The sequence below is a fragment of the Staurois parvus genome, unplaced genomic scaffold (genome assembly GCF_062004578.1).
Source record: "Staurois parvus isolate SC_StPar_1 unplaced genomic scaffold, SC_StPar_1.0 ptg000263l, whole genome shotgun sequence".
Taxonomy (NCBI): domain Eukaryota; kingdom Metazoa; phylum Chordata; class Amphibia; order Anura; family Ranidae; genus Staurois; species Staurois parvus.
Genome location: NW_028318059.1, coordinates 2,853,128 through 2,925,216, shown reverse-complemented (window position 1 = coordinate 2,925,216; position 72,089 = coordinate 2,853,128).

The following is a 72,089-nucleotide window of genomic DNA, read 5'->3' as shown; positions in this document are numbered from 1 at the left end:
GAATTACTTTCTTTTCTTAATTTTTTGTTTTTTGTCAGTATTCTCCATATAAAGTTTGAGTTTATCAGATTCTGCTTTATATTCCTCCTTTCTCATATATGTGACCAATTTCTCCCTTGTTTTATTTATTTCAGTGTCAAGGTGTATAAGTTTTTTCTTTTTCCTTATAGTTAAGAATTTAAGTAAATCCAACCCCATATTATTAAAAAATGTATACCATTCAGTATCACTATTAATATAATCCGTTTCTGGTGGGATATCACATCTTAATGATCTTGGAACCATTCCTTCCTTTACATACTTTTCAAGAAATGAAATATCCCACAGGGTTCTAATTTCAGAAGTGGTATGATTAGATAGATGGATGAAGAGACCATGTAAATTATCTACAGTGGGGATCGAAAGTTTGGGCACCCCAGCTAAAAATTTGTATTAATGTACATAAAGAAGCTAAGGAAAGATGGAAAAGTCTCCAAAGGGCATCAAATTACAGATTAGACATTCTTATAATATGTCAACAAAAGTTAGATTTTATTTCCATCATTTACACTTTCAAAATAACAGAAAACAAAACAATTGGAGTCTTCAAAAGTTTGGGCACCCTGCAGAGTTAATATCTTGTAATGCCCCCTTTAGCAAGTATCACAGCTTGTAAACGCTTTTTGTAGCCAGCCAAGAGCCTTTCAATTCTTGTTTGAGGTATCTTTGCCCATTCTTCCTTACAAAAGTCTTCCAGTTCTTTGCGATTTCTGGGCTGTCTGTCACGCACTGCTCTTTTAAGGTCTATCCATAGAGTTTCAATTATGTTGAGGTCAGGAGATTGTGAAGGCCATGGCAAAACCTTCAGTTTACGCTTCTTGATGTAATCCCCCGTGGATTTCGAGGAGTGTTTAGGATCATTATCCATTTGTAGAAGCCATCCTCTCTTTAACTTCAGCTTTTTCACAGACGGCATCAAGTTACCATCCAAAATTTGCTGAAATTTTATTGAATCCATTTTTCCTTCTACTCGTGAGATGTTCCCTGTGCCACTGGCTGCAACACAACCCCAAAGCATGATTGATCCAACCCCATGCTTAACAGTTGGACAGAGGTTCTTTTCATTAAATTCTGTGCCCCTTCTTCTCCAAATGTACCTTTGCTCATTCCGGCCAAAAAGTTAAATTTTAACCTCATCGGTCCACAGAACTTGTTTCCAAAATGCATCAGGCTTGTCTATATGTTCATTTGCAAAGTTCAAACGATGATTTTTGTGGTGAGGACGTAGAAGAAGTTTTCTTCTTATGACTCTTCTATGAAGACCATATTTGTACAAGTATCTCTTTATAGTGGAATAGTGTACCACAACTCCAGTGTCTGCCATATCTTTCTGGAGGGATCGTGCAGTCAAACGTGGGTTTTGAATTGTTTTTCTCACAATCCTGCGAGCTGTTCTGTCTGATATTTTTCTTGGTCTTCCAGATCTTGCTTTAACTTCCACTGTTCCTGATGACTGCCATTTCTTAATTACATTCCGAACAGAGGATATTGACATCTGAAAACGCTTTGCTATCTTCTTACAGCCTTCTCCAGCTTTGTGAGCGTCAACTATTTTCAGTTTCAGTTTTCTAGACAACTGCTTAGAAGAACCCATGGTGCTGATTGTTGGGGCAAGGTCAGATGAGTCTGGGCATTTAAAACCTTTGAGATTGACATCACCTGGTCTTCCCAGATGATGATTGAGAACAATCCATGACACTGGCAGGTCTCAGCTTGGCAAAGGGGGCAGTGCATGCTATAAATTCTGCAGGGTGCCCAAACTTTTGCAGATGCCATTTTTTTGTTTTCTGTTATTTTGAAAGTGTAAATGATGGAAATAAAATCTAACTTTTGTTGACATATTATAAGAATGTCTAATCTGTAATTTGATGCCTTTTGGAGATTTTTCCATCTTTCCTTGGCTTCTTTATGCACATTAATACAAATTTTTAGCTGGGGTGCCCAAACTTTCGATCCCCACTGTACTTCTTCTTCATGTGTGAAGACCTATTGGATCTTAATTTGAAAACATCCATATTAACTATATAAATAATTATATATAAGAATAAAAATAAATGTGAAGATATATAAAAATGTTAAAGGTATAAAAAGATGGGTTGGCGGATAAAGTGGTCCTAACAAATTCATATATAAAATAGTTAAAAATAAACAAATACAGTAAGCAGCTCAGCTAATAGAGGTAAAAGACAAAATAAATAGTTTATATGGCAAGCTAGCACTCCATATAAATAAGCAGCTAGCATAAGGATGAACCCCTTGATCCTTTAAAACATCAATCATATAAATGCAATGCTAAAATAGTAATATATAATCATAAATTAAAGTGACCAGTGATAAGATCAGGCGCCAAATAGAGAATTCTGAAACCTCTAAAACAGCGATTGCCACAAGATGGGTACGCATGGGCAATCCGTGCTGGGACTCAGTACCATTGGAGAAGGACCTTATATTCCATAGTGGTAGTGTTAAAAGAACATTTGGCCACAGCTGACCAGGCCCTACTCCAAACCTCCGAGGCTAGTTGGACAGTAAGATTGTGTTCCCATTTTAAAACATAGGGAGGGGGGCCAGGAGAACGTGCCAAGAGAAGATGTGAATAGAGTAGAGAGATGGTGCCCCTGGCTCCAGGGGAGTGTTGGCAAACCTGTTCAAACTGTGTTTTCCTAACAAGAAAGATGGAATCACAACAAAGGGATGAAATCCAATGTCTGAGTTGTGCATAATGAAACCATTCCGCCAGTGGAGCTCCATGGACTACACAGATAGAGGACCAGGATGTAAATGAACTAGAGTTCAAAAAGTGACAAACATGGGAATAGCTGTGAGCGGGCCACCAGGCAAAATGTTGCATCAGACCAGGGGGGAATAGGGGATTGTGCAACAAGGGCAGGAGAGGAAGAAAGGGGGACATTAATTTAGCCAAAAGACAGATCGAATCCCAAATACGCAGACTATGAGTCATGAGTGGGTTAAGTAGGGAAGGGCAGAGGGAAGAAGGCAACAAAAGGAGAGCCAAGATCGGGACAGGGGCACAGTCAGGGATCTTCAGTACCACCCAAAGTGGGATATCAGAAGTAGCATGGAGCAACGTTAATTGGGATATTTGGGCAGCTAAGTAATGTTTTGTGACGTTGGGGACCCCAAGACCCCTTCTCAACCAATGGGCATAAAGGGTGGTACGTGCTACTCTGGGGCATTTGTTGGCCCAAATGAAGGCCAAAAGCTTATTCTGTAGAGAGTGCGGGAATAATGAAGGAACCTGGACTGGGAGCTTCCTGGAAAAATTAAGGAATTTAGGGAGTACCTAAAGTCATCTTTACAGCGCTGATTTGCCCTATCCAAGACAGAGAGGGAAAATGCCAAGAACGCAGAAGGGAAGTGGGGATAATAGTTAGCAGCAAAAAAGGAAGAATAGGAATGGGTTAATTGTACTCCAAGGTAAGTGAGAGAGGAGGTCGCCCAGCGATACAGGAAAGAAGATTGGAGAAGGGAAACCATGGAGTCTGGCAGAGAGACATTTAAAGCAGTCATTTTGTAGGGGTTAACCTGAAGGCCTGAAAATTCTGCAAACCGGGACATCAGAGAATGGAGGTTCAGAAGCATCATTATCCTATTGGACAAAATCAACAGAGCATCATCCGCAAATTGATTCACTTTATACGACGTTCCAGCATAGGGGATTCCCGATATATTTGGGTCCATGTGAATCGCAATCGCCAGGGGCTCAAGGGCCAAGATAAAATTGTTGGGAAAAGAGGACATTCCTGGTGGGTTCCTCTGGCGATGGGGAAAGAATCGGAGGAGAAGCCCGCATAGCAAACAGAAGCCTCTGGAGTAGAATATAACGCTGAGTGTCAGGTTAAAAAGGAACTCCCAAAACTCCAGGGATTCAGGACGTAGCAAAGGTAATCCCAGGAGAGGTGATCGAATGCTTTATAGATGTCTACTGAGAGGAGGAACCCTGGAATATTGCAGCGATTCATAAGGGAGATAGGGTGCACCACCTTCCAAACATTATCTGCTGATGACCCGGGACAAAACCGACCTGGTCCTTATGAATCAACGCTTGTAAATATTTATTGATACGCGAACTCAGGATTTTACCCAAAAGTTTCATGTCCTCATTTAGTAGAGAGATAGCATGGAAGGCTTGGGGTTAATGGGCATCATGAACCCCAAGGTATCATGGAAATATGAGCTCGGAGTGAGTCTGGAGCAGGCTTACTACACTCGCGCATGGCGTTGAAGTAGGTAGTCAAGAATGGAGCCAAGAGTGAAGAAAAGTTGCGGTATTAAAGACCAGAAAATCTGTTCTGACACAGGGCTTTTGATAAGCAGATGGACTTAATGGCCTGCAGCACCTCCAAGTCCATAGCAGGGACATTCAACGTATCATGCGCTGATGTCGGCAAATACGGGAGGTCAAGATACCAAAAAAAGGCATCAGCCTTATCGATAACAAAGGGGACAGGCTGGGAATAAAGGGAGGATAGAAAAGTATCAAAAGAGTTCACTATGCTTTTAGGATTAGATGAGAGATCACTGCTCGCCAGACGCAATTTAATGGGTTTATGGAGGCGACTGGAAGAGTTCAACCTTTGAGCTAGCATAGCACCTGGCTTATTAGCAGAAGAAAAATATTTATACCTGGCCCTACGAAGGGCCTTTTCTGCTTGGTTGGAAGCTAGAAGGTCCAGTTCCACAGCTATCGCGGGCCTTCTGTGTCCTGGCAGAAGGAGCAGACCTTCAGGCCACTGTCACAGCCACCTCCTGAAGACAAGCCGAAGTCTCTGTTCCCTCTCACATTTGCAGACGGAGGCAATTTGAATAAGGTGGCCACACCTTGTGTCCTTGTGTGCTTCCCATAAGGAGATTGCGGAGGACACAGAGCCCACATTGTCCGTGAAAAAGGTTTGTATGTTAGAATGTACTTGCAGGAAGGTGTCCTGTGTCATGAGAAGGGAGGGCTGATGACTCCTTTAAATCTCATGATTCTCAGTAAATCCGATCAATCAAATAAACCAATATTGTATAGGGGAAACGAACGGTGAGATCTCATAGTGTATATCCAAAATTATTAAAAGGTACTAAAATATACTCACAAATAGTGTGCACTTATCCAGTGCACAAAGCAATATCCCTTCTACAATAGTTGCCCCGAAAAAAAATCCTTCCGGCGTCTAGTAAGTAAAATGGCCGATCATCTACTTCCGGCATACTGACATCACTAACCACGCCTCTGACGTGTTTTGTCACGAATACAGTGACTTCCTCATTTATTTTTATTTCAATATTTTAAATTTAATTTATGAATTCTGATATGATGTTTTGATGTAAAAACATCAATTTTGTTGTAAAAGTAATTTTTTATTATTAGGTGTTATGTATTAATTTTTTTTGTTTTGGCTTTTTATTTCACATGTTAATAAGTTAAACATACATTCAGAGTTGGTATACAATCTATTGGAGTTTTTTTTAATACGATCAATTTGGGCTGGTCAGTGATCATGTACTGGTGCTTTTAAATTTATTTTTATTTTATAGATTGCTAGATATACAGTACTGTATATTAGTTTATGATGGAGGAGCAGGAGCATGTTTTTAAAATGGCAGTCATTGCTAGGATACTGATAAACATCTTTCTCTTTATACACTATATTGCCAAAAGTATTGGGACGCCTGCCTTTACATGAACATGAATTTTAATGGCATCCCAGTCTTAGTCCGTAGGGTTCAAAATTGAGTTGTCCCTACCTTTGCAGCTATAACAGCTTCAACTCTTCTGGGAAGTGCATTTGTGAGTTCAGGCACTGATGTCGTTTGGGAAGGCTTTGCAGTCTTCAATCTAATTCATCCCAAAGATATTCTATGGGATTGATGCTAGGACTCTGCAGATCAGTCAAGTTCCTCCACCCCAAACTCGCTCATCCATGTCTTTATGGACCTTGCTTTGTGAACTGGTGCGCAGTCATGTTGGAACAGGAAGGGGCCATCCCCAAACTATGCTGATGCCCTAAGAGTTCCCTTCACTAGAAAAACAACTCCACACCATAATCCCCCCATCAGCAAATTTTACACGTTATATTCTCCTAGAAAACATCAAAACCAGACACGCCCATCGGATTGCCAGACAGAGAAGCATGATTCGACATGGGTTTATTGCACAGGTGGCAACCTATGACAGTACCACGCTTGAATTCAATGAGCTCCTGAGAGCAGCCCATTCTTCCACAAATGTTTTAAAAAGCAGTCTGCATGCCTAAGTGCTTGATTTTATACACTTGTGGCCATGGAGATGATTGGAACACCTGAATGCGATGATTTGGAGGGGTGTCCCAATACTTTTCGCAATATAGTGTAAGTGAGGCACAGACATCACGCTGGCCAATGAAGTTAAATTATTCATGATGAAACACGTCAGTGCCATGGTTAGTGACATCAGTACGCCAGAAGTACGTGATCACCCATTTTACCTGCTGGACGCCAGTCAGATTTTTTTCCTTAAGGGGGCAACTATTGTAGAAGCGATATTTCTTTGTGCACTGGATTAGTGCACAATATTTTTGAGTATATTTTAATAATAAAATTAGAAGGAGAGAAGCAGCACCACCTAAGTACAGCAAGGAAAACAAATAGCTTTCCACAAAATGGGCAACTCACAATAGTCGTAGTTAAATGAGCACTTATCAAACTGGTGTCAACTGCTGTGCAACTCCTGGCCGGTCTTCAATGCACTATCCTTGGCTGTGCTGGTGGTTCCCAGTACTTCCTGGTTAGTGTGAATCCACAGGCTATGTGGGAGTGATGTCAGGTACAGCCACAGTAGGCATTATTTTTTGATTGAAAAGATACTTTTATTACAGAAGCATCAAAAACAACATGATACGTGTAATCGGGGTACATCTCACCCTGTACTGCGATGCAGCGCACCACATAGCAATACAGTTCCAAGCATACAATAAATACATTCAGAAATAAATACATTCGCTCAGCGGTATGATGCCTGACGTGATGTGCAGAGGATGAATCCCCAGACCGCCACGTCATGCATGACGCCGCTTACCCCAAAAACTGTAACATTCTAATACACATTACGTTTCCTAATGATACTAATGCATGCAAAAACGAAAGCCAGGTATTACGATCAACAATAGGCATCGGGTGTGTGTGGGAAGGGGAAAGGGGGGGAAAAGAAACACAGGCCCGAAGCTTTATTGAAAAGACAAAGACACGCAAGGGGGAGTAGGGGGAAGGGGGAAATCTTCAGACGTCCTCTTCCTCCTTAAAGTCCATCAAGGAATAGTCTCTGAGCAGACTGAGGATCAGTCTGCGGCAGTCCTCAATGGACATCCTCTCCCGCTGGTGGATGAGGCGCTTTCTGGCACACCATAAAGCGTCCTTAAAACAACACAGCACCCGCCAGGCGCCGTCAATGTCCTCCAGAGAAAAGGTTCCACAGAACAGTCCATTCAACACCCCAAAGTGAGTGATGGCTGTCTGTGGTACAAAGTCCTTGAGTTCAGGTTCCAGGGCCCCCAACAGGGCCTGAGCAAATGAGCACTCCCAGAAAACGTGGTAAGACGTTTCCTCGTGGATGATGCAGAAGGGGCAGTGTCTGTATCTGCTCAGGTTCCTGGCATGCATAAATGTCCTGAGAGGCAACCCCCCTTGGATTGCCATCCATGCCAGGTCTTTGTGCCTGTTGGTAAGAATGTTGGAAGAAACATTCCTCCAGACCACCTTGCAGGTGTCTGAAGGCAGGCCTGGAACCGACTCCAAAATGTCGCTGGCTCGGATGAGCTTGTAGATAGTCTTTGGCTTCCACAAGTCCGGCTTGACTCCCTGCAGCCCTTGCTCCCTGATGAACTTGAAGGTATCCAAGTAGTACCAAGGAGTGTCCCAGTTGTAGGGGATGGAACTATCCCAAGTGTCCCACCCCAGGGACCTCCAGAGAGGCAACAGGAAGAAGCGAGACATTGCGTTCCCGCCAGAGTCCATAATCCGTCTGGGCAAAGTTCTGCGGACGCAGTTGCAAGCAAAGAACACCCTCAGCTGGGTGGCGATGTCGGGCACGCCCTTACCGCCCTTGAGGGGTTCCTTGAACATGACTGCCCACTTCACTCTGTCCATCTTGGAGCCCCAGATGAAGTGAAACACCGCCCTGGTGATGGCCTTACAGGTGTTGACCCGAGGGGGCCAGGCCTGGGCGAGGTACTGCAACACAGGGAGAATCTCGCTGCGGAATACCAGTGTCTTCCCTTCGATGGTGAGGTCTCTGAGGCTCCAGAGTCCAAACTTTTGACGCATCTTGGCCAGTCTCTCCTCCCAAGACTTCAGGGCTGCGCCCTCGGCACCAAACCAAACTCCCAAAATCTTCATGAAGTCTGTCTTGATGCCAAAGGGCATGGATGCAGAAGAAGGCAGGAACCACTTTCCGAAGAGCATGACTTCCGACTTCCCACAGTTGACCTTTGCCCCCGAAGCTTGGCCGAAGTCCTCGCAGGTCTGGACGAGCAGGTCGATGGAGCGCTGGTTGGCACAGAACACCGTCACGTCGTCCATGTAGAGCGAGCACTTCACTTCCCGTCTGTCTGGTCCCGGTGCGGTGATTCCCCCCATCTCTGGATTCCGTCTGATGCATTCGGCGAAGAGCTCTATACAGCAAACAAAAAGCAGAGGTGAGAGAGGACAGCCTTGTCTGACCCCGGAGAGGACCGGGAAGAGGTCAGTCTTCCAGCCGTTCACCTGCACGGAACTACAAATGCCGTTATACATCCCAGTAGGCATTATATGTGTTCAGAACATGCATGCTCCTCTATCAGGTCATAGAAAGAGCATATATTGGCAAGCGATGGTGGCGGACTATAGCACCCAGCCAACTCATGGAGAGGCCCAAGTGTCATCGTAGGTTAGTACAAAAAAACATATCAAGTCTCCCTCTCTTAAACTAATTAAACTAAAGGCTCTTAAATTAAAATACAATAAGTAAAATACAATAAACATATAAGGAGGATATTAAGGAAAAATTATGCAAATTAGGCATTTATGTCACTATGCACTATACCATAGAGACCATAAGGGTTCTGTATGAATAAATAGATTAAATAGATATGCAAAAATAGAAATGTTTATACATAAACAGGTGATTCCATATTATTGAAAATGTGTATACAAACATTCTAGATGATAATAATAATAATGCTACTGTCAGAGCTGGACTCCTGCTACTTAACAAGCAGCTCTTTTCTTTCACTGCTCAGAAGCTGCTCAGCCTACAGCCAACCCTTTTTTTCTATTTTAGTAGCTTAGCTCATTTTCTCCTTGCCCTTGCATGGTCTATGATCTCCAGTGTGTTCCTGCATACAACTTGGTCTGGCTAACTTCTCTTCCAATTCCTGTTCCTGACTTTTGGCTACACTGACTTCTGGTTTCCAGACCCTGTCTCGTCTGATTACCCACACTAACATATGAATCCTGGCTTCTGTTTTGACTACATTCCTGAATTGTTATTTTTGCTATTTCATTAAAGTTGTGATTTTAACTGCACTCTCTATCTCCACCTGGTTTATGGTTACTGACAGCTAATTATGCCATTTGGGAAAATGAAAATAGTGTAGAGCAAGAGAAAATAAATAAAAAATAGAGAAATAGAATTGTGGAGTGATGGCCAGCTACTGGAATATTAGGAAATTGATGTAGCTATGTATAAGCTGAAACACTAGAGGTACCAAGTGAGTAGGTGTAATCATAGAGTATATGATAATCACTAGCCAGCACAAACAAAGCATATGGAGTAGAAACAAACATTAAATATGTGGATCAACAATAGTACCGAGGAAATGAGGGCAAAAAACAGCATCAAGAGACAGACAGGAGGGACGGTGGAACCCCCATACAACTCCACCACTAAAAAACTGTCAGATTGCCTCCCAAAAAAGGGGAGAACAACAATGGAAGTAATGCCAACGAGACATAGCCTTAAAATATTAAGATAAATATTATTATTATTATTAGACAAGATTTATATAGCGCCAACAGTTTGTGCAACACTTTACAATATAAGGGAGACAGTACAATTACAACACATTTTGGTACAGAAGGAATAGGAGGGCCCTGCTTTTGGAGCTTACAATCTAAAGGAAGGGGGAGGTGGTACAAAAGGTGATAGCTGTAGGCGATGTTCTGATGGAGGTGGCTCAAATACTGTTCTTAGATGGAGGTGGGGTAGGCTTCCCTGAATAAGTGAGTTTTCAAAGATTGCCTAAAGGCAGACAGGGTGGCGGCTGTCCGGACATTCTGCAGTTGGGAGTTCCAGAGGATGGGAGAAGCTCTGGAGAAGTCCTGGAGGAGAGCATGGGAGGAGGTGATGAGGGAGCTAGAGAGCAAGATGTCTTGGGAGGAGCGGAGCAAGCAATTTGGATAATATCTGCAGATGAGGTTGGTGATGTAGCTAGGGGCAGTGTTGTGGATGGCTTTGTATGTATGTGGTTAGTATTTTAAATTTTTTACGTTTGGTTAGTGGAAGCCAATAAAGGGATTAGCAGAGAGGGCAGCAGTCACTGATCGGTTGGTAAGGTGTATGAGTCTAGCAGCAGCATTAATAATAGACTGAAGAGGGGATAACCTGTGTAATGGTAGACCAGTGAGGAGGGAGTTGCAGTAATCAAGGAGGGATAAAACCATATTTTTACTGACTTCAAGTTCCTCATTCAGTCCACCAGAGGCCAAAGTGTTCAAGGTATAGATCCAAAATGTTTCTCTTTCACAGAGTTGTTTAAAACGTTCTCTTGGTAGGTCACGGAATCAGTGATCCTCAATAACCCAGACAATCAAACCCTGAGAGGATTTTTGAAATTCCAGGAAGTGCCTGGGGACACAGTCAATTCCATCCTCGATAAAACAATGGTGTTCTCCAATCCACTACATGAGGAAATAAATTATTTGTTTTCATTGCTGCACTTAGATGGTGCTGCTTCTCTCCTTTTTATGGTTCACACAGTTTCTACTAGCTCTTTTTGAATTGGCTGCCACTGAGTCAAGCATTGTTGGATTATCCCTTAACCACCTTTGGACTTCAACGACTTTACTTGTGTGGATAATATTCTATCCATCACATAATACATCTGGTCTTTTTACTCTTAATGCGCCAAATATCTCTTTTGTTCTCGCATCTATAGAAGTCCATTTTTGAGCTGAAGGAAGTCCTGATGTTAGTGTCATAAAGCACTGTGTTATCTTCCTAAACTGTTAGTTTGTAACTACTCAGCTCTTATGCCATTTTACTGGTTTTATTTATGTCTTTATACTTTGTTTTTATATAACTACACTGTAATCCTCAATTCTATAATGGAAATTGTGATATTGAAGTGGCCAAATCTGGCCTTTTAGAGGAACTTTACACTTTATTTCCATCCAGCTTCTTTCTCCACCAATTTTCCATGGATAGGCCAGCCTATAGGGTATTGTGTGCAAAATTCTGTAAAACTGAAGATATTGTCATAGCAGCCAACCAATAGGAAGTAGAGTCAGTCGCACACCGGAGGATAGATGAATATAGTATGTATTTATTGATCCATAGGACACACAAAACACCAGGACATGAATACAGGACCTGTTAACACGTTTCACATGATCATGTGCTTAATCAGATCGTGTGAAACGCGTTAACAGGTCCTGTATTCATGTCCTGGTGTTTTGTGTGTCCTATGGATCAATAAATACACACTATATTTATTTATTTATTTCAGGTACTTATCTAGCGCCGTCAATTTACGCAGTTCTTTACATATATATTGTACATTCACATCAGTCCCTAACCCTCAAGGAGCGTACAATCTAAGGTCTCTAACTCACATCCAAACATACACATATTAGGGTCAATTTATACAGGCGCCAATTAACCTACCACTATATTCATCTATCCTCCCGTGTGTGGCTGATCCTTCTTCCTATTGCATCGTGTGTGGTGGTGAGCCAGAGCCTGCACCTGTTGTGGATTGATCTGGATTGTTTGCCTGAGCGGTATACCTTTGTTCTTTGGATACCAACCAACCAGCAATGGTGGGCTAAATTCTTTTTACAACAGTACCTCAAATATAACATCTCCCGAGAGGTCTAAGGAACACCAAAGTCTGCACTTTCCTCAGTCCCACGTTGAAACTTGATTGGTCCCATATATCTGAATTCTGCACATGAAAATGGATGGAAATTATTATTCAACAGAGAGACATAAAATATCAATAATTACTCTCCAAGGCATAGTCTCTTATTGACCTATTGGTCAATGAGATTTTACATTTACACATTGAATGGTTAAAAACTTTTAAAAGAAACACTAAACGTAAGGAGGATGATCTTATTTAGACTAAACTGGGTAAAGTACATAGAGACTTTGACAGCCTCAACACCAATAGAATTTTCTGTTGGAAAAGACGCAGGGAGAGGTTCATAGCCTGGGCAGCATCCCTTGTCCCCTTTATGGCCCGTCATCCAGTCCCAACAAAAGCCATATCTGATAAACCACTCCTGCTACAACCTACAGACCCACCCAATACACTTCACCCAACTTCTAACCAGAGGTATCATTGTACTCGGTTGAGTCAGCTCCATACCCCTAAGCCTTGTCGCATAAGGAACCGTAAAAAACAACTAAAAGACAGTTACAGATCCTATATCATCTAGCAGACCAATTAATGAAAGTGTACCAGTCTCAGATTACTTACTATCTACCTCCACCTCCCCTCCACCAGATTGGTTAAATCCAGACCAATCCATTCTTCACATTTAGAATCAGCAGCTGATGTTACATCAGCTCCACCATCTAACTCAGACAGTGGAGTACCCACTTTCAATACCACAATGGTTGTGTCTATCTGCAGTTAGTTTACCACCGAATGTGTTCACCAAAAAAACAGTTTTGTTGTCGCAGACACAATTGTACCCGTAATACAAACTATATTACCCACGTTAACTCTTTAAAAGATAAATTCTTGGAGAGGGGTTACCCCAGCACACTTGTGAAGGAGGCCTTCTCCCTTTATCTCACTGATGGGGCCAAAGTAGATAGAAACAAGACATTGACTTGTACTCCACAACCTCTTAGTTCCATATGCAGTTCAGAAATATGGAACATATATTACAAAAACAGTGGTCCATACTGCTTGAGGATCCCCACCTAAAATCATCACTTACAGTCAAGCCCAAAGTTTCCTATAGACAGGCCTGAAATAAGTAAGGTCAAAGGTATTCAGACCAAGATAGGTCCTGCTCTAACCTTCTCTACCATCAAAGGCATGTATCAGTGTCATTAACCCAGGTGTCTCACTTGCAAGCATGTTCGACATAGTTACATAGTTAGTCTTGCTGAAAAAAGACAAAAGTCTATCCAGTTCAACTTAAAACAAAAAGACAGAAAGACTTCACCACGTAGGGAAGAACTTACCCCATTTCTGATTTCCACACCTATTCATTTGAATATATGGTTTACTATCTCTCTTGTCCATGCAGCTTGCTGTACGGACTCTCAGGAAGAGGTTTGGATAACACCGTTGTTTTGTCGAGAATGGCATTGACAAACACAGTGTCCATAGGCACTTATTGGAATTTCACCAAAAATCCGCTCAGGATTTGATGGCCTGGATTATTGAGGCCACATCCTGTGTCCTACCAACAGCAGAACGTTTTAAACAACTCTGTGAAAGAGAAACATTTTGGATCTATACCTTGGCCACTTTGGCCACTAGCGGACTGAAGGAGGAACTTGAAGTCAGTAAAATATTTCTCTTAATATTAATGTGCCTCCTTAGCATTGCCTCCATTGTTGTTCTCCCCTTTTTTGAGAGGCAATCTGACAATTTTTTTAGTGGTGGAGTTTATGGGGGTTACACCACTCCTCCCATCTGTCTCTTGGTGCCTTTTCTTGCCCTCATTTCCTCGGCACTATGGTTGAACCACATGTTGCATGTTTGTTTTTTTTTCATTCTTTTATTTAAAAAGTCATTAAAAGATATTTACATATATAAATTTCACATAGCAAAAGATCACAATAAACACATCATCATCAAATAACCAAAATATAACCAATAATATAAAAAAAAACCTTTTCCCTCAAAACCTTTCTTTTCCATATACACAAAAAACAAACAAACTGTGCTCTCCCTCCACCACTGTTCCTCCACCGTTTTTTTCACAATAAAATAAAAAAAGAATAAATGAATAGCTTATAGTAGCAATATACTCATACTCAAAAACAACCACCAAAACATACCTCCCATCACCCTCAAAACCATATTATAACAGGAAAAAGACACCCTTACCATCCCCAATATAAATCATCTTTAGTATAAAAAAACCCTCCACCACCTTCCATTACGTAAAAGTCATACCTTAAAATATACCAAACCCCAACCCTCCACCCCCAATGATCTACAAATCCCTCCCCCAACCATACCCACCATCAACATTATTTTTGTTCTTCTTCAAAACCATATTTTTTGCAATCACAATATGCATAGAAGTATAACCTTCACAGACCATGCCAATGCACTCTTTTACAGTTAATTTCTATTTCCTAAATACCAAGATATTCCACACATTCCACAGACTCTCCTTCGCACAATTCATCAACATCCACAAAACCCTTTCTTCATTCTTTCCCAGCTTACACAATCGAAACATCATCATTTCAAAAAACACCCTTTCTATCCCAGTCAAACCTTTCACCATATTTGTCAAATTATTCTATACCTTCTCTGCAAAATCACATTCCCAAAACAAATGTTCTACATTCTCCACCCTCCTACACCATTCCCTCGGACACACTTCACTATCCACCAATCTTCTCCTCCTTTGAAACTCTCTCATCTGTAAACATCTATGCACAGCCATCCCTGCAACATTCATCTGTCTGTTTACAAGATCCTTATTACACACATTTTCCCATCCTCTCTTACTTTGCACTTCACTCAGACCGCCTATCAACTCCAAACTTTCTCTTCCATCCAACACACCCATCACTTTCTTACTCTCGCACCACACCTCTTTTGTAACTGTATTCAACCCATACCTCCTCATACACCTTTCAATCCTCACATAAACCCATGGTGCACTAAAACATACGTGCTTCTGCAAATCAATCTCACACAACTTAAACTTTAACACACTTCCACAAACTTATTTTAACATACATCCAGCCAAATCCTCCTTCTTACTCATCTGCGCACACATACTTACATACTTTACAACCAAGAAATATTCAATGTTTACCACACCTTTTCCTCCATTCATTCTTCCTCACTTTCCCTCTCTTTAACATTTCCATTCTTGATGACCATGACAAGCACTCCTTTATTATTTTCTTCAATACTCTATCCGGAGCAGGAAACACATAAAATAAATACAGCAATTTTGGCAAGATGACAGATGTAATAATTAATGCTTTCCCCTACAATGCTAAGGTCCTTAATGACCAGTAATTTATTTTTTCCTAACTTTTACATACACCTCCTCTCAGCTTTCCCTCCCACACAACTCATCATTTTAAATTGAAATTGAAATTTAACACCCAAAATTTTGATAGCTCCGTTACACAACTTCCAACCACACTCATCCATATCATTCCATTTACCAAAAAACTTACATTCACTCTAACCCATATTTATTCCAAATCCACTCACAGAACAAAAAATATCAATCAATAACTTAACTCTTCTCAATCCAGCAATACTTTTACACACTACAGTCACATCATCCATATAACCAATCACATTTAAACTCCCCCCCCCCCCCCCCACTTCCAGGCACTTCCATCCCCCTCACAAACTTATCTTTTGCCAACACTCACAACAAAGGCTCAACTGCACATGTAAATAAGACAGGGGACAGAGGATACCCCTGCCTCACACCCGTACCTACCCGCATGTCCTTTGTTAACCACCCATTCACCTCTACCCAGCTAACCATCCCACTATACAAACATTTAATCCATTCCAACATTATCTCAGGCACCCCCATGTTCCTTAGAACCTTAATAAACTCTTGTCAAACCCCGTCATATGCTTTTTCGAAATCCACTCTGAACACCACAATAGCCTGCTTCCTTTCTTTGCAATGCCACCACACATCTCTCAAACATATCAAACTTTCTGCAATTGATCTCTGAGGCACAGCACACAATGTTCTTGTCCCACCATTTTCCCAACCTCCTCCTGCAATCTATCCGTAATCATTTTAGCAATCAACTTATAATCTACATTCAGCAAAGAAACTGGCCTCCAATTCAGCAAATTCTCCTTACATCCTTTCTCATATAACAACACAATTCTACTCTTGTGCTTAGATCTAGGTAACTTATCTTCTCCCAAAATTTCCAAACATGTTTTATACATCCAATCACCCAATACCTCCCAAAACGTATAATAAAATTCAACTGGCAAACCATCACTCCCAGGCATCTTACCTTTCTTCATACTTTTCAGGCATTCTATTTGTCCTTTCTCTACACCACCACACAACATATTCATACTGTATCCTCATCACCCAGACCTTTCCTAACATGCTCCAAAACATCATCCTCCATATTCCTATCTCTTCCTTTCACCACATACAACTTTTAATAAAACTCCCAGACTGCCTTTCTCTCTCTTTCATTACCATATGTCTCTTTCACATCCTCATCCAACACTTTCAACAACTCCTCTTTCTCCAACATAAACCTTCTTAAAGAAAAACTTTGTACACTTCTCATCATCCTCTGCTTATTTGCCTCCTCCCCCTTCCACTGCCATATTTGGCACCTTTTGGGGGGGGGGAGCAGGTACCTTCATCCAATCCCACCATTCAATCATGCTTTCAAAATCATGTATTCTTCTAACTAACTTATTAAATAAACATACATATTCCTTCGTTATCCCCATATCCTCCAACAAACTCACATTTAATTTCCATACTCCCCTTCCATACACATCCTCCCCTTTCATTCTTACGACACAACCGATTCTACCATGATCTGTGAAAGGCTCCTTCCATACAATAAAACATTCCACATTCCAACACCTAGACAAAAAACAAAAATCAATTTGTGAGCGTATATCCCCTTTCTCACTAAAAAAAATAAAAATAAAATAAAAACACCCTCCTTTCCAGCATCCTTCAACTTAAAAGTATTAACAACATCCCCTAATTCCGTCCCAGACTTATCCACAACATCCTACCCTTATCTCCACCACCACACCTATCCCCTGACCTTAAGATACAATTAAAATCACCCAACACCACCATTGGTTTCCTTCCCCCTAAGAAAAATGTAAGTTTATCAAACAACACCACCCTCTCATGCCTATTTGCACTAACATACACCTCAACCACCTTACACACAATACCCCCATACTCAAAAACTACCACCACGCATCTACCCCTCACCACATGAATTATTTTCATAATTTTGAAATTTTCCCCTTTAAATAAAATGCAAACCCCCTCATTCTTTTCTTTCCCAAGGGACTATACTGCAGCACCTTGTCGCCACTCAGTAGTTCTGGGTTCTTCAACTAGATTGCAATCCTGCAAACATATAATGTCAGCTGGCAGGCTCTGTAAGAGCTTCAGGATTTCTGTCCTCCTATAAACAGACTGGATGCTCCTTACGTTCAAAGAAGAACACCTCAGTCTCAACATTTAATTGAAAAACCTAAAAGGAGTACCCATCAGCTGGACCTTGTCATCCTAGAAGTCCTTGCAGCACCATCTGTCTTAATTTCCTTCATCTTCCTTCTAGGCTCAGTCTTCTTCAGTTTCCCTCTTGTGGATTTTGAGTGACCTACTACCTCCTGGAGGTTCTCTAATTGCTGGGAACTTACGAAAGACTGAACAGACGAGTTGGACTCAATGGCCTGGTCTGTGCTCACAGAGATTATTTCAGTGGGACATTCCTCAATCTGTTCAGAAGCAGTAGAAGATTCAGGGACTTTTCGCTTCAGAGACATGCTTTGGTCCATCTCTTCCTCCTCCTCCACCTCCTCCTCCTCAGGGCCTTTTCCATCCTCCTCCTTGCCCTCCTCCTTTCCCTACACCAACAGGGTTTCAGGAACATATCCCTCTTGAGAGATAGCCATCTCTACTCAGCAGCATCACTGGGAAGATCAACAGAGGGACTGCTGGTCACCGGGGTGCTCCTGCAGGTGCAGTGCCCTTTGCCACATCAGTATAAGATGGTACCTCACCAACAGTTGTGGCACCTGGAACATTCCTCAATGAACGGTGCACCTCTGGGCATTCCCTGGCCAGGTGACTCTCGCCTCCACAATATGGCATCTTCGAAGCTCTGGGCAATTTGCAATCATATGTCCATTTTTAAAGCAGTTCCATCAGACCTGTCCAGTGCTGCAGTTTTTCTCTGTGTGCCCAAAGACAAAACACATTCAGCAGAACTGAGGCTGACCATAAGTAACCGTGGTTAATTTCAATGGAGAAAGCCTGTTGGGATGCCGGACTGCCCCTACCCCATCCGCGTCAGCCTTCTATGGAACCCAGAACTGCCTATGACCATTAAATGTGCCAAAAACATTAGGACTCTCATTCCGGCAAGACAAAGAAACAATAATGCATCAGGAATGCCCTTACCCTCTCATCCTTCACAAAAGGGTTGTACATGTTTATGGTCACAGGCACCTGCTGCCTAGACTTGCCACATACAAAATTATTATGCTCCAACAGAGGATCATCCACCTTTTCTGCCTTGCTTGCTATACATGTATGCAGGTTGTCCTTCTTCCAGAAGGTAACATTATGCCAACCAGTACTGAGAAAACACTGCACACAAAAGATAATCTCCAGTGGCATACTGAGCAACTCCTCTACAATCTTCTTCTGCACCATAAACAGCCCCATGGTATCTAGCCTAGATCAAGACACAACCAGCCTGATAGTGTTCAGAGCCTCTGGTACTTTCACCGCCATACCACCACCCGAGACTGACCCACAAAGACAAGTTGGGGAGAGGGATTGCTTACTTTAACCTCCAGCAGTGCTCTACCCAATAGCAACATGGATTGCACCGGAAGGAAACACTCAAAGGACGTGTAGAGATGATGCCTTCAAAAACCTAGTGACCCAGACAAAAGGCAACCATGTTGCTTGTTGTTTATACACCATATACTTTGTTTGTGCTGGCTAGTAATTATCATATATGCTGCAATTACATCGACTAACTTGATACCTCTAGTGTTTCAGTTTATGCATAGCTACATACATTACTTAATATTTCCCATAGCTGGCCATCCTTCCACAATTCTAATTATTTTTTCTATCAGTCATTTTATCTTGCTCTACATTATTTTCATTTTCTCAAATGCATAGGTAGCATTACTATTATCATCTAGAGTGTTTATATGCACATTTTCAATAATATGGAATCACCTGTTTATGTACAAACATTTCTATTTTTACATATTTATTTATTCATACAGGACCCTTATGGTCTCCATGTTATAGTGTTTAGTGTGATACAGGTCTAATTTGCATATTTTTCCCTCAATATTCTCCTTATATGTTTATTGTATTTTATGTTAAGAGCGCTTAGTTTAATTAGTTTAAGACAGGGAGGCTTGATATGTTTTTGTACTATCCTAAAATGACACTTGGGCCTCTCCATGAGTTGGCTGGGTGCTATAGTCCGCCACTATCATCTGCCAATCTATGTTTCTCTATGGTCTGATGGAGGATGAATGTTCTGAGTGTATAGTAAACCTACTGTGGCTGTTCCTGGAGCTGACATTGCTTCTGCATGCCTTGTGGTTCCATGCCAACCAAGAAGTTTTGGTAATCTCAAGCACAGCTAAAGATAGTGCTTTGGAGACTTGCTTGCAGCAGGACCAGCTAGGAGTTGCATAGCAGTTGATAGCAGTTTGGTAAGTACTCTTTAGATTACAACTAGAGATGAGCGAAGAAATGAAAAATTCGATTCGACTGATTCGGCGAATTCGTGGACAATATTCGATTCGAGTCGAATAAATTCGCTGTGAATTTAACTTAAAAAAGGGTGTTTCTAGGCTTCAGAGAGACTTAATATTAGTGCAGAACACTGTACCTTTAATTTAAATGCCCTTGGAGTCTGCTGGGGAAGAGAAATAATACTGTCACTCAGTATGACATGCAGATGAGTGCCGTCGATCTTAGAATCACCGCACACTTCACTCATTTGGCCAGTCACGGGGCCAAAACCAGTGTTTGGAGCCACAGTGTGGCGGTGAAGGCAGCAGCAATGGGAGGCCATACAGCAACCTATGACAAAATGGAAACCAGCAGGAGTGTGAGGAGACCTGAAAGTGGCACATGGCAGAGTGGGAGCAATGGGAGGCGGTACAGGGACCCAGGTCACACTGTGGGACCAGCATCAGCGTGAACAGGCGGTACGGGGGCCCATGGCCGATTTGACCTCGTTCATCCCATAGTCCTGCCGACTCACGAATAGCGTGGCCTCCTCAAAGGGCCTGAGCAAGCGCAGGTGTCACGCATGAGCTGACAATGGCTGACATCTAAGTTACACAGGGAGTACCTTTATCCGCTTTTAACATCAGGAAATCTGTGATGGCCTTTCGCTGTTCGTAAAGGCGGTCTAACATATGTAGTGTTGAATTCCACCTTGTTGCAACGTCACAGCATGAGGAGTCGGTACGGGGGCCCATGGCAGATTAGGGGCCTGGCAGCAGCTATAGGAGGCCCATAATCTGCCAGCACCCTATGTCAAAAAATTGAACACACCAGCAGTGTGAGGAGACCTCAAAGTGGCACATGGCAGAGTGGGAGCAATGGGAGGCGGTACAGGGACCCAGGTCACACTGTGGGCTCAGCAGCAGCGTGACCAGGCGGTACGGGGGCCCATGGCCGATTTGGGGCCTGGTGGCACCTATGGAAGGCCTGTAATCTGCCAGCAACCTATGACAAAATGGACAACCGCAGGAGTGTGAGGAGATTTCAAAGTGGCACATGGCAGAGTGGAAGCAATGGGAGGCCGTACAGGGACCCAGGTCACACTGTGGGCTCAGCAGCAGCGTGACCAGGCGGTACGGGGGCCCATGGCCGATTTGGGGCCTGGCGGCACCTATGGGAGGCCTGTAATCTGCCAGCACCCTATGACAAAATGGAACCCTGGGCTGGGGCAGGCAGAACCGCCGTATCTTTATCACGGTTTTCCCAGGCCACCGAATGGCATATGCATATGCTGACGCAACGCTGTAGTCCCAACATGGGCCTACTGGCCACGCTTGACTTTCTGGCCACATAGTCGACATACGGCTACGTTTACTTCCTCGGGCGGCTGGACGAAAAATTGCCACACCGCAGAGTAGGAAACTTTGCCTCCGCTACTCCTCACTGGCTGACTGCTACTTCCTCCGTGCACACCGGCACCACTACTGGCCGTGGTGGTAGGCTGCAGTGGAGCTGGTGCTCTACTCCGTGGCCGTTTGCCTCCACTGACACTGCTGCGACCCTGCTGCCTCCTGGCAGCAGCAATGGGAGGCCGTACAGGGACCCATGAGAGACTCTGGACTTGGCAGCAGCATGAGGAGGCGGTATATAGGGGCCCATGGCAGATTAGGGGCCTGGCAGCAGCTATAGGAGGCCCGTAATCTGCCAGCACCCTATGTCAAAAAATTGAACACACCAGCAGTGTGAGGAGACCTGAAAGTGGCACATGGCAGAGTGTGGCGATGGAGACAGCAGCAATGGGAGGCCGTACAGGGACCCATGAGAGACTCTGGACCTGGCAGCAGCATGAGGAGGCGGTATATAGGGGCCCATGGCAGATTAGGGGCCTGGCAGCAGCTATAGGAGGCCCGTAATCTGCCAGCACCCTATGTCAAAAAATTCAACACACCAGCAGTGTGAGGAGACCTGAAAGTGGCACATGGCAGAGTGTGGCGATGGAGACAGCAGCAATGGGAGGCCGTACAGGGACCCATGAGAGACTCTGGACCTGGCAGCAGCATGAGGAGGCGGTATATAGGGGCCCATGGCAGATTAGGGGCCTGGCAGCAGCTATAGGAGGTCCGTAATCTGCCAGCACCCTATGTCAAAAAATTCAACACACCAGCAGTGTGTGAGGAGACCTGAAAGTGGCACATGGCAGAGTGTGGCGATGGAGACAGCAGCAATGGGAGGCCGTACAGGGACCCATGAGAGACTCTGGACCTGGCAGCAGCATGAGGAGGCGGTATATAGGGGCCCATGGCAGATTAGGGGCCTGGCAGCAGCTATAGGAGGCCCGTAATCTGCCAGCACGCTATGTCAAAAAATTCAACACACCAGCAGTGTGAGGAGACCTGAAAGTGGCACATGGCAGAGTGTGGCGATGGAGACAGCAGCAATGGGAGGCCGTACAGGGACCCATGAGAGACTCTGGACCTGGCAGCAGCATGAGGAGGCGGTATAGGGGCCCATGGCAGATTAGGGGCCTGGCAGCAGCTATGGGAGGCCCGTAATCTGCCAGCACCCTATGACAAAAAATTCAACACACCAGCAGTGTGAGGAGACCTGAAAGTGGCACATGGCAGAGTGTGGCGATGGAGACAGCAGCAATGGGAGGCCGTACAGGGACCCATGAGAGACTCTGGACTTGGCAGCAGCATGAGGAGGCGGTATAGGGGCCCATGGCAGATTAGGGGCCTGGCAGCAGCTATAGGAGGCCCGTAATCTGCCAGCACCCTATGTCAAAAAATTCAACACACCAGCAGTGTGAGGAGACCTGAAAGTGGCACATGGCAGAGTGTGGCGATGGAGACAGCAGCAATGGGAGGCCGTACAGGGACCCATGAGAGACTCTGGACTTGGCAGCAGCATGAGGAGGCGGTATATAGGGGCCCATGGCAGATTAGGGGCCTGGCAGCAGCTATAGGAGGCCCGTAATCTGCCAGCACCCTATGTCAAAAAATTCAACACACCAGCAGTGTGAGGAGACCTGAAAGTGGCACATGGCAGAGTGTGGCGATGGAGACAGCAGCAATGGGAGGCCGTACAGGGACCCATGAGAGACTCTGGACCTGGCAGCAGCATGAGGAGGCGGTATATAGGGGCCCATGGCAGATTAGGGGCCTGGCAGCAGCTATAGGAGGCCCGTAATCTGCCAGCACCCTATGTCAAAAAATTCAACACACCAGCAGTGTGTGAGGAGACCTGAAAGTGGCACATGGCAGAGTGTGGCGATGGAGACAGCAGCAATGGGAGGCCGTATAGGGACCCATGAGAGACTCTGGACCTGGCAGCAGCATGAGGAGGTGGTATATAGGGGCCCATGGCAGATTAGGGGCCTGGCAGCAGCTATAGGAGGCCCGTAATCTGCCAGCACCCTATGTCAAAAAATTCAACACACCAGCAGTGTGAGGAGACCTGAAAGTGGCACATGGCAGAGTGTGGCGATGGAGACAGCAGCAATGGGAGGCCGTGTAGGGACCCATGAGAGACTCTGGACTTGGCAGCAGCATGAGGAGGCGGTATATAGGGGCCCATGGCAGATTAGGGGCCTGGCAGCAGCTATAGGAGGCCCGTAATCTGCCAGCACCCTATGTCAAAAAATTCAACACACCAGCAGTGTGAGGAGACCTGAAAGTGGCACATGGCAGAGTGTGGCGATGGAGACAGCAGCAATGGGAGGCCGTACAGGGACCCATGAGAGACTCTGGACCTGGCAGCAGCATGAGGAGGCGGTATATAGGGGCCCATGGCAGATTAGGGGCCTGGCAGCAGCTATAGGAGGCCCGTAATCTGACAGCACCCTATGTCAAAAAATTCTACACACCAGCAGTGTGTGAGGAGACCTGAAAGTGGCACATGGCAGAGTGTGGCGATGGAGACAGCAGCAATGGGAGGCCGTACAGGGACCCATGAGAGACTCTGGACTTGGCAGCAGCATGAGGAGGCGGTATATAGGGGCCCATGGCAGATTAGGGGCCTGGCAGCAGCTATAGGAGGCCCGTAGTCTGCCAGCACCCTATGTCAAAAAATTCAACACACCAGCAGTGTGTGAGGAGACCTGAAAGTGGCACATGTTTGAGGCATGATTCATGGCGGATTTAGTCAGTTGTGTCAGGAACTGGTGGTTTGAAATCCAGACTAATCCACGCCTGATTCATTTTCACAAACGTGAGTCTCTCCACACTTTGGGTGGACAGTCGTGTCCTCCGCGGAGTTACAATACCTCCTGCCGCACTAAACACGCGCTCCGATGCCACGCTACTGGCCGGGCATGACAGCCTTTCAAGGGCAAATTCAGCTAGTTGGGGCCAAAGGTCAAGTTTCGTTGCCCAGTAGTCAAGGGGATTGTCTACCTCGGTTGGCAGGGTGCTGTCCAAGTAGGCCCAAGCCTGTTGTTTGAGGTCCTGCTCCAGGTCCACCTGATGCTGCTGCTGCTGCTGCTGCTGCGGCTGGTTAGTAGTTTCCTCACTGCGCTGGTGAAGAAAGCTACTCATCATCGACTGCAGACTGAGGCAGCCACTGCTGGTGGAGCTGCCACTGCTCCTACCACCCCACCCCTCCCCTGCTGCCATGGCAGCGGAACGCGAGCGCACAGGGCCCACAGTGTCTGAGGATGGATGTTGGCGCAGAAAGGCAGAGACCAACTGACTACATAGGTGGTTTTTATAGTACGTTATTTTGGCCTCCCTCTCAGCAGGTGTGAAAAAGGCCACCATTTTTGAACGGTAGCGAGGGTCCAACAAGGTGGACAGCCAAAAGTCATCCCTCTGTCTGATGGTTATTATTCGGCTGTCGCTACGCAAGCAACCGAGCATGCTATGGGCCATTTGTGCCAAGGAATGCGAGGGACTCCCTGCCTCCATCTCCACAGCATACTGCCACGGTGCGTCTGGGTCCTCTGTCTCCTCCTCCTCTACCTGATGCTCCTGCTCCTCCACTCCTGTCCGCTGAGTGGAAAAACCACCCATTTCACTCAATAATTCCTGAGCACAAATGTCCTCCTCTACCTCCTCCTCTTCTTCCTGTCCTGCCCCCACAGGGGTCATGTGGCATTGAGATCTGTGCGCCACGTCTACCGCACCCTGACCAGCCAATGTTAACAGCATTTGTTCCAGGACGTGCAACAGAGGAATGACGTCGTTCATCCCATAGTCCTGCCGACTCACGAATAGCGTGGCCTCCTCAAAGGGCCTGAGCAAGCGGCAGGTGTCACGCATCAGCTGCCAATGGCTGACATCGAAGTTACACAGGGGAGTACCTTTATCCGCTTGTAACATCAGGAAATCGGTGATGGCCTTTCGCTGCTCGTAAAGGCGGTCTAACATGTGTAGGGTCGAATTCCACCTTGTTGCAACGTCGCAGATCAGGCGATGATGTGGAATTCCGTTCTGCCGCTGCAGCTCAAGGAGGGTGTGCTTTGCGGTGTAGGAATGGCTGAAATGCATGCAAAGTTTACGTGACATTTTAAGGATGTCTTGCAGTGGGATGGTGGATTTTAGGAACCGCTTGACAACCAGATTGAACACGTGAGCCATGCATGGCGCATGGCACAACCTTCCTTGACGCAGAGCAGACACCATGTTCTTTCCGTTGTCGGTCAACATGGTTCCGATTTTCAGTTTGCGCGGAGACAGCCATCTGTCGATTTCTCTGTTCATTACACTCAGAAGTTCCTCCCCTGTGTGACTACGTTCGCCAAGGCATACCAGGTGCAGAACAGCGTGACACCGTTGCGCCCTGCACATGTGATATGCCGGTCGGGTAATGGGACTTGGCACGGGGGTGGCGGCTGAGGACACGGCGGAAGAAGAGGTGGTAGAGGCGGACATCTTTGCCGGACCAAGGACGTGCAAACGTGGAGGCAAAAGCGGCGTGACCTGTCCAAGTTGCTGGTGCGGCTGTGACGGCACCACGTTCACCCAGTGGGCCGTAAATGACAAGTACTGTCCCTGACCGTAGTTACAGCTCCACACGTCGGGGCTGCCGTGCACTTTGGCAGAGACCGACATGCTCAAAGACTGGCCCACCATGTCTTCTACATGTGAATGCAGGGCTGGCACTGCCTTTTTGGCGAAGAAATGACGGCTTGGCACTCTCCACCGCGGCGCGGCACAAGCCATCATTTCTCTGAAAGGTGCTGAGTCCACCACTTGGAAAGGGAGGGACTGCAGCACCAGCAACTTGGACAGGAGGACGTTCAGCTTTTGCACCGTCGGGTGCGTGCTCGCAAACTGTTGTCTCTTGGAAACGGATTCCAAGAAAGACTGCTGACGGAATCCGTGAAGAGGAGTAGCAGGAGAAGGAGCATCTGAACGAGCGGAAGATGCCAACGAGCGACAACTCCCCTCAGCAGAGGTGTTGGAGCCTTGACTGGCTGATGGAGGGCGATTGACGTCGGGTGACGGAGCAAGTAACGGAGCGGGTGATGGAGCGGGGGCTGGGGCAGGCAGAACCGCCGTATCTTTATCACGGTTTTCCCAGGCCACCAAATGGCGACGCTGCATATGCTGCCGCAACGCTGTAGTCCCAACATGGGCCCCCTGGCTACGCTTGACTTTCTGGCCACATAGTCGACATACGGCTACGTTTACTTCCTCGGGCGGCTGGACGAAAAATTGCCACACCGCCGAGTAGGAAACTTTGCCCCCGATACTCCTCACTGGCTGACTGCTGCTTCCTCCGTGCACACCGGCACCACTACTGGCCGTGGTGGTAGGCTGCAGTGGAGCTGGTGCTCTACTCCGTGGCCGTTTGGCTCCACTGACCATGCTTCCACTGACACTGCTGCGACCCTGCTGCTGTCTCCTGGGCAACCCACCGACTGTTTCGCTCACTGCCAAGCTGCCACCCTCTTCTCCTGATGATGCGGAAGAAATTGCCTGATGACGACGAGGCTGCCAAGTGCGATCAACCTCCTCATCATCAAGTAGGGTCTCCGCCTCACTACTAGCCCCCTCGGCTGCGTCTGGGTCAGGAGACAGACCTGTCTCTAGACCGGCTACCGGGCCACTCTCCTCGCCACTACTTCTTCGCCTGGCTGCTGAAAAGGCGGATGTCTCCCCCCATTCCTGACCGCCCTCTGTTAGCTCTTCCTCACTGTACAGTGGGGCTGAGCCCACAGCATGCGATACTTCGCTTGGTGAGGGAACACCAAAGGACAGGGGCAGGTAGAGGACACGTGATTTCAGTGGGCTTGGTCCCGGGCCATGCCAACTAACGGTTGTGTCTGACGTACCCACCGACCGTTGGCTGTAGGTGTCAGAGGTGACCTGGGAAGAGGAAGACGACCGAGCCAACCAATCGATGACGGCAGGGATGTCGGTGGAGACACGACCGCTGGATGACACCGGGAGCACTGGCCTCTGGCTGCGAATAGTGCTGCCTCGACCCCTTCCTCTGCTGCCACGTCTGCTCGCTCCTAAAACATTGCCTCTTCTGCCACTCCTCTGCATGTTGTCTGACATACTCTTTAATTCAACGATTCTGTGTCCCTGAGTAACAATTCTGTGTCCCTGAGTAACAATTCTGTGTCTGTCCCTGAGTAACAATTCTGTGGCCCTAAGTAACGGTTCTGTGGCCCTCAGTAACAATTCTGTGTCCCTCAGTAACAATTCTGTGTCTGTCCCTGAGTAACAATTATGTGGCCCTAAGTAACGTTTCTGTGGCCCTCAGTAACAATTCTGTGTCCCCCTGATTAACGTTTATGTGGCCCTAAGTAACGGTTCTGTGGCCCTCAGTAACGGTTCTGTGGCTCTCAGTAACAATTCTGTGTCCCTGATTAACGTTTCTGTGGCCCTAAGTAACGGTTCTGTGGCCCTCAGTAACAATTCTGTGTACCTCAGTAACAATTCTGTGTACCTCAGTAACAATTCTGTGTCTGTCCCTGATTAACGTTTACGTGGCCCTAAGTAACGGTTCTGTGGCCCTCAGTAACGGTTCTGTGGCTCTCAGTAACAATTCTGTGTCCCTGATTAACGTTTCTGTGGCCCTAAGTAACGTTTCTGTGGCCCTAAGTAACGGTTCTGTGGCCCTCAGTAACAATTCTGTGTACCTCAGTAACAATTCTGTGTCTGTCCCTGATTAACGTTTACGTGGCCCTAAGTAACGGTTCTGTGGCCCTCAGTAACAATTCTGTGTCCCTGATTAACGTTTATGTGGCCCTAAGTAACGGTTCTGTGGCCCTCAGTAAAAATTCTGTGTCCCTCAAGAAACAATTCTGTGTCTGTCCGTGAGTAACAATTCTGTGGCCCTAAGTAACGGTTCTGTGGCCCTAAGTAACAATTCTGTGTCCCTGATTAACGTTTATGTGGCCCTAAGTAACGGTTCTGTGGCCCTCAGTAACAATTCTGTGTCCCTGATTAACGTTTATGTGGCCCTAAGTAACGGTTCTGTGGCCCTCAGTAACAATTCTGTGTACCTCAGTAACAATTCTGTGTCTGTCCCTGATTAACGTTTACGTGGCCCTAAGTAACGGTTCTGTGGCCCTCAGTAACAATTCTGTGTACCTCAGTAACAATTCTGTGTCTGTCCCTGATTAACGTTTACGTGGCCCTAAGTAACGGTTCTGTGGCCCTCAGTAACAATTCTGTGTCCCTGATTAACGTTTCTGTGGCCCTAAGTAACGGTTCCGTGGCCCTCAGTAAAAATTCTGTGTCCCTCAAGAAACAATTCTGTGTCTGTCCGTGAGTAACAATTCTGTGGCCCTAAGTAACGGTTCTGTGGCCCTCAGTAACAATTCTGTGTCCCTGATTAACGTTTATGTGGCCCTAAGTAACGGTTCTGTGGCCCTCAGTAACAATTCTGTGTCCCTGATTAACGTTTATGTGGCCCTAAGTCACGGTTCTGTGGCACTCATTAAAAATTCTGTGTCCCTCAAGAAACAATTCTGTGTCTGTCCGTGAGTAACAATTCTGTGGCCCTAAGTAACGGTTCAGTGGCCCTCAGTAACAATTCTGTGTCCCTGATTAACGTTTATGTGGCCCTAAGTAACGGTTCTGTGGCCCTCAGTAACAATTCTGTGTCCCCGATTAACGTTTCTGTGGCCCTAAGTAACGGTTCTGTGGCCCTCAGTAACAATTCTGTGTCCCTGAGTAACAATTCTGTGTCTGTCCGAGTAACAATTCTGTGGCCCTAAGTAACAGTTCTGTGGCCCTCAGTAACAATTCTGTGTCCCTGAGTAACAATTCTGTGGCCCTAAGTAACGGTTCTGTGGCCCTCAGTAACAATTCTGTGTCCCTGTGTAACAATTCTGTGTCTGTGCGAGTAACAATTCTGTGGCCCTAAGTAACGGTTCTGTGGCCCTCAGTAACAATTCTGTGTCCCTGTGTAACAATTCTGTGTCCGTGCGAGTAACAATTCTGTGGCCCTAAGTAACGGTTCTGTGGCCCTCAGTAACAATTCTGTGTCCCTGAGTAACAATTCTGTGTCTGTGCGAGTAACAATTCTGTGGCCCTAAGTAACAGTTCTGTGGCCCCCAGTAACAGTTCTGTGTCCCTGAGTAACAATTCTGTGTCTGTGCGAGTAACAATTCTGTGGCCCTAAGTAACAGTTCTGTGGCCCTCAGTAACAATTCTGTGTCCCTGAGTAACAATTCTGTGGCCCTAAGTAACGGTTCTGTGGCCCTCAGTAACAATTCTGTGTCCCTGTGTAACAATTCTGTGTCTGTGCGAGTAACAATTCTGTGGCCCTAAGTAACAGTTCTGTGGCCCTCAGTAACAGTTCTGTGTCCCTGAGTAACAATTCTGTGTCTGTGCGAGTAACAATTCTGTGGCCCTAAGTAACAGTTATGTGGCCCTCAGTAACAGTTCTGTGTCCCTGAGTAACAATTCTGTGTCTGTGCGAGTAACAATTCTGTGGCCCTAAGTAACAGTTCTGTGGCCCTCAGTAACAATTCTGTGTCCCTGAGTAACAATTCTGTGGCCCTAAGTAACGGTTCTGTGGCCCTCAGTAACAATTCTGTGTCCCTGTGTAACAATTCTGTGTCTGTGCGAGTAACAATTCTGTGGCCCTAAGTAACGGTTCTGTGGCCCTCAGTAACAATTCTGTGTCCCTGTGTAACAATTCTGTGTCTGTGCGAGTAACAATTCTGTGGCCCTAAGTAACGGTTCTGTGGCCCTCAGTAACAATTCTGTGTCCCTGAGTAACAATTCTGTGTCTGTGCGAGTAACAATTCTGTGGCCCTAAGTAACAGTTCTGTGGCCCCCAGTAACAGTTCTGTGTCCCTGAGTAACAATTCTGTGTCTGTGCGAATAACAATTCTGTGGCCCTAAGTAACAGTTCTGTGGCCCTCAGTAACAATTCTGTGTCCCTGAGTAACAATTCTGTGGCCCTAAGTAACGGTTCTGTGGCCCTCAGTAACAATTCTGTGTCCCTGTGTAACAATTCTGTGTCTGTGCGAGTAACAATTCTGTGGCCCTAAGTAACAGTTCTGTGGCCCTCAGTAACAGTTCTGTGTCCCTGAGTAACAATTCTGTGTCTGTGCGAGTAACAATTCTGTGGCCCTAAGTAACAGTTATGTGGCCCTCAGTAACAGTTCTGTGTCCCTGAGTAACAATTTTGTGTCTGTGCGAGTAACAATTCTGTGGCCCTAAGTAACAGTTCTGTGGCCCTCAGTAACAATTCTGTGGCCCTAAGTAACGGTTCTGTGGCCCTCAGTAACAATTCTGTGTCCCTGTGTAACAATTCTGTGTCTGTGCGAGTAACAATTCTGTGGCCCTAAGTAACAGTTCTGTGGCCCTCACTAACAGTTCTGTGTCCCTGAGTAACAATTCTGTGTCTGTGCGTGTAACAATTCTGTGGCCCTAAGTAACAGTTCTGTGGCCCTCAGTAACAATTCTGTGTCCCTGAGTAACAATTCTGTGGCCCTAAGTAACGGTTCTGTGGCCCTCAGTAACAATTCTGTGTCCCTGTGTAACAATTCTGTGTCTGTGCGAGTAACAATTCTGTGGCCCTAAGTAACGGTTCTGTGGCCCTCAGTAACAATTCTGTGTCCCTGAGTAACAATTCTGTGTCTGTGCGAGTAACAATTCTGTGGCCCTAAGTAACAGTTCTGTGGCCCTCAGTAACAATTCTGTGTCTGTCCCTGAGTAACAATTCTGTGGCCCTAACTAAAGTTTCTGTGGCCCTAAGTAACAGTTCTGTGGCCCTCAGTAACAATTCTGTGTCTGTCCCTGAGTAACAATTCTGTGGCCCTAACTAAAGTTTCTGTGGCCCTAAGTAACAATTCTCTGGCACTCAGTAACAATTCTGTCTGTCCCTGAGTAACAATTCTGTGGCCCTAATAACGTTTCTGTGGCCCTAAGTAACAGTTCTGTGGCCCTCAGTAACAATTCTGTGTCTGTCCCTGAGTAACAATTCTGTGGCCCTAACTAAAGTTTCTGTGGCCCTAAGTAACAATTCTCTGGCACTCAGTAACAATTCTGTCTGTCCCTGAGTAACAATTCTGTGGCCCTAATAACGTTTCTGTGGCCCTAAGTAACAATTCTCTGGCACTCAGTAACAATTCTGTCTGTCCCTGAGTAAGAATTCTGTGGCCCTAACTAGCGTTTCTTTGTCCCTAAGTAACGATTCTGTGGCCCTCATTAACAATTCTGTGTCCCTGAGTAATGGTTCTCTGTCCCTAAGTAACGTTTCTCTGTCCCCAAGTATCGTTTCTGTGGCCCTAACTCTGTCCCTAATACAGAGCGGTCTGCCTCTGTTCAATGACTGCAGGCAAATGAAGAATTCCAAAATGGCCGCTATTTATAGCTCGACCATTACACAGTGCTGGCTGGCTGGCTGCTGATTGGCTGATGCGATCACATGTCATTGAGGAATGCATTATGGGTCAGCGCGCCTTGTCTGCGCGCCTTCCCAGACATCCCCGCTCCGTCGCCGCACGTGTCCGCCGCCATTTTCGGAAAAATTTCGATTCGCGCGTCTGAAGTAGGCTATTTTTCGGATTCGGCATCGAAATTTTTCCGATATTCGACTCGAATTCCACTTCGGCTACTTCGATTCGCTCATCTCTAATTACAACTATTGTGAGTTGCCAATTTTGTGGAAATAAATTATTTGTTTTTGTTGCTGTACTTATGGGGGTGCTTCTTTCATTTTTATGGTTCACATTGAGTCTCTTTTAGCTCTTTTTGAATTGGCTGCTACTTAGTCAAGCATTGTTGGAATATTGCTTAACTGCCTTTGGGCTGTAAGGACTTCACTTGTGTGGTTAATATTCTAGCCATCACATAATACATTTTGTCTTTTCCCTCTTAGTGCGCCAAATATTTCTCTCGTTCTTGCAGGTGTATGTTTTAGTATATTTGAATAAATTTAGATCCAAAGGGATAATGCACTATGTGATCTCTCTATTCTTTTCCCCTATACAATATTGGCTTATTTGATTGATTGTATTTACTTTGAATTGAGAGATTCAACCACTTGCCCTCTGGAAGATTTACCCCCTTCCAGACCAGGCCTTTTTTTGCGATACGGTGCTGTGTTACTTTAACTGACAATTGTGCGGTCATGCAATGCTGCACCCAAATGAAATCTATTTCTTTTTTTCCACCACAAATAGAGCTTTTTTTTCAGTGGTATTTGATCGCCTGTGTGGTTTTTATTTTCTGCACTATAAACAAAATAAGATGACGATTTTGAAAAAATATATATATATTTTTGCTATAAAACATATACAGTAAAAAAATGTAAAAAATCAAATTTCGTCATAAATTTAGGCCAAAATGTATTCTGCTGCATGTCTTTGCTAAAAAAAAAAAACTACATTCATGTAAATTAATCGGTTTACGTGAAAGTTATAGCATCTACAAATGGCGGTATATATACTGGAATTTAAAGAAACTTTTTTTATACTAGTAACGGCGGTGATCAGCGACTTATAGCGGGACTGCTATAACTATATTTCCTTTGCACACATTCCTGGAAGTATGGCTCATCAATGGATAGTGCTGCAGCGACTACCAGCTGGGACTGGAAACATCATAGGCAAAAGTACATATTCACCAGCACACCACGGATCTCAATATGGTCCAAAAAAGGCTTTTATTACTAAAAGATCACAGCACAAAGGAAAGTGCAACATTTCGATGCTCCACCTGACGAAGGGGTCTTGCGCGGCTCTGAAACGCTGAACTTGCTTTTTTGATGTGATCTTTTTGGAATAAAAACCTTTTTTGGATCATATTGAGATCCATGGTGTGCTGGTGAATATATACTTTTTTTTAAAGCGGTGGGCATTCTGACACTAACTAACTGCTACCGACATCCCCAGAGACACTAATACAGTGATCAATGCTAAAAAAAAAAGCACTGACACTGTACTTGTTCATTTTCTCAAATGCATAGGTAGAATTACTATTATCATCTAGAATGTTTGTATACACATTTTAAATAATATAGAACCACCTGTTTATGTACAAACATTTCTATTTTTACATATTTATTTATTCATACAGGACCCTTATGGTCTCCATGTTATCATGGTTAGTGAGATACATGTCTAATATTTGCATATTTTCCCTTAATATCCTCCTTATATGTTTATTGTATTTTATTTATTGTATTTTAATTTAAGAGCACTTAGTTTAAGCGAGGGAGGCTTGATATGTTTTTGTACTAACTTATGATGACACTTGGGCCTCTCCCTGAGTTGGCTGGGTGCTATAGTCTGCCACTATCATTTGCCAATATATGCTCCTCTCTATGGTCTGATGAAGGAGGATTAAAGTTCTGAAGATACAGCACGCTTACTGTGGCTGTTCCTGGAGCTGACATCACTTCTGCATGCCCTGTGGACCCACACCTACCAGGAAGTATTGGGAATCACTATCACAGCCAAAGATAGTGCTTTGGAGACTTGCCTGCAGCGGAACCAGCCAGGAGTTACCCAGCAGTTGATATCAGTTTGACAAGTGCTCTTTTGACAAGTGCTCTACGACTATTGTGAGTTGCTAATTTTGTGGAAATAAATTATTTGTTTTTTTTTGCTGCACTTAGATGGGGGTGTTTCTCTCCTTTTTATGGTTCACACTGAGTCTCTTCTAGCTCTTTTTGAATTTGTTGCTAATGAGTCAAGCATTGTTGGACAGGAAGGGGTTAACATCTGGGGCTATCAAAGGGTTAACTGTGTGCTGTGTGTGATTTACTGTGTAAGCATGCTTCCTTGTATTGCTCTGCTATGCAGAGTAAAACAAAGAACAAAACAAAGCAGCATGCTGGAGCTGACAGGGGAAAGATCTGTATTGTTTACATACAGACCTCACCTCAGTGTTCTTCTGCGATCGCCGGGTGTTGATAATCGACAGCCATAGCCACCAATGGTGGCATGAGTAGGGCGGCGCGCACGCCCCCTACCCGGAAATGCGAAATCACGTATATATATACACGTGATTTTGCGCAGCCCGGCCGCGTGTAGCAGTATTTGTGCTATAGGGCTGCGGGGAAGTGGTTAAAGGAGTCATCACCCATATGAGTGCGAAAAAGCTGTCTTTGGCCTGATATATTTTGAGTCATTAAGGTAAGTGGCTGCATTGAGCAGTGGCAGTGGAGAACAAGGAGATCAGGAGCACTATTCATATTTCACTATTAAGGGTATTGCACTGTTGATACCCTTGATTGGGCACAGTAATTAATGGTTTTATCCTGCAGAGAGGATAATAGGACTTTATGAATTTTTATTTCTTTATATTTATCAAGTATATTATTTTTATTTCTTGGCACTTTGGCACTTTTGGGTCAGGCTCCATCTCTGATTATATATATTTTTTCCGATGTTATTGTCCATTGTACACTAGGAGATTATTTTTGTAAATTTTAGTTATATTATTATGGGTAAATATGCTGTTTGATGTGGCTACACAGGGTAAGCGCTTGCAACAATTAGATACACTTTATCCATTATTTTTTAGATTTTGAGTTATCTATTCACACATACAGTTGCAAGAAAAAGTATGTGAACCCCTTGGGATTACGTGGAGTTTTGCATGAATTGGGCATAAAATGTGCTCTGAACGTCATCTAAGTCACAACACTAGAAGAACACAGTCTGCTGAACAGAATACTACACAAACATTAGATGTTGCTATGGTTTAATTGCACATAACATGTAAACATTCACAGTGCAGGGAGGAAAAAGTATTTGAGGCCCTAGCTTAATGACTTCTCCCAGAGCTAATTGGAGACAGGAGTGAGCCAACCTTGACTCCAATCAGTGTGATTATATTGGATGTGTTGCTGGCAGCTGTCATGCCCTTAAAAAACACACACCTGTTTTGGGTTTACTGGTTTCAAGAAGCACTGTCTGATGTGAACCATGCCTTGCAGAAAAGAGCTCTCAGAAGACCTACGATCAAGAATTGTTGACTTGCATGAAGCTGGAAAAGGTTACAAAAGTATCTCCAAAAGCCTTGATGTTCATGTGTCCATGGTAAGACAGACTGTCTACAAATGGAGAAAGTTTAGCACTGTTGCTACTCTCCCTAGGTGTGGTCATCCTGTAAAAATGACTGCAAGAGCACAGCATAGAATGCTGCATGAGGTAAAGAAGAATCCCAGAGTGTCAGCTAAAGACCTACAGAAATCTCTGGCACATGCTAACATTTTTGTTGACACATCTACAATAAGGAAAACATTAAACAAGAATGGAGTACATGGGAGGACACCACGGAGGAAGCCATTCCTGTTCAAAAAGAATATTGCAGCACGTTTGAAGTTTGCAAAAGAGCACCTGGATGTTCCACAGCACTACTGGCAAAATGTGGACAGATGAAACCAAGATTGAGTTTTGTGGGAAGAACACACAACACTATGTGTGGAGAAAAAAAGGCACAGCATACCAACATCAAAACCTCATCCCCACTGTAAAACATGGCGGAGTGAGCATCATGGTTTGGGGCTGCTTTGCTGCCTCAGGGCCTGGACGGATTGTTGTCATTGATGGGAAAATAAATTCCAGAGTTTATCAAGACATTTTGCAGGAAAACGTACGACCAACTGAAGCTCCGCAGAGGATGGGTGATGCAACAGGACAATGACCCAAAGCATACAAGTAATTCAACAAAACAATGGCTGCAACAGCACAGAATACGCCTTCTGGAGTGGCCCAGTCAGAGTCCTGACCTCAACCCGATTGAAATGCTGTGGCATGATCTTAAGAGAGTGATTCACACCAGACATCCCAAGAATATTGCTACACTGAAACAGTTTTGTGAAGAGGAGTGGTCCAAAATTACTCCAGATCGTTGTGCAGGTCTGATCTGCAACTACAAGAAACGTTTGGTTGAGGTTATTGCTGCCAAAAGGAGGGTCAACCAGTTATTAAGTCCAAAGGTTCACATACTTTTTCCTCCCTGCACTGTGAATGTTTGCGTTATGTGCAATTAAACCATGGCAACATCTAATGTTTGTGTAGTATTATGTTCAGCAGACTGTGTTCTTCTATTATTGTGACTTAGATGACGTTCAGAGCATATTTTATGCCCAATTCATGCAAAACTCCACATAATCCCAAGGGGTTCACATACTTTTTCTTGCAACTGTATAATGCTTGGGGGGTCAAGGTAATTTCTTAGAAAATTTTTTTTTTCATGTGAACAAAAAGTGTCAGAAAAGGCTTGGTCTTGAGGTGGTTAGAAGAGTGAGTGATGTGTGGCATAAACTTCTAATGCTGGGCATAAAATGCCCCCACCCCCCAAAATGGCCCCTTTTTGGAAAGTAAACCACCCAAACTATTTGCTGAGAGTCATGTTGAGTTAATAGAAGAATTTATTTTTTTACCACAAGTTTTTGGAAAATGACAAAAAAAAATAAAAATAAAAAATGTTTACACAAAATTGTCACGTTTATTGCTCACACATGCCATGGGTATATGTAGAATCACTCCCAAAAATACATTCTGCTACTTCTCCCGAGTATGGGGGTACCACATGTGAGAGACATTTCGGCAGCCTAGCCAAGTACAGGACCCCAAAATCCAATAAGCACCTTCAGGCTTTTAAAGGGCTTTATTTCCTCATTATACTTCCTGACTACCGATCACAGTTTTGAAGGCCCTGAAATGCCAGGATAGCACCTCCCCCCCCCCCAAATGACCCTTTTTGGAAAGTAGACACCCCAAAGAATTTGATAAGAAGCATGGTGAGTATTTTGCAGATCACGTTTGTTGCCACAAGTTTTTGGAAAATGAAGAAAGAAAACAAAAATATATTGTTTCTTTTCATTTTTTATATTTGAAAACCTTGTGAGAAAAAAATGAGATCTGAAAAATACTCACCATGGCTCTTTTTAAATTTCTTGGGATGTATACTTTCCAAAAAGGGGTCATTTTGGGGGGGAGGTTGGTGCTATCCTGGCATTTCAGGGCCTCCGAAACTGTGATAGGTAGTGAGGAAGTGAAATGAGGAAGTTACGCTCCATCAGGCTTTCAAAGTGGTCATTGGATTTCAGGCTGCTGTATGTGGCTAGGCTCTCAAAAAGTCTCACACTTGAACAGAGAAAATAAATCTGCAGAATGCGCAATACAAAATCCAAACGCATGCCATGGACCTGGACACTTTATGACATCAAACTTTAACTCCAAAAATTGAACAGAGAAAATAAATCTGCAGAAAAGATTTATCCTCCTAGAGGACAAACCCATTCAAAAAACAAAAAAATCCTCATAGTGTAGTAAATTAAGAAACATTTATTGCCCCAAAGCATAATATAAAACGTACATCAAAATAGTTGTTAAAACAGCATGTCACCAAAAAGATGGATATGTTTCAAACCCATAAAATGGGTACATGCTGACGTCAAAAGCTCTAGCTCCTTCCTACGCGGTTCCTCATTGGTGACGTCATCAGGGGCGTGGCCAGTGTCAGTACATAACGCCTTTATATAGGGAGGAGGGAAACCATCTCCTCCACTATTTTAATCAAGGAGAACACTGGAACAGGAAGAAGAAACCTCTGGCCCAAATACCGGAAGATACATATACATATTATGCCAATAGTACTTAATCGACTGATCAAGTCAAAACAGGCCCTGGGCAACAAAAGTGAAAATGATTTATTTGAAAACCGGGAACCGTATTGTTAATGCCCTAAAAAAAAGCCTAACCAAAAACGAGCATAGACATAGCAATTTTGATGGTGGCACCATCTTGTGTACACAGAACATATGACAGCTGTCAATTAAATTTTAATTCAAAATGTCAAAATAATACAAAAAATTCAAAAAAATTATAAATAAAATATAAATAACATAGATACATGAACTAAATCAATACTGGACACTAATATAAAAAATTAAGATAATAAGAAACAGCTTACCTAATATTGATGAATGTGGTGACATCCCATTCAATGTTAAGACCATGGGGCATATATGATTTAAGAGTATAGATCCACCACACTTCCAGTTTGGTGATCTCTCACTTAATATGGCTACCTCTTCAATTTTTAGAAAATGTATCAATACCAATGAATAACATACCTTCAGGATTTTTATTATGGTGAAGAGCAAAGTGCTTAGAGACACTATGGTTTGGAAAACCCTTCTTAATATTCGTAATAAGCTCTTTCAACTTGGTCTGTAGTGTCCTGACAGTGCGTCTTATATATTGAAACCCACACAGGCAATGAATCAAATAAACTACATTCTTTCTAGAGCAGGTGATGAAATTCTTGATTTTAAATGATTTATTGGTAATAGTAGAGTGGACGTTATCAATTTTCCTATTTTGCATACATTATGCTTACAGACTGTTGGATATAGAGTCACTTGTGAGCCACTGGAGTTTGTTTTCTATATTAGAATATTAATAGATCGCAGGATCCCTTTCACATCCTCATATATATGTGCAATTAGGGGACAAAAATTATAGTATTAGGGTGCCGCGCTCTAATATTGTATAAACCTGATTATTATATATAAATAGTAAGATTAATAAACCTGGTGATTGAATTCTTCATGATCATTATTAGACATGTGCATAAAATATCAAAACGTGATAACCAGTGAATAATCATTCAATTAAAAATACTGTGAAATAAAAATCCCAAAAATTTTTTTAAAATTGTCCAATAAATGTAAATCAAAATGAATAAAGAAAATACTGTGGAAAACAAAAACTGTTAAAAAAAAGTCTCCAAATAATGTGAAAAAAATAAATCCAAATGATAATGAAAAAATGATAAAATGTTATTGGAAATATGTATGGAAAGTCCTGTGAATATTCCAGAAGGCAATATACTCTCCTTCTAATCAGCCTAAAGCTGGATGTATGCTGCAATATGATCCTCTGTAATGCAACCAGCTGTAGATCGTATAGACGTGCAGATCACTCCCTTCTCAGTCTCCTCTATCCAGTTTTATATAAATCCTCATAGTAGCCAGAGAGAAAAGAAAAAATACATAGTGTGTTATCTTTGATAAAAAACTCTAATTTATTATGTGCCCATATTGCACTTACATGATTACAAACAATTAGCGCTTTTGTATGAATACCACTGTGTGTGGTTATAATCAGACTCTTCAGTGTGCTTGCACACACTGCCAGTACTCGCTGTGTCTGGAAGCCGGATACTTGGTGACATCACTGCCCCTCCCCAATGCGTATCGCTACAGGGGCTCGTAGCTTCGTCTGGGGGATATAGTAAGACGAACACCCTACTTAAGCTCCTTTATATACTGATACAGCGCCATTTTCTAGTGGTCCTAATTAGTTCCACTATCTTTTTGAAGTAATAATGAGCTTGTCACTGAACTTTCAGCTGTTGTTATAACGTTATTTTAAAATGTTGCTATTTCACTTCTTATTGTTACATTGTATATATAAACAGTGTCACAGTATCCTTCGGTTTGTACGGCAGTGTGTGCAATGCTCACCCATGAGGAAATCTATAAATAGCATTATAAAAGTTTTTTAAAAACATGAAATATAAAATTGTAAAATATAACATCATATAAATTAAAAATTAAAATCTCATCATAATTATTACGTAATTCTCCTGTTAATTAACTAATGTGATATTTCATTACACCATGCAGTTTTGCACAAATGCCATCAAATTAAAAGGAAAAAAAATGTATATTTTAAAATATTTTTATAAAATATTGCTCTTTCATCCCCTTATATTAGACTGCTCCTATAAAATGTAAATGTATATATATATATCAATTGAAGTTTTATAATCTAAACCCCTATTTTATTTTTAATTTTAATATATAACATGCATTCATCTGTAAACGCATGTGTAACCCTATTAGAACTCAAAATATGTACTCTCCCAAACATGATCCTACTGTTAGGAGGAGTAGAGGCTGTGGTAGGGGTAGTTTTAGGGACCACTCTGATTTTAGGGGAAGAGTAGGGTATGACACCTATAATTGACTTATACCACTGCAGGAGGAACATATGGGAGATAACTGGGGATCAAATAGATATACAGTTAGGTCTATATATATTTGGACACAGGCACAATTTTAGTTTTTTCTGGTATTTACCAAAACATATTCAAGCTATAGTTATATAATGAATATGGGCTGAAAGTGCACTCTCTCGGGTTTATTTTGAGGGTATGTACATCCAAATTGGAGAAAAGGTTTAGTAATTACAGCTCTTAAGAGTAGCCATCCCCCTTTTTCAAGGGACCAAAAGTAATAATCTTACTTTTACTTGGATAAAAAACTGTTTCATGGCCAGGTGTGGGCTACTCAGTTATTTCTTCATCAATTAAGCAGGTAAAAGGTGTGGAGTTGATTCTAAGCATGGTATTTGCATTTGGAATCTATTGCTCTGAACCTACATCAGCGGTCATAGGAGCTGTCCATGCAAGTGAAACAGGCCATTCTAAGGCTTCAGAAACAAAACCAATCCATCAAACAAATAGCAGCAACATTAAGAGTGGCCAAATCAACAGTTTGGTACATTTTGAGGAAAGAAGAATGCACTGGTGAGCTCAGCAACATAAAGAGGCATGGACATCCACGAAAGACAACAGTGGTGGATGATCACAGGATCCTCTCTATGGTAAAGAAAAACCCATTCACAACATCCAGACAAGTGAAGGACACTCTCCAGGAGGTGGGCGTATCATTGTCAAAGTCTACAATTAAGAGGAGACTTCACGAGAGCAAATACAGAGGGTTCACCACAAGGTGCAAACCATTCATAAGCCTGAAGAATAGAAAAGCCAGATTAAACTTTGCCCAAAAACATCTAAAAAAGCCAGACCAGTTCTAGAAAAGCATTCTTTGGACGGATGAAACTAAGATTAATCTGTACTAGAATGAGGGGAAGAAAAAAGTGTGGAGAAGGCTTGGAACAGCTCATGATCCAAAGGACACAACATCGTCTGTAAAACATAGTGGAGGCAGTTTGATGGCATGGGCATGCATGGCTTCCAGTGGCACTGGGTCATTGGTGTTTTTTGATGATGTAACAGAAGACAGAAGCAGCCAGATGAATTATGCAGTGTTTAGAGAGATACTGTCAGCCCAGATTCAGCCAAATGCAGCAAAGTTGATTGGACAGCTTTTTACAGTACAGATGGACAATGATCCAAAACACACTGCAAAAGCAACCCAGGAGCTTTTGAAGGAAAAGAAGTGGGATATTCTGCAATGGCTGAGTCAATCACCTGATTTCAACCCAATGGAGCATGCATTTCACTTGCTGAAGGCAAAACTAAAGGCAGAAAGACCCACAAACAAAGAGCAACTGAGCACAGCTGCAGTTAGAGCCTGCCAAAGCATCAGAAAGGAGGAAACCCAGCCTTTGGTAATGTCCATGGGTTCCAGACTTCAGGCAGTCATTGCCAGTAAAGGATTCTCAACAAAATATTAAAAATGTACATTTTATTTATGATTATATTCAATTATCCAATTACTTTTGGTCCCTTGAAAAAGGGGGGATGGGTAATCTTAAGAGCTGTAATTCCTAAACTCTTCCTCCATAGTGATTGTACATACCATCAAATTAAACCTGAGAGTGTGCACTTTCAGCCCATATCCATTATATGACTATAGCTTGAATATGTTTTGGTAAATACCTGAAAAAATCTAAAATTGTGCCTGTGTCCAAATATATATGGACCTAACTGTATTACTGAACATCCCCATACACTATTTCAACTGATAATTGCAGGTCATACAATGCTGTACCCAAACAAAATTTACGTCCTTTTTTTCACATAAATAGAGCTTTCTTTTGGTGGTATTTTATCACCTGTGCACTTCTTATTTTTTGTGCTATAAACAAAAAAAGACCAAAAAGTAAAAAAAAAAAACAATATTTCTTACTTTTGGCTATAAAACATATATAGTAAACTCAAAGTTAGTCAAAAATTTAGGCCAAAATGTATTCTGCTACATGTTTTTGAAAAAAAAAATCCCAATACGTGTATATTGATTACTTTGTGTGAAAGTTATAGCATCTACAAGCTACGGTATAGGTACTGCAATTACACCAATTTTTGCTATACAGCGCTGCACTAGTTTAACCTACAATTGCAAGGTCATGCAATGCTGTACATAAATGAAATTTATGTCCTTTTTTTACACAAATAGGGATTTCTTTTGGTGGTATTTGATCACTTGTGCGGATTTTATTTTTCACGCTATAAGCAAAGAATGACCAAAAATTTTGAAAAAAAATATTTTCTCATTTCTGTCATAAAAAATATACAAAACACTAAAATTTCATCATGAATTTAGGCCAAAATGTATTCTGCTACATGTTTTTGGTAAAAAAAAATCCCAATAACTGTACATTGATTGCCTTGTGTGAAAGTTATAGTATCTACATACTATGGTATAGATAATGGAATTTACACAGCTTTTACTTTCTGACTATCTATCACATTTCTTTAGGTGTATAGCAAAAAATGGCGTAATTGCAATACCTATACCATAGCTTGTAGATGCTATAACTTTCACACAGAGCAATCAATATACACTTATTGGGGTTTTTTTTTCAAAAACGTGTAGCAGAATACATTTTGGCCTAAATTTATGACTAACTTTGAGTTTACTATATATTTTTTATAGCCAAAAGTAAGAAATATTGTTTTTTTTTAACTTTTTGGTCTTTTTTTGTTTCTACCAAGACAGTACAAACACTCCCAAATTACCCCTTTTCAGAAAGTAGATGCGATAATCTATCTGCTGAGAGGCATATTGAGTCCATGGAAGATTTATTTTTTTACACAAGTTTTTTGAAAATGACAAAAACATTTTTTTTACACAAAGTTGTCACTTAAATGATATATTGCTCACACAAGCCATGGGTATATGTGGAATTACACCCCAAAATATATTCTGCTACTTCTACCGAGTATGGGGATACTACCTGTGTGAGACTTTTTGGGAGCCTAGCCACATACAGGAGCCTGAAATCCAATGACAACTTTGAAAGCCTGAAGGTGTGTAACTTCCTCATTTCACTTCCTCACTACCTATCACAGTTTCGGAAGCCTGGAAATGCCAGGACAGCACCAAATCCCTCCAAATTATGCCTTTTTGGAAAATAGACACCCTAAGAAATTTAAAAAAAGCCATGGTGAGTATTTTGCAGATCTCATTTTTCTCACAAGGTTTTGAAATATATATATAAAAAAGAAACAATATGTTTTTGTTTTCTTTCTTCATTTTCCAAAATCTTGTGGCAACAAATGAGATCTGCAAAATACTCACCGTGCTTCTTATCAATTTCCTTGGGGTGTCTACTTTCCAAAAAGGGGTCACTTGGGGGGGGGGGGTTTGGTGCTATCCTGGCATTTCAGGGCCTCCAAAACTGTGATCGGTAGTCAGGAAGTGTAATGAGGAAATAAAGCCCTTTAAAAGCCTGAAGGTGCTTATTGGATTTTGGGGTCCTGTACTTGGCTAGGCTGCCAATCAGTCTCTTACATGTAGTATCCCCAAACTTGGGAGAAGTAGCAGAATGTATTTTGGGGAGTAATTACACAAATACCATGGCAAGTGTGAGCAATAAATCATTTAATTGACAATTTTGTATAAAAAAAAATATATTTTTCTTATTTTTTTGTAATTTTTCGAAAACTTGTGGTAAAAAAATTAATTCTTCTATTGACTCAACATGCCTCTCAGCAAATAATTTGGGATGTTTACTTTCCAAAATGGGGCCGTTTTGGGGGGGTGGGGGCATTTTATGCTCAGCATTAGAAGTTTATGCCACACATCACTCACTCTTCTAACCAACTGAAGACCAAGCCTTTTCTGACACTTTTTGTTCACATGAAAAAAATCAGTATTTTTTGCTAGGAAATTACTTTGAACCCCCAAGCATTATATATTATTTAAAGCAGACACTCTAGTGAATAAAATGATGGGTTCTGCAATCTTTTATGTAACATAGCACTCACGCAGCGATTTTTCAAATGCTAATTTTTTTAAAAAAATACACTTTTCTTACTTTTAATGCACAAAAACACAATATATTGGCCAATTATTTGGTAGAATATAAAAGATGATGGTATGCCAAGTTAATAGATACCAAACATGACATGCTTTAAAACCGCGCATGCTCCGTGCAATGGCAACAAACTGCATACATTTTTAATATCCATAGGCAATGCTTTAAAAGCCTTTACAAGCTACCATTTTAGTTTTACAGAGGAGGTCTAGTGCTAGAATTACTGCCCTTGATCTGACGTTCACGGCGATACCTCACATGCATGATGCAACCGCTGTTTGCATACTGGCACAGGGTCAAAGCTCGCGCACGCATGCGGGGTGGTGAGGTTTATTTTTTTTTTAAGTTATTTTGATGTTTTAAATTATTTTTACACTCTCCCTTTCATTTTTTTTAATCACTTTTAATGCTATCACAGGAAATGCAAATATCCCCTATAACTGGAATGGGCATTTTCAATTTTTTTTTTAAATCTGGGGTCTATCAGACTCTAGATATCTCCTCTGCCCTTACATTATATAATCTCACCAAGATTGGTGTGACCAGATACTTTCCCAATTTACAAATGGCGCTGTTTATATCCTGCGAAACTGAAGTGATGAAATGCTCATAGCTTCCGATTTCTTAGACTATAGAGATGATTGGCACTAGTCTGGTCTCCAATCAGCTCTATAGTCAACTGGCAGAAACACCGACTGCATTCTCAGGTTCCCCTGATGGCACAGGACTGCCTGAAAAGGCCGTGGAAGGCAGCAGGGGAGGGGGCATCTTCTCCCGCTGCTTGTAAAAGCAATCCTGCAAGTATTTAGCCACTAGGATTGCTTTTACATGAAAGCCAATCGCCGTCTGAAAACAACTATAACCACTCAAATCCATTGATGTACCAGTACGTCGCTGCTCCTTGTTGGGTGTATATGCAATGTTCTTTTTTTTATGTGGGCTGAATGAAAAAAAGATAAGAAATCTCTGCCAGAAAAAAATGTGTAGTATGCCCACCGTCCACCCACTTCTAATGTGCCAAAAAATATTATAAAATATATGTCCCGAAGCATAAGGGCCATCCACCCAATGGCCACCCCAGGCCCTAATGCTTTGGCATAAATGCTCTTTTTTTTAACTGCGGATGAAAAATCTCATCCAACAGCTGCCTACACTGATTTATGTATATTCTGAGAGCAAGACCCTGTTTCTGTCAGAATAAACAAGTCGGTGCTCCAGCTGAATGACCTCCTCATTTCTCAAGCAGGCTTTTTCCCCTTTTCTTAGACGGGCTTTTACAAACCGTTGGGAGAAACTACGGCAATTAGATCACACGGGGCCACATGCACCAATTCCAAGATTGTACAAATGTCTAAATAGTGGCACGCTTGAATAAAAATTCTCCACGTATAAGTGGTACCCCATATGGGAAAAGGATGACACCAAGTCCTAAACTATCTTGCCACTGCTCCCCATGTAGTCTGGGCATCCAGGGGGCTCCACGTGACTATCTTTTTGCTCGTAAATCCAGAACTTATATGTATAGTCTGTTTTCCTCTCACAGGTCTTATACATATTGACAACATATCTGGCATGCTTGCTGGAGAGAAATTGTTTGAATGGAAGACGGCCAGAAAAATGAATGAGGGACTCATCAACGCAGATGTTTTGCTGGGGAGTATAGACATCTACAAATTTTTGGTTAAGATGATTTACGAGGGGCCGAATTTTGTGGTGCTGGTCATATTCAGGGTCACCCCGAGGACGACAGAGTGTGTTGTCATTGAAATGGATAAAACACATTATACTCTCATATCTATTCCTGGCCATGGCAGGAAAAAACACGGGCATATGATGAATCGGGTCTGTGGATCAATACAACCGCAATTCATTTTTTTTAGTAATGCCCATGTTGAGGGTTAGGTCCAAAAAAACTTTAAATTCAGAAACCATAATGGGTTTCCATGCAAATGGTTTGGCAAGGTTTGAATTTGGGTTGGCAGCAATAAACTGTTGTGCATATAAATTGCTTGATCCACAATCAACGCATACAAATCGTCTGTGAAAAATAGCTCCAAAAAATCAAAGGGAGTATTTAAATTTGCTGTTACCACCTGAATTCTGGGTTGGGCAGTGATTGAGGGAAGTATGGGTACTGCAGAATTTGTGGGCTACCAATCGGGATTTGCAAGCACACCTGGAAGGATACTAGGGGCTCTATGGGCCTGTGTGCGAATTCTTGGTGGCTGTGGGACACTACTTGTGCTTGCCACTGCACCAGCTTGTATTGTACTTATGGGACTCGCCACGGAGCACCTGACTGTCAGGGACTGCTTGAATCGCTACGAAAAAATTTACTGCCAAGTGCTAACAGATATCAGGCCTGATTCTGCGAACACTGTGGTTTTGTGTGTAATACAGTGAGGAATAGAAGTATTTGAACACCCTGTGATTTTGCAAGTTCTTCCACTTAGAAATCATGGAGGAATCTGAAATTCATATTGTATGTGCATTCCCACTCTGAGAGACAGAATTAAAAAAAAAAAAGTTCAGGAAATCACATTGTATGATTTTTAAAGAATTTATTTGTCTTGCACTGCTGAACATAAGTATTTGAACACCTGAGAAAATCCGTGTTAATACAGTTGTACAGTTTGGTACAGAAACCTTTGTTTGCAATTACAGAGGTCAAACGTTTCCTGTAGTTCTTGACCAGGTTTGCACACACTGCAACAGGGATTTTGGCCCACTCCTCCACACAGATCTCCTCTAGATCTGTCAGGTTTCAGGGCTGTTGCTGAGCAACACGGAGTTTGATCTCCCTCCAAAGATGTTCTATTGGATTTAGGTCTGGAGACTGGCTAGGCCACTCCAGAACCTTGATATGCTTCTTACGAAGCCACTCCTTGGTTATCCTGGCTGTGTGCTTTGGGTTGTTGTCATGTTGGAAGACCCAGCCAAGACCCATCTTCAATGTTCTGACTGAGGGAAGGAGGTTGTTCCTCAAAATCTCACAATAAATGGCCCCATTCATCCTCTCCTTAATACAGTGCAGCCATCCTGTCCCCTTCAAAGAAAAGCACCCCCAAAGCATGATGTTACCACCCCCATGCTTCACAGTAGGGATGGTGTTCTTGGGATGCAACTCATCCTTCTTTTTCCTCCAAACACGACGAGTGAAGTTTAGACCAAAAAGTTCTACTTTGGTCTCATCTGACCACATGACTTTCTCCCATGCCTCCTCTGGATCATCCAGATGGTCATTGGCAAACTTCAGACGGGCCTGGACCTTCCATGCAATGCATGATTTGAAACCATGACGGCATAGTGTTTTACCGACAGTGACCTTTGAAACTGTGGTCCCAGCTCTTTTCATGTCATTGACCAGCTCCTCCCTTGTAGTTCTGGGCTGATTCCTCACCATTCTTATCATCAGTGATACCCCACGAGGTGAGAACTTGCATGGAGCCCCAGTCTGAGGGAGACTGACAGTTGTCTTTAGCCTCTTCCATTTTCTAACAATTGCTCCAACTGTTGATCTATTTTCACCAAGCAGCTTGGCAATTGCCCCGTAGCCCTTTCCAGCCTTGTGGAGGTCCACAATTGTGTCTTTGGTGTCTTTTGACAGCTCTTTGGTCTTGCCCATGGTAGTAGTTGGCGTCTGACTGACTGTGGGGTGGACAGGTGTCTTTAAAGAGCTCAGACAGGTGCTGCTAAGTTAGATTAACGAGTGGAGTAGAGGTGGACTTTTTAAAGGCACAGTAACAGGTCTTTGAGAGCCAGAATTATTGCTGTTTCTTAGGTGTTCAAATACTTATGTTCAGCAGTGCAAGGCGAATACATTCTTTAAAAATCATACAATGTGATTTTCTGAAATTTTTTTTAAATTCTGTCTCTTAGAGTGGGAATGCACCTACAATGTGAATTTCAGACCCCTCATGATTTCTAAGTGGGAGAACTTGCAAAATCGCAGGGTGTTCAAATACTTCTGTTCCTCACTGTATATCAAGTGACAGTGACCTACTGACACTGCACTTGAGAAGGCGAGGGGGGGTAAGCGTAGGGGCTAAATGCAGGTGCTGGCACGTGCCGGGGCTGATCTTGCTAACTCTGCATTTTTGGGGACACTATACTAATGTGAACGCTGGTATAGTTCTGATTTGATCAAAGATATTGATCCGTTCAGACACTATAGTAGCAGTGGAGGTTTATTGTGTATGTGAGCATACTCCTGGCAATCAAGGAATTAAATGTGATTACTGGTGTACTGACAGGCAATCTGACGCTATCTGGGAGGGTGCAAAAACTGTGGGAGTGTGAATCACGTATATATATGTGATATTGTGCACCCATGCCTCCCTGTAGCAGTATTTCTACTGTAGGGTGGCATGGAAGCGGTTAAACATGTCCAGTAAAAAACATTTTAAAAATCAAATTTCGTCATAAATTTAGGCCAAAATGTATTTTGCTACGTCTTTGCTGAAAACAAATCCCAATACGTGTAAATTAATTGGCTTACGTGAAAATGTTATCTTTTACAAATGGTGGTATTCATACTAGAATTTTTGTTTTGTTTTTACTAATAATGGCGGCAATCACAACTTATAGCGGGATTGCGGTGGACATTCTGACACTAGGGAGAGCTGACTTGGTGTCACAGATATCCCCAGTGACACCAATACAGTGATCAGTGCTAAAAAAAGCTCTGACACTGTACAAATGGCGCTGGGCAGGTAGGTTAACTGTGAGTTAACTGTGTGCTAAGAGTGTTTTACTGAGGGGCGAGGGGTGTGTGCTTCACTGTAAAGCACACTGCTCTGGATGGCTCTGCTCAGCTATCCAGAGCAGTGTGCCCAAGCTGACAGGGATGAGGACTGTTTGTAAACAAAACAGCCCTCCTTCCCATGGGTGATCCTCGGCAATCACCGGGTGCCGGTGGGTAGTCATTGGCCTGGACCCGATGATTGACACCCAGGGCCGTGATCGGGTAGGACTTGCGCTTGCCCCCTACTTGGAAATGCAAAATCACGTGTATATATATATATATATATATATATATATATATTATATATATATATATATACGTGAATTTGCACACCCGTGCTGCCCTGTAGCTGTATTTTTGCTATAGGGTGGACGGTAAGTGGTTAACTTCTATAGTTAGGAAGATACTGGAGAGTTTGATAAAAGACCACAAAGATTAATTCTTGCTGGAAAAAATATTTTAAGCAACAGACAGCATGTCATATCATTTTATCATTTTACCCCTGTACAAATCATTAGTAAGACCTCATCTGGAATATGCAGTTCATGTTTGGGCACCAATTCACAAAAAGAACATTGGAGAACATGCAGAGAAGGGCAACCAAACTGATAAGAGGCATGGAGGAGCTCAGCTATGAGGAAAGATTAGACGAACTGAATTTATTCTCTCTTGAGAAGAGGAGATTAAGGGGGGATATGATCAACATTAGAGATGAGCGAATTATTCAAAAATTCGATTCGGCTGATTCGCCGAATTTGCGGGAGAAATTCGATTCGATGCAAATTTATCTTATTAAAAGGGTTTCTAGGCTTCAGAGAGTTTATATTAGTGCAGAACACTGTACCTTTAATTTAAATGCCCTTGGAGTCTGCTGGGGAAGAGAAATAATACTGTCAGTCAGTATGACATGCAGATGAGTGCCGTCGATCTTAGAATCACCGCACACTTCACTCATTTGGGCAGTCACGGGGCACGACGAAGAATGGAAAGAAGAAGAAGAAGAAGAATGGAAAGAAGAAGAAGAAGAAGAATGAAAAGAAGAATGAAAAGAAGAGGAATGAAAAGAAGAAGAATGAAAAGAAGAAGAAGAAAAAGAAGAAGCAGGAAAAGAAGAAGAAGGAAAAGAAGAAGAATGAAAAGAAGAAGATTGAAAAGAAGAAGAATGAAAAGAAGAAGAATGAAAAGAAGAAGAAGAAGAAGAAGAAGAATGAAAAGAAGAAGAAGAAGAATGAAAAGAAGAATGAAAAGAAGAAGAAGAATGAAAAGAAGAAGGAAAAGAAGAAGAAGAAGAAGAAGGAAAAGAAGAAGAAGAAGAAGAAGGAAAAGAAGAAGAAGAAGAAGAAGAAGGAAAAGAAGAAGAAGAAGAAGAATGAAAAGAAGAAGAAGAAGAATGAAAAGAAGAAGAAGAAGAATGAAAAGAAGAAGAAGAAGAAGAAGAAGAATGAAAAGAAGAAGAAGAATGAAAAGAAGAAGAAGAATGAAAAGAAGAAGAAAAAGAAGAATGAAAAGAAGAAGAAAAAGAAGAATGAAAAGAAGAATGAAAAGAAGAAGAAGAAGAAGAAGAAGAAGAAGAAGAAGAAGAATGAAAAGAAGAAGAAGAAGAAGAAGAAGAAGAAGAATGAAAAGAAGAAGAAGAAGAAGAATGAGAAGAAGAAGAAGAAGAAGAAGAAGAATGAAAAGAAGAAGAAGAAGAATGAAAAGAAGAAGAAGAATGAAAAGAAGAAGAAGAAGAAGAAGAATGAAAAGAAGAAGAAGAAGAATGAAAAGAAGAAGAAGAAGAAGAATGAAAAGAAGAAGAAGAAGAAGAAGAAGAATGAAAAGAAGAAGAATGAAAAGAATGAAAAGAAGAAGAATGAAAAGAAGAAGAAGAATGAAAAGAAGAAGAAGAAGAATGAAAAGAAGAAGAAGAAGAAGAATGAAAAGAAGAAGAAGAAGAAGAAGAATGAAAAGAAGAAGAAGAAGAAGAAGAATGAAAAGAAGAAGAAGAAGAAGAAGAATGAAAAGAAGAAGAAGAAGAATGAAAAGAAGAAGAAGAAGAAGAATGAAAAGAAGAAGAAGAATGAAAAGAAGAAGAAGAAGAAGAATGAAAAGAAGAAGAAGAATGAAAAGAAGAAGAAAAAGAAGAATGAAAAGAAGAAGAAGAAGAAGAAGAATGAAAAGAAGAATGAAAAGAAGAAGAAGAATGAAAAGAAGAAGAAGAAGAATGAAAAGAAGAATGAAAAGAAGAAGAAAAAGAAGAATGAAAAGAAGAAGAAGAATGAAAAGAAGAATGAAAAGAAGAAGAAGAAGAATGAAAGGAAGAAGAAAAAGAAGAAGAAGAATGAAAAGAAGAAGAAGAAGAATGAAAAGAAGAAGAAGAATGAAAAGAAGAAGAAGAAGAATGAAAAGAAGAATGAAAAGAAGAAGAAAAAGAAGAATGAAAAGAAGAAGAAGAAGAATGAAAAGAAGAATGAAAAGAAGAAGAAGAAGAAGAATGAAAAGAAGAAGAAGAAGAAGAAGAAGAAGAAAAGGAAGAATGAAAAGAAGAAGAAGGAGAATGAAAAGAAGAAGAAGAAGAAGAGGAATGAAAAGAAGAATGAAAAGAAGAAGAAGAAAAATGAAAAGAAGAAGAAGAAGAAGAATGAAAAGAAGAATGAAAAGAAGAAGAATGAAAAGAAGAATGAAAAGAAGAAGAAGAAGAATGAAAAGAAGAAGAAGAAGAATGAAAAGAAGAATGAAAAGAAGAAGAAGAATGAAAAGAAGAATGAAAAGAAGAAGAAGAATGAAAAGAAGAAGAAGAATGAAAAGAAGAATGAAAAGAAGAAGAAGAATGAAAAGAAGAAGAAGAATGAAGAATGAAAAGAAGAATGAAAAGAAGAAGAAGAAGAAGAAGAATGAAAAGAAGAAGAAGAATGAAAAGAAGAAGTATTCCAGTACAGCAAAAAGTGTATCTGCAGAGAGCTCCGCTATTTCTGACAGTTCTCTGACAGTTCCTTCACATTTACAGCGGTTGAAACATTGTATCTATTTATTTCCGAATAAAAACATCTGTATCCTAAATGGAAACAAATAGATACAATGTTTCAACCGCTGTAAATGAACTGTCAGAACTGTCAGAAATAGCGGAGCTCTCTGCAGTGACACTTTTGCCGGCTGATCGGGAAAAATTCGATTCGTGCACCCGAAGTTTGCTAAAATTCGGATTCGATGCGAATCAAATTTTTCCCGATATTCGAAACGAATTCCACTTCGCCAGGTTCGATTCGCTCATCTCTAATCAACATGTATAAACACTTCAGTGGTTCATATAGTGAACTCGTTGTAGAGTTATTCACCCTGAGGTCATCACAGAGGACAAGGGGGCATTCCTTACATCTGGAGGAAAAGAGATTTAATTATCGTGGTCATGGAATGAGGTTGAAAGAGAAACTATTTAAACTTAAACTGCATAAGGTGTTCTTTACTGTCAGAATGGTAAGGATGTAGAACGTCCTTCCATAATTGGCATTCTCAGTGGGAAGTGTTGATAAATAAAAAAACATAGATGGGCATCTTGGAGAACACTGTATACAGGGATATGGGAAGGGGTAGAGACATAAATGCATAAACACACCCACATAGCTTGAACTGGATGGACTGATGTCTTTATTCAACCTCGCCAACAACCCAGTTGTTCTTTTATATGAACATTAGTAATAAACTCTGCATAGTTTGAGATTACGGGGTCCAGCAGAGCATCATTCTTAGTAAGGGCCTCTATGAACTGTACCATAAAATTGTCTTTTAATAGGCTTATAACTGTTTGCCCTTTAACTGTTCCAGCACTGCCATTACTCCAGTCAATTTCAGGGTAGTTAAAATCCTCCATTATCATAACTGTGCCAGCCCTTGCAGCCATTTCTGTCTGTGCTGTCTCATAACACCTATGCTGACTAACCTGTGTAAACAAGATGTATACACTTACCTGTATTTACCCTATTTTCAATGGCTAGGACATAGGAGGTTATGGGTAACATCACTTCTCCTAGGCAATCTCAGCCACTTTCTTTTCAAATCTTTTTTATTAACGTTTTTGTATAAAAGTACAAAAATACAAGGTTCAGATCAGAAATTGGGTATACACATTCCTTTCTCAACACTACATCCCAAATACAGCCTTAATTTTGCTATAACAGATAAAAGGAGGCCCACTGGCCATGAACAGAATATACATCAACTATAGATTGCAAAAGATAGAAGTTACACATCCAATCCAAGTGAATACACATATAACATACTGTACTTGCATAGTAGTTCACTTAATATTAATCATACTAAACCCGGATGTAGGAGCCCATCTGTACCAGACCTCTGGAGGATATTACGTATAACAAACAAGAAGGAAAGGAGAGGTAATAAACAAAGAAGGTACCAGGAAGTAAAAGAAAAAAAAGAGGAAAGTGTGAACCAAAGCAACCCTAAAAGGAAGAAAATAACAGAGCTTGCATCTTAATATTTGGGACAGTCTCTCACTTATCTCTAAACAATACTGTTATTTGACGAAAATATCTCATTCCATCGGGACCACTTCTTTTCAAATTTCCCCATAGATTGATGAGTAACTGCTAAGGCTCTCTCGCATACATAATGTGTTTGCACTCTGTGATTCACTTCTAGAATAGAAGGAATATTGGTTGATTTCCATTTAATGGTGATAGCCAGTCTAGCAGCGATAAAGATATGACCTTTTTTTTTTTTTTTTAATTTAAATATTTATTTATTTTCAATATAATATACACATTTCTTCATCAATTTCATATACAAAAAAACATTTTCCAAACCCTTAATTACTTTTCTACCCCTAATTTATTCCCTCTACCACCCCCAAACCCCCACCAAAAACCCACCCAGCCCCTGCAATGCCTCCATTTTCCCAATTAATAAACCCTCCCACTCAGCATACTTCTAATGACTTTTTCCTATATAAAATATACAAGATCTTCCTCCTTATCCTAAGTTATTACTTCGTAGATCTTGCTACAAAATCTTCCCATTTTCTCCACTTCTTAAAAAATAACCCCATCTTGTCTACTTGCATGTAATATAATTTCTCCATCTTACATATCTGATTTGTTCTTTCTACCCAATCCTCCTCCCTCGGTATCTCTGGTCTATGCCAAAACCTAGGAATCAGACCTTTAGCCGCGTTCAAGTAATGCCATACACCGGAGTCTTTATATCTATTTACTGGTAGATCTGTACTATGTAATAGACACACCTCTGGGTTCAATCCTATTTTTATCCCAGTGATTATCGAAATTAATTGGACTATTTTCTCCCAGAAGGTTTGTATCATTGGGCACTCCCACCATAGATGATATAAGGTACCTATTCTTCCACATCCCCTCCAACACTCTAAAACCTTTTCCCCATTCATCTTGTGTTCCACGTTTGGTGCAATGTGCCATCTCGTTAAACATTTATAATTTACCTCCACCTCTCTCATACTTATATTTTTGTGTATCAACCTATATATTTTCCCTTGTTTTTCCTCATCTATCTCTAGTTTCAAGTCTCTTTCCCATTTATATACCTTAGCAGTGCCCCGTTTCCCATCTCCGCGTGCGTCTAGCAACCTCTCGAATGAGTTCCAATCCCTTCTCATTCTCAAAGGTTTCGGAAGATTTCTAACAAAGAGTTTTAATTGGTGATATTTCCATTCATCTATTATAATAAAAAGTTCTCTTTTATCTGTTTTCAAGTCCTTAAGTGTTCTCAACTGCTGTCCATCCATTATATCTCTCAGTTGAATATCCTCTTTTTTAAACCATTTTCCTATACTCTCTTCCCTACCTGGGGGAAAAAAATCTGTGTTCCTAAGTGATATTAATTGTGAATTGAAATCCCATTTCATATATTTGTGCAAATTATCCCACACCTTAAAAACATTTACTGTGAAAGCACTCGTGGAATCTTTTAAACCTCTATACTTTGCTGGGACCCATATATTTTTACTCAGGGTAGACCCGCTAAGTTCATTTTCAATCTTAACCCACCTTTTCCCCTCTGGGTTGTGTGTCCAATCGTACATTCTCGCTAAGATTACAGCTCTATAGTACCTCTTTATGTCTGGCATTCCCAATCCTCCCTTCTCCTTATTTCTACTCAGTAGGTCGTATGATATTCTGGGTTTTTTGTTTTTCCATATATATCTTGTTAGCATCTTTTTTATTACTTTAAAGAATACCTCCGGGATTTTAACCATTAGCCGCCCGGCCAATGGCCGTTTGGCAGCTTGAAAAGCGCTGCAGCTTTCTGGGTGCACGCCATTTGGCGTGCTCCCGCACATGCGCGGTTTGCGCGGTTGCAGAGCGACGCAGCAGTGCGATCTGTCACCGCCCGTGCACCTCGGACACGGCCGATGACAGATCCGAGTACCGCCTCCCGTTGCCGGTACCATGTGACCTGCTGTGACCAATCACAGCATGTCACATGACAGCTGTGTACAATGGATGGCTTCATTCATGATGCCATCCATTGTATACTAGTGCCTAGCTGTGAATGGTCACAGCTAATCACATCCACATGTCATGTGATTAGCTGTGACCAAATCACAGCTAAGCACAAAAAAAAAAAAAAAAAAGCTGAATGAATCGATTTCATTCAGGTACAGTTGCAAGAAAAAGTATGTGAACCCCTTGGGATTATGTGGAGTTTTGCATGAAATGGGCATAAAATGTGCTCTGAACGTCATCTAAGTCACAACAATAGAAGAATACAGTCTGCTGAACATAATACTACACAAACATTAGATGTTGCCATGGTTTAATTGCACATTACATGTAAACATTCACAGTACAGGGAGGAAAAAGTATGTGAACCTTTGGACTTAATAACTGGTTGACCCTCCTTTGGCAGCAATAACCTCAACCAAACGTTTCCTGTAGTTGCAGATCAGACCTGCACAACGATCTGGAGTAATTTTGGACCACTCCTCTTCACAAAACTGTTTCAGTGTAGCAATATTCTTGGGATGTCTGGTGTGAATCGCTCTCTTAAGGTCATGCCACAGCATTTCAATCGGGTTGAGGTCAGGACTCTGACTGGGCCACTCCAGAAGGCGTATTCTGTGCTGTTGCAGCCATTGTTTTGTTGAATTACTTGTATGCTTTGAGTCATTGTCCTGTTGCATCACCCATCCTCTGCGGAGCTTCAGTTGGCAGACAGATGGTCGTTTGTTTTCCTGCAAAATGTCTTGATAAACTCTGGAATTCATTTTCCCATCAATGACAACAATCCGTCCAGGCCCTGAGGCAGCAAAGCAGCCCCAAACCATGATGCTCCCTCCGCCATGTTTTACAGTGGGGATGAGGTTTTGATGTTGGTGTGCTGCCTTTTTTTCTCCACACATAGTGTTGTGTGTTCTTCCCAAACAACTCAATCTTGGTTTCATCTGTCCACAGTATATTTTGCCAGTAGTGCTGTGGAACATCCAGGTGCTCTTTTGCAAACTTCAAACGTGCTGCAATATTCTTTTTGGACAGCAATGGCTTCCTCTGTGGTGTCCTCCCATGTACTCCATTCTTGTTTAATGTTTTCCTTATTGTAGATGTGTCAACAAAAATGTTAGCATGTGCCAGAGATTTCTGTAGGTCTTTAGCTGACACTCTGGGATTCTTCTTTACCTCATGCAGCATTCTGCGCTGTGCTCTTGCAGTCATTTTTACAGGACGACCACACCTAGGGAGAGTAGCAACAGTGCTAAACTTTCTCCATTTGTAGACAGTCTGTCTTATCGTGGACACGTGAACATCAAGGCTTTTGGAGATACTTTTGTAACCCTTTCCAGCTTCATGCAAGTCAACAATTCTTGATCGTAGGTCTTCTGAGAGCTCTTTTCTGCGAGGCATGGTTCACATCAGACAGTGCTTCTTGAAACCAGTAAACCCAAAACAGGTGTGTGTTTTTTAAGGGCAGGACAGCTGTCAGCAACACATCCAATATCATCACACTGATTGGAGTCAAGGTTGGCTCACTCCTGGCTCCAATTAGCTCTGGGAGAAGTCATTAATCTAGGGCCTCACATACTTTTTCCTCCCTGCACTGTGAATGTTTACATGTTATGTGCAATTAAACCATGGCAACATCTAATGTTTGTGTAGTATTATGTTCAGCAGACTGTGTTCTTCTATTGTTGTGACTTAGATGACGTTCAGAGCACATTTTATGCCCAATTCATGCAAATCTCCACGTAATCCCAAGGGGTTCACATACTTTTTCTTGCAACTGTAAATGCTTGCTTATAGCAAAGTAATTCTTTGCTATAAGCAAATTGTGTAAAAAAAAAAAATACTGATCACTTCCCCAAAGTAGTACAGTGTTACTATGGTAACATTGTACTATTTTGGTCATAGTAAAATATGAAAAAAAATCTTAAAAAAAATAAAAAAAATAAATGTAATAAAAAATTAAATATAATAAAAAAAAATATATATATATATATATATTTTTTTTTTTCATACTGTCACCAGTCAGTGTCGCTGTTCACTGCCATGCCAGTTATATGATGATGCTGTACTGCACTGGTGACAGTATGTAAAAAAAAAAAATAGTGAAAATAATTTTTTTAATTTTTTCATTTTCCGAAAAATGACAAAAAAATACAACTTCAAAAAACTCGCCATGCCTCTTATGAAGTACGTCGGACTGTCTACTCTGCAAAAAGGGGTCATTTGGGGGATATCTGTACTGTTCTGACATTCTTGGACCTCAAGATATTAGATTGGCTGTCAGTACTTCAGGATTGATCAATATTCAGATCTATACCATAGTTTGTGAACTCTATAACTTTCCTACAAACTAAAAAATACATCCTAATTTGGGTTATTTTCACCAAAGACATGTAGCAGAATACATCTCGGCCTAAATTTATGAAGAATAATTATTTATTTGTAAACTTTTATAACAGAAACAAAGAAAAATGTGGTTTTTTTTCAAAATATTTGGTCTTTTTTTGTTAATTTAGCAAAAAATAAAAACCCCAGCGGTGATTAAATACCACCAAAATAAAGCTCTAGTTGTGTGAAGAAAATGATCAAATTTTAGTTTGGGTACAATGTTGTATGACCGCGCAATTGTCATTCAAAGTGTGAGAGCGCTGAAACCTGAAAACTGGCCTGGGCAGGAAGGTGTAAAATTGCACGGTATTGAAACGGTTAACTGGGACCATCTGAAATTTATATAAGATTTTAGGTACAATTACCATTTTTATCAGATTTATACGCCCTATCCAAGACGGGTTACCTCTTCCCAATTTCCTTAATTCCTCCTTGATCTCATTTAAGAGTGGAATATAATTTAACTTATATAAGTTCGTAAGAGAAGCAGATAATTTAACCCCTAAATACTTTATCTCTCTATTTTTCCATATAAAAGGGAATTCTTTTTGTATTTTTTCTTTTTCTCTACTTGGGAGATTAACATTTAAAATCTCAGTTTTTGATGGAATAATTTTCAGGTTTGATAACTCCCCATATTCCTTTAAGCTCTTTATTAAGTTGGGAAGTGTTATCCTCGGATTTCCCACATAAAACAACAGGTCATCAGCGAAAGCTGCCACTTTATGTTCTTCACCTCCTATCTGCACCCCTGTTATATCTATATTCTTCCTAATTGTTGCCAGCAAAGGTTCCAGCGACAGTACATACAGCAATGGGGACAGTGGACATCCCTGTCTAGTTCCATTTGACATACCTATAGTATCTGACTTCTCCCCATTAACCACTATAACCGCGGAAGGTTCTCTGTACAGCTTTCCTATCCACTCTCTTTCTTGCTCCCACTCCTAAAGTCACCAGAGTATCCATCATAAAGCTCCAGTTTACTCTATCAAATGCTTTTTCAGCATCAATCGAAAGCACCACTACCGGCGTTTTCCCTTTCTTGGCCTTCTGGATAAGCAACAGAGATCTTAAACCGTTGTCTCTACCCTCTCTTCCTGGCACAAATCCCACCTGATCTGCCTGGATCCAATCTGGCATTAGATCTTTTAATCTATTTGCTAAGACCTTTGCATATAACTTTGTGTCGATGTTCAGAAGTGATATTGGTCTATAACTGGAGCATTGCGAAGCATCCTTCCCCTCCTTTTGGATTAATACCACATGGGCCTGTAAAGATTCCCGTCCCATCTCCATCTCTCCTCCCAGGGCATTCATATATTTCTCCATTTTTGGTAGTAACAAGTCACTATATTTTTTATAGTACCTCACTGTATAACCATCTGGGCCTGGGCTTTTCCCCTTTATGGTACTTTTTAATGCACTTTTTATTTCTTCCTGCGTTATTTCCATATCTAGGGAATTCAATAGATCCTCACTTAACTTCGGTAATCCTGCATTTTTAAGATACACTCTTCTTTTTTCTCTACTCTCTTTACCACTTGTATTAACTTGGTCTTGAGGGGCAATATTATACAACTTACTATAGTATTCTTTGAACACCCTAGTGATCTCTTTGGTAGAATAAACCATTTCTCCTTTGGGATTTCTTATTTTTTCTACATAATTCCTGTTTTTCTTTTCCCTCAAAGCTCTCATCAAATATTTACCTGGTCTATCTGCCCATCTATATCTCTCACTAGCAACTTTATTAAAGATTCTTCTCTTCTCCTCCTCCAACAATAACCCTAGTTCTTCTCTCTTTTTTACTATCTTCTGTCTTATCTTATCTCATCTGTTCTTTTATTTTTATGTATCTGCTCCAGTTCACTTATTTCTCTTAACAGTCCTGTCAGGAATGGACTGGCCAGCAATGGTGGGACTCACCTGCCTTATGGGCTGCAGTACCAGGGCTGGCCAGCGGGTGCTCCCAGCAATCAGAGACTCAACCTTGCAGCCAGCCAAACACCTGAAACTGCTTATACTGGTGTACTTAAGGGATGGCCAGACCTGCAGACTCTGCCTTGGTGTGTGTTTCTCCTGGGCCCTGTATCCTGTTCCTGCTCCCTGTTCCTGTTCCTGTCTGATTCGTTGCTGACCCTGCTTTGATCCCTGGCTTTGTCTGACCATTCTCCTGCTCCTGATCCCTGGCTTTGTCTGACCATTCTCCTGCTCCTGATCCCTGGCTTTGTCTGACCATTCTCCTGCTCCTGATCCCTGGCTTTGTCTGACCATTCTCCTGCTTAACCCCATACGTTCTGACCTGCTGTTGATAATCTCGGCCTGCCTGACGACGCTTGCATTGTATGTACTGTTATCTGTGGGTGGTTTGGTTTGGTTCGTTTGCACTGTGTATGTTTTAGTATTGCACTGCGTTTATGTATTGTTAGTGTTAATAAATTATATTTATAACATATCTGAAGCCTGCGTTTCCCTGCGTCAGTCACATACCTCTGGTCATACCCTGGAGCCCTGACAAGTCCAGTGAGTTTCTCTCTTCTATCCCTTTTCTTTTTTGCCCCAATCGCAATCAATATACCTCTTATATAGGCCTTATGGGTCTCCCACACTGTGGCCACCGACACCTCCCCTGTCTCATTCTCCTGAAAAAATCTTTTGATTTCTACTCTAATTTTCCGGTCCACCTCCTGATCCAGAAGGAGAGCCTCGTTCAACTTCCATCCTGTCCCTCCTGGCAAACATCTCCCCCACCTCAGTTTCAATGTAACCGGAGCATGATCAGAGATAGAAATCTCTTCAATTTCTATTTTGTCCGCCCTATCTATGAGTTGGTGGTCAACTAATATGTAGTCCAGTCTGGAATACATCCTGTGGGCATTAGAGAAGTATGTGTAATCTCTCTCTTTTCCATGTGTCACTCTCCAAATATCCACCAATTGACATTCATGTAACACACCCTTCAGAGTTTTAAAAGCTCTACTTCCCTCTCTCTGCACAGATGATGTCGTGTCCATTTGTGGGTCCATGCAAAAATTCAAATCCCCCGCCACTATCAGAAGACCCTCCTTAAATGCCATCAATTTTCTCAAAACTCCCTTCAGGTATACCTCCGGTCTCTTATTTGGGCAATAAATATTCACAATTGTACATTTCTGTTCTTGTAATCTACCCTTCAAAAATAGAAATCTCCCCTCTGGGTCTGTTTCTCTATCTTCAATCTCCCACCTTATATTCTTTGCAAACCCTATTGCTACACCCTTAGCTCTTTTAATCGGGGAATCAGCACAGAACCATGTTGGATAATTTCTTGAGTACAACTTTACGTTTGATTTAATCTCTAAGTGAGTCTCCTGCAAAAAGACCACTGAAGCCTCTCTATGCTGCAACTCCTTGAATACTTTAAACCTCTTCCCTGGGCAGTTCAAACCTTTTACATTATATGTTAAAAATCGCAAGTTTTCCATCAATCTTGTATCGATTTTTCTTATTCCCCACTCTAACGTGCAGAGGCTTAACCCTAAGACCCCCCCTAACCCTCTTATCATATCCCTCCCCCCCACTTCCCCAGATCACCCTCCCACTCTCACCCCTCCTACTTGCTCCACCCCCCCACCCCCCCACCCCCTATTTAGGCCTTCAAAAATCTGGAAATTTATATCTCCATACTGAATAGTTGTTCTTCCTTTAGTCCTTCTCCATATCTCTTCCTTATCTCCATATTTTTGCAACTGAACAATCACATCTCTTGATTTTTCCTTCGCATTACCTTGTTGGAACTTTCCTGGTCTAAAAACTCCATCCAGTTTAATTTCCTCTGTTTCAGGTCTGTCCATGATGGAGTTTAACATTTTGCAGACTATTTCTTGTAGTTCTCCCCCTTTCAGGATATCTGGGATTCCTCTTATCCTCAAGTTGCTTCTCCTGGACCTGTTCTCCTGTACTTCCATTTTATACTGCAGTTGTTTCTGCATATTCCTCATCCTAGCGGACCTTTTTTCTAAGTCTGAAATGTCTTGGGTATGTTTGTTAATTTTTCCCTCCATTTCTTCCGTTCTCTTTAGCAGGTGCCCTAGATCCTGACGTATATTTGTCATTTCTTGCTTAATAGTTTTTTCCAGATCCTTAAATATTTCAGCCATCTCTCTTTTATTTGGCACTTGTAGGTCTTTTACCAGATCTATCCTCACGGGATTTTCTTTCCACTGTTGGTTACTACTTTCCAGGCCCAATGACATTCTAGGACTGTTCTCCAAGGAGGTTTCCATTTCCCCTTTTTCATTTCCACTATTGGCCCTTTCTGGAGTCGCATTCCCCTGGGAGGTGTATTTTTTAATTGTACCCATCTGGGACCCTTTAAGCCTGCTTCCTTTAACACTTTTATTCTTCATATCTTCTGCACTGACTGTGCTCTTTAATCAGAGGGAAATTTTAAGCTGTATATTGGGGTAATGATATCAGACAGGCTCTGTCAATTTAACACTTCCTTTTTTTTTCCCACTTCTCACTTTCCAAATCCCCTGGGAATCCCCCTTTACTCTTTATGGGCAATTTTAAAGTCCTTTCCCACAGGTCCGCAAGCTTAAACAGTTACATGTGGTTCTTGCGTGTGGACTCACCCTTCTTCACCCACTCACCCAGTGGGTCAACTTAGATCCTCAGCCGTCCACTCATTCCACCTGGCCAATGTCTCTGGGGGATTCCTACAGGGTCTCCTGTGAACTGTGGATGTGGGTCTTGTTCCCCTTCCCTCTCCTATACGGTAGGTTTGGGGTTTAAACCGGCGTCTCCGCTCTCCTATCTGGGACCCGGCACTTGACAGGGAACCGGCCGGCGTCTTAGCTTCCCAGAGCTCCCTTGCGGCCAACCCACGTGATCACTCCTCCTTACTCCATCTCCCCGGCAACCGAACAGCTGATCACGGGTCACCGCAGCGCGATCACCTCCCTGAGCTCCGCTCCCGTTCCTTCAGAGCGCCGGCATCTCTCCCCCTGGAGACCTCCTTGCTCAGGTAGGTCTCCGCAGCTCTAAACATAGGGGGTTTCCGTGGTGGTCTTGCTCGGAGGTTGTCGGAGAGCACTCACATCGTGCTCTCCGGCGCCGCCATGGTTAGGCTCCAGATAAAGATATGACCTATTATGGTTCTACAATTACTCGGGGAAAGGTTCAAATTGATATTAAGAAGGGCTAAGTCCGGTGTTGGAGTGGATGTTGTGCCCGACACCCATGAAATAAGGGCAAAGACCTCTTGCCAAAACAGCTGTAGGCGAGGACACTTCCACATAATATGGAGAATGTTCCCTTCTCTGCCACAGTTCCTCCAACACAGTGGAGAGACGTTGGGGTACATTTTAGATAACTTATATGGAGTAAAGTAGCTTTGATGCAATAATTTCAGGGAACATTCCCAATGATTGGTACAGTTAGTGATGCCCAAATTGCTACCCATGGCATTCTCCCATTCATCTCGTGTGAAGGATTTTTGAAGATCCCTTTCCCACTTTCCCACACAACTTAGCGTGGATAGGTCATTATCATAATGTAAAAAATTTATAGAACCATGAGATTCCTTTTTTCAGTCTAATGGGATTATTAATAGTATGCCATATCTTAGAGTCTATTTCTAGCCACGTCTTCAGACCGGTGCCAAGGAATCCTTTAATCTGCAAATAAGGGTATAGACCTTTGTTCGGGACAGAACTTCCTATATCAGAAAAAGTACTGTAACCAAGATCTTTTAGGGGTTTAGTGTTAAGATTTGGGATAAAATATTCATATGCTGAGAGTGGGATATGGATTTGAAGTTTGGGGGATGAGTCCGATATTTTATTTATAACGATTATCCAGGCCTCCAATGTTGCAGTGATAGACGGTAAGGGAATAGTTAAGATCTTGGAGGTAACCGATCTAGCCAAAAGAAGTGCCCGTAAGTCTTTATTAGGAACCACATTCCATTCTATTTGTACCCATAATTTGTCTGAAGGGGCAAACCATGCTGGAAGTTGGTCTAGAATTGTTTCATAATAATACATAGAAATTTCTGGGAGTCCCATCCCACCTTTAGATTTATGTTTGGCCAATGACCTAAATGGAATACGTGGTTTCTTCCCTTTCCAAATAAATCTTTTTATGGCCACCTCTAGTTTATAGAAATAGTTCCGAGGGATGAGAATTGGAATTGTTCTAAAATAATATAGTATTTTGGGAAATATCAACATCTTGAATGCAGCTATTCTACCAACCCATGAAATTTAAAATTTATCAATTCTTTGCATTTCCAACATAATGGACTGGTACAATTTTTCTAAATTATTTTTAAATGTATGTGAGGATGGGGCTGAAATATAGATACCCAAATATTCCAATTTCTTGTTGGTCCAATGATAGGGAAATTTGTCCTTAAGAGAACTCAAAGAACTCTTTCGTATAGCAATTTGGAGAGCACAAGATTTTGTGATATTAAGTTTGTAATAAGATACCTCGCTAAAAGACTGCAGGGAAGTTGAGATCGCTGTGCGGGAGTTCGCTGGGTCAGTGACGGTTAAGATGACATCATCCGCAAACAGACCAATTTTGTGAGATGTGGACACTACTTGGATGCCATAGATCCGTGGATTATTTCTAATCTCGGTCGCTAAGGGCACCATCACCAACGAAAAAATGATAGGGGATAGAGGGCAACCCTGTCTTGTGCCATTAGTGATATTAAAGGGAGCGGACAGGGCATTAGATGTGAATATCTGAGCCGAGGGGACTGTATATAACGCCATAGTGGCAGATTTTATGAAGCCGTTGATACCAAATTTAGTGAGAGTAGTGTCTAGGTATTGCCAATGGACCCTGTCAAATGCCTTTTCGGCATCTAGTGCTAGGAACACCTGGAGTCTCCTTGACTCAACCAGATGCATCAAATTGAGAATTCTACGAGTCCCAGCCGCAGCCTGCCGGCCTTTTACAAAACCTACTTGGTCAGCCTGAATGAGAAGAGGAGTAATATTTAATAAGCGAGTTGCTAATATTTTGGCATAGATTTTCTCAGCCACTTTCAAGGAATCTTTCCTCTCCCCTGCAGCCACCGTTGGCTGACATTGAGCATGACATGACCGGACTGGAGTGGGCTTAGAATGGGTAAGCAGTATTTTTAAAATTAGTTAGATTTTAGTTGAAATTCTACTTTAGGAACCCTAGATGAATGTTTGTAGCATTAATGGATAGTCTAACACTGAAGATAGTTTAGTGATGTAGGCTGTCAGTATGAATGCATCTGTATTAACATCACATTGCATATAAAATTGATACGTATACCAAGTAGATTAGGGATTTTTTTAAGTGCTTGACTATAATCCATTCACATAAATGTTTTTTCTATATTTAGTTAATAAAATCTCCACACCGACAAATATATAGTGTGGGAACTCGCTTCAACGTGGTAGAGCTTCTTCAAAGCACACAGCAACTCGCTTCTTTTAAGGGCTTTTTTGCCCACTTTTATTTACAAGAAAGTTCAAGAAACACAAATGCTTCCCACGCAGGGGTATCCAACATCAAGCAAATCAATAGTATTCAGCCTCCTGGCTTGCACGCAGTTTTAAGTCTGCCTCCTGCAGACTCTTCCCAAAATATGGCACCAGCACACAGCTAGTCTGGCTTCCACCTGACTCCAAGGCAGAGACCTCCCGTCTGCCGGGGTGGAGCCCTCCTGACTCCGTTTGCCGGGGTGGAGCCCAGAACTATGGTTAGGCCTCTACAAAAAGGGCTGCACACACCTGTGCAATCAGTGTGCTGGGGGTTCTCAAAACACGGACCCCGGATTGGAGATTTCATCCCTCCCAGATCTCTTTGAAATCTCCAGGCTCCAGATCCCAAAACAGACTTAATGAATATATGAGGAAACTGAAAAGCCAGTTTCCTCTGCAATATATCAACTCTCTGGAGCCCCTCAACCTGCCTGGTTGAGAATCCAGGGTTTTCAGCTTTATTTTGACCGTGGCAGGACACCGCACTGCCACAATAGTTACATAGTTAGTCTGGCTGAAAAAGACAAAAGTCCATCCAGTTCAAACATAGAGAAAAAAAAGTTATAATCCTATACCCACAGTTGATCCAGAGGAAGGCAAAAAAACCCAGCAAAGCATGATCTAATTTGCTCCTGCTGGGTAAACAAAAATCCTTCCTGATCCCCCAAGAGGCAATTGGATATTCCCTGGATCAACTTTACCTAAAGATGTTACTATCCAGTTATATTCTGTGTATCTAAGAAACAATCCAGGCCTTTTTTGGAGCAATCCACTGAGCTGGCCAGAACCAACTCTTGAGGGAGTCTATTCCACATTTTGTCAGCTCTCACTGTGAAGAAACTTTTCCGTGTTTGGAGATTAAATTTCTTTTCCTCCAAACATAAAGAGTGCCCCATTGTCCTCTGTGATGACTTCAGGGTGAATAGCTCTACACCAAGTTCACTATATGAATCACTGATGTATTTATACATGTTGATCATATCCCCTCTTAATCTCCTCTTCTCAAGTGAGAATACATTTAGTTCCTCTAATCTTTCCTCATAGCTGATCTCCTCCATGTCTCTTAGTTTAGTTGCCCTTCTCTGTACTTTCTCAAGTTCCCCAATGTTCTTTTTGTGAATTGATGCACAAAACTGAACTGCATATTCCAGATGAGGTCTTACTAATGATTTGTACAGGGGTAATATGATATCTCTCTCTCTGGAGTCTATACCTCTTTTAATACAAGAGAGGATTTTGCTCGCTTTAGAAACCGTAGCTTGGCATTGCATGCCATTATTAAGCTTGTGATCTTCCAGAACTCCCAGATCCTTCTCCACCATTGACTTCCCCAGTTGTACTCCCCCTAGTATGTATGATGCATGCATATTCTTAGCCCCTAGTGCATAACCTTACATTTAACAACATTAAACATCATTTGCCACATAGTTGGCCAATTAAACAGTGCATTGAGGTCGGCTTGTAAGTTGAAGACATCCTGAAAGGACGTTATTCCACTACACAGCTTGGTGTCATCTGCAAAGACTGAAATGGGATTTGTAATCTCAGACCCTATATTGTTTATAAATATATTAAAAAGTAAGGGTCCCAACACTGCACCCTGGGGTACACCACTGATGACCCCAGACCATTCAGAGTATGAATCATTAACCACAACTCTTTGAATACGATCTTTTAGCCAGTTTTCTATCCATTTACATACAGATTTTTTCAAGCCTGTAGATTTTACCTTACACATTAGCCGTGTGTGGGGAACTGTGTCAAACGCTTTTGCAAAATCCAAAGTATACCATGTCCACCGCCACCCCTCTGTTCAAGGTTTTGCTCACCCCCTCATAAAAAGAAATCAGATTTGTTTGACAACTTCTCTTTTTCATGATTCCATGCTGTCTGTTGCTTAAAATATTGTTTTTCCAGCAAGAACTCTATGTGGTCTTTTATTAAACTCTCCAGTATCTTCCCAACTATAAAAGTTAAATTAACAGGTCTATAATTACTTGGTAAAGATTTTGAACCCTTTTTAAATATGGCACCACATTGGCCTTACGCCAATCCAGGGGTACTATGCCAGTCATTAAAGAGTCCCTAAAAATTAGAAACAATGGCTTTGAAATGACAGAGCTCAATTCTTTAAGGACCTGTGGGTGTATGCCATCTGGTCCAGGTGCTTTATTTACCTTTATACTGTCTAAATATTTTTGGATCATATCAATTGTGAGCCAATGTGGATCATCTGGAGCTGTGTCAATACCATGTCCATTATGGACAAGAGCTCCCCCATGCTCCTTTGTATACACAGAGCTGAAGAAGGTATTAAATACATTTGCCTTCTCTTTTTCCCCCAGTCACCCACTCTAGATTATTTTGTAAAGGGCCTACATGCTCAGACCGAACCTTTTTACTATTAATATATTTGAAGAATGTTTGGGTGTTGGTCCTGCTATCTTTTGCAATCTGTCGTTCGTTTGCAATTTTTGCGGCCTTTATTTCCTTTTTGCATATTCTGTTATATTCTTTGTAATGTTTAAACAGTGATATTGTTCCTTCATTTTTATATTGAATAAAATCACTTTTCCTATTATCTATAGCCTTTTTAACTTTGGCCGTAAGCCACATAGGTTTGATTTTTAGCCTTTTAAACTTGTTGCTCATGGGAATATATTTTGCAGTGTGTTCACATACAGTCTTTTTGAGGAACTCCCATTTCTGTGTTGTGTTCATCAATGCCAATATTCCCTCCCAGTCTAAGTCTTGGAGAGCAGCTCTCAGCCTTGGAAAATTAGCTCTCTTGAAATTGAGCATTTTTATTTTTCCTGTATGTGCTTACAGTTTACAGCTAACAATAAATGAAATCATGTTATAGTCATTGCTACCCAGATGTTCTTTAATATGGACATTCGTAATAAGCTCTGCATGGTTTGAGATTACCAGGTCCAGCAGAGCATCATTCCTAGTAGGGGCCTCTATGAATTGTACTATAAAATTGTCCTGTAGTAGGTTTAAAAATGTTTGCCCTTTAACTGTTCCTGCAGTACCATTACTCCAGTCAATTTCCGGGTAGTTAAAATCCCCCATTATCACTGTCCCAGCCCTTGCAGCCCTTTCGATTTGTGCAAAGAGCTGAGTTTCCACCTCCTCATTAACACTAGGAGGCTTATAACAAACTCCAATGATTACCTTTGTAGTATGCACCCCCATGTGCAGTTCCATCCATAATACCTCATCCTCATCACACTCTCCATCAACTAGGTCCTCTTTCACACTCGCTCTGAGATCACTTCACACAGACAGACAGACACCACCACCTTTACTATATACTCTGTCTCTCCAAAAGAGAACATAGCCAGGAATATTAATGACCCAGTCATGCGAAGAATGAAGCCAAGATTCAGCAATACCAATTAAATCATAGTTCTCTTCATGCAACAAAGCTTTCATCTCACCTATTTTGCTTGGCAAACTTCTGGCATTGGTGAACAAACACTTTAATCGATTGACACCTTGTTCACACGTATTTTGCATATTTTTTATTTTCATACAACTGGTACCAATTCCACTGGTTGTTTCTAACATGGGAACCTTCTTATCATCTGCCATAGCCTTCCCCCCATCTTTCCCCATTCCACCCACCAATAAGTACTGACCCCTGTGTGTGGTTAACAACAATTTTACAGCAGTATATTGATTTTGCGTCAATCCCAAAACCTTTCGCCCAATGGGGTTTCTTCAGGGGAGACAACCGCTGAGTATCCAGAACTATATATAAAAAACAGACAAAGCAAAAAATATTACCAAACAACATAACAATATTTGTTTTTTTTACATCAGCAGTTTCTGCCCAACCATGCTTACCCAATAATCATCAATTAATTACACACAGAGAAGACTTTAAAATAGACCAAACTGTAGAAAATATGTATGGTTATACGTTGATACAGGTGGAATAAACACAGTATGGGGTAAAAAGTTCTCCACTTATGAATATACCACTTACTATGTAGATTCTGATGTGAAGCTGTTATTGACTTTTTTCCTATGTTTGGGTGCCCTTCTGTGTTTTCAGAATTTATTTACATAGTATCTACTAGATTTATTAATGGAGAACCTTTTAAACAGGGCCGTCTTTGATGTGGGGCAAGAGGGGCAGGTACCCCGGGCCCAGTCATGGTTGTGGGACCTGAAGCAGCTGCCCCTTGAGCCCATGCATCAGCCCGTGCATACTGTGTCTGGCAGTAACTCTTCTCACTAAGCTACCTGGGATACTAAACAGCACTCTACCTGATCTATTGGACAATCCTGCCTTGTGCCTTGTTTTCTGCTGAACCTTGAACTCCTTGATCCTCCTATGAACTGCCTGATTTAAGCCATGACTCTGCACGTCCTGTTTGCCAGATTATTGTGCCTTCTCCAACCAGTATCTCGCTTTTGTCTCTCCTGCTGCCATTCATACTTTCACTACCGACCTTTGCCTTGTTCCTTGACTACAATTCTGCCTCATCCCAATCTGCTACCACTTGTTACCGAACCTTGGCTTGTTTACTGAGCACGCTTCTGCTAGATCCCTACCTGCCATATCAGTTACTGGATCCTGGCTTGCTCACTTCCTGGTGGGGCGATCCTGAGAACTGCGACCTGGTACTAATATGTAGCAAAATCCATCTCCAACATCAGGAGCTCTGGGGAATAACGGTTAGTGCTTAGACCCCGAACCTCAAGGAAAGCCTGCGTCATCTCCCAGGGTGACCTGTTTGTTTACCTATCCTGTTGGTTGGTCTGCTGCTATAGCTACTGGTCTCTGAATCTGACCTCTGACTCTGACACTCAGCTCCTGTCCACTGCTGCCAGGCAAGTGGATGGTTGCTAGAACCGCCCAGCGTCTAGCAACCAACCATGTGGTTAGTATGACTCTGCCCCTCAGCATTCAGCGGAGAGTGGAACTTTCTCCTCAAGTCCTGGCTGCTGTTACATCTCCTGGCTCACTCCTGCAGTTGTCAGTATCAGTGGTTGGTTGCTAGCAACCAACCACGTGGTTTGTCTGACTCCCCCAATGTTCAGTGGAGAACACAACTTCCTCCTTTAGACCTAGCTGCTGCCAGTGCCCCACCTCCCTCCCATGCCTCACATGTAGTTGAGGGCTCAGTGAGTGAACTCAAAGAAGGTAAGGATCTTCTGGAGACTCATATTTAATGTAAGAGGAGAAGCAGCCCTGGGGTTCCTGATATAAGTAGGTGTGTGTGGACCCTGATGTAAGGAGGAGTGGAACTGAGGACCTTGATGTAAACATGGGGAAACTCTGGGGACCCTGATGTAAGGAGGGGATAACTTTGGGGACCCCAATGTAAGGAGGAAGGCTATGGGGACTTTAATGTAAGGAGGGGGGCTCTGGGGACCTGAATGTATAGATGGGATAACTCTGGGGACCCCAATGTATAGAAGGGATAACTCTGGGGACCCAGATGAAAGGGGGGGAGCTCTGGGGTCCCCAGTGTAAGTTAGGGGCTCAGGGGACCCCAGTGTAAGGAGGGTGCTATGTGGACTTTGATGTAAGGAGGGGGGGCTCTGGGGACCCTAATAGATGGGATAACTCTGGGGACCCCGATGTAAGGAGTGGGGCTCTGAGGACCCCCATGTAAGGAGGAGGGGGGGTGACGATCACGTGTCACCGGCAGCCTGAATGTGATTGTTACTGGGTCAGGTTAATTAAGCAATTAACCCTTCACACTGCCACCACCTCCTTTTTGTACAGAGAAAGAGGAAACTCAGCAATACACTAGGATGATTGGTTAATCGTCGGTATACCGCTATCTCCACGGACAGGTTATACAGAGGGTTAAACACTCATAGTAGCGCTCTTCAGTGGCAGGGATTCGTAAAGTCACATTAAAGAGCTATAGAAACAGTTCAACACTTTCAGAAAGTAAGATTTATTACTAAAAGGTCAAAGGGTGCAGTAGAAATATTTACAGAAACAAGATGTAACCAATATATATATAAAATATACAGAGCACAACAGCACAGCAAACAGATAACAGAAAGAAGTTTAGGTAAATAAGTACTTTGCTGAAAGATGCCTGAGGTTAAGCAGTTTCAAGTCTGATGAGCTCAAAAGGGATTTCTGGTCTCGCACTCAGTTTCGTTGTTACAGCGAGATTCCCTTTTCTCTCTGTCTGCTAGATGTTAAACGCAGAAGGTCCTGACTTCTCTGTCTACAAACAAAACATAACAGCCTCGTTCCTACCCAAAATCAACGGGGTGTCTCTTACAAGAGAACCCAATTGCCTTATTTGGTAAAAGGATTGTATAAAGGCAGGAACTAGCAAGGTACACTGAACGCATTCCTGAGGGAGGGGGCAAATCAGAGGAGGGAGACTGATTTGGAATTTAAGAGAAATACCAAAATGCAGAAGTTTGGAGCAAAATGGAGAACCGCGCCTCTCCTTGTGTGCATGATTGTAACAGGGGGCTCTAGGGACTCCAGTGTGAGATGGGCTATGGGGACCCTGATGTAAATATGGGGACCCTAATATATGTAAAGTGACTCTGGAGACCATGATATA